Below are 67,976 nucleotides of genomic sequence, written 5' to 3' on the forward strand. Positions count from 1 at the left end.
GTCATTTCGTTGCAAGCGGGTTTTTAAGTGCTCTGGAGTCATATCGTTGCAAGCAGGTTTTTACGTGTTCTGGAGTCATTTCGTTGCAAGCGGTTTTTTACATACTTCTCAGACATTTCACTGAGAGCGGGTTTTTTAAGTGCTCTGGAGTCATTTCGTTGTAAGCGGGTTTTTAAGTGCTCTGGAGTCATTTCGTTGCAAGCGGGTTTTTAAGTGCTCTGGAGTCATTTCGTTGCAAGCGGGTTTTTACGTGCTCTGAAGGCATTTCGTTGTAAGCGGGTTTTTAAGTGCTCTGGAGTCATTTCGTTGCAAGCGGGTTTTTAAGTGCTCTGGAGTCATTTCGTTGCAAGCGGGTTTTTAAGTGCTCTGAAGGCATTTCGTTGTAAGCGGGTTTTTAAGTGCTCTGGAGTCATTTCGTTACAAGCAGGTTTTTAAGTACTCTGGAGTCATTTCGTTGCAAGCGGGTTTATAAGTGCTCTGGAGTCATTTCGTTGCAAGCTGGTGTTTAAGTGCTCTGGAGTCATTTCGTTGCAAGCGGGTTTTTAAGTGCTCTGGAGTCATTTCGTTGCAAGCGGGTTTTTAAGTGCTCTGAAGGCATTTCGTTGTAAGCGGGTTTTTAAGTGCTCTGGAGTCATATCGTTGCAAGCAGGTTTTTACGTGTTCTGGAGTCATTTCGTTGCAAGCGGTTTTTTACATACTTCTCAGACATTTCACTGAGAGCGGGTTTTTTAAGTGCTCTGGAGTCATTTCGTTGTAAGCGGGTTTTTAAGTGCTCTGGAGTCATTTCGTTGCAAGCGGGTTTTTAAGTGCTCTGGAGTCATTTCGTTGCAAGCGGGTTTTTACGTGCTCTGAAGGCATTTCGTTGTAAGCGGGTTTTTAAGTGCTCTGGAGTCATTTCGTTGCAAGCGGGTTTTTAAGTGCTCTGGAGTCATTTCGTTGCAAGCGGGTTTTTAAGTGCTCTGAAGGCATTTCGTTGTAAGCGGGTTTTTAAGTGCTCTGGAGTCATTTCGTTACAAGCAGGTTTTTAAGTACTCTGGAGTCATTTCGTTGCAAGCGGGTTTATAAGTGCTCTGGAGTCATTTCGTTGCAAGCTGGTGTTTAAGTGCTCTGGAGTCATTTCGTTGCAAGCGGGTTTTTAAGTGCTCTGGAGTCATTTCGTTGAAAGCGGGTTTTTAAATACTTCTCAGACATTTCACTGAGAGCAGGTTTTTTAAGTGCTCTGGAGTCATTTCGCTGCAAGCGCGTGTTTAAGTACTCTTGAGTCATTTCGTTGTAAGCGGGTTTTTAAGTGCTCTGGAGTCATTTCGTTGAAAGCGGGTTTTTAAGTGCTCTGGAGTCATTTCGTTGCAAGCGGGTTTTTAAGTGCTCTGGAGTCATTTCGTTGCAAGCGGGTTTTTACATACTTCTCAGACATTTCACTGAGAGCGGGTTTTTTAAGTGCTCTGGAGTCATTTCGTTGCAAGCGGGTGTTTAAGTGCTCTGGAGTCATTTCGTTGCAAGCGGGTTTTTAAGTGCTCTGGAGTCATTTCGTTGCAAGCGGGTTTTTACATACTTCTCAGACATTTCACTGAGAGCGGGTTTTTAAGTGCTCTGGAGTCATTTCGTTGCAAGCTGGTTTTTAAGTGCTCTGGAGTCATTTCGTTGCAAGCGGGTTTTTAAGTGCTCTGGAGTCATTTCGTTGCAAGCGGGTTTTTACATACTTCTCAGAAATTTCACTGAGAGCGGGTTTTTAAGTGCTCTGGAGTCATTTCGTTGCAAGCGGGTTTTTAAGTGCTCTGGAGTCATTTCGTTGTAAGCGGGTTTTTACATACTTCTCAGACATTTCACTGTAAGCGGGTTTTTAAGTGCTCTAAAGTCTTTTCGTTGCAAGCGGTTTTTTACGTGTTCTGGAGTCATTTCGTTGCAAGCGGGTTTTTACATACTTCTCAGACATTTCACTGGAAGCGGGTTTTTTAAGTGCTCTGTAGGCATTTCGTTGCAAGCGGGTTTTTAAGTACTCTGGAGTCATTTCGTTGCAAGCGTATTTTACATGCTCTTGGGTCATTTCGTTGCAAGCGGGTTTTTACATACTTCTCAGACATTTCACTGGAAGCGGGTTTTTTAAGTGCTCTGGAGTCATTTCGTTGCAAGCGGGTTTTTAAGTACTCTGGAGTCATTTCATTGCAAGCGGGTTTTTAAGTGCTCTGGAGTCATTTCGTTGCAAGCGGGTGTTTACGTGCTCTGGAGTCATTTCGTTGCAAGCGGGTTTTTAAGTGCTCTGGAGTCATTTCGTTGCAAGCGGGTTTTGAAGTGCTCTGAAGGCATTTCGTTGTAAGCGGGTTTTTAAGTGCTCTGGAGTCATATCGTTGCAAGCAGGTTTTTACGTGTTCTGGCGTCATTTCGTTGCAAGCGGTTTTTTACATACTTCTCAGACATTTCACTGAGAGCGGGTTTTTTAAGTGCTCTGGAGTCATTTCGTTGTAAGCGGGTTTTTAAGTGCTCTGGAGACATTTCGTTGCAAGCGGGTTTTTAAGTGCTCTGGAGTCATTTCGTTGCAAGCGGGTTTTTACGTGCTCTGAAGGAATTTCGTTGTAAGCGGGGTTTTAAGTGCTCTGGAGTCCTTTCGTTGCAAGCGGGTTTTTAAGTGCTCTGGAGTCATTTCGTTGCAAGCGGGTTTTTAAGTGCTCTGAAGGCATTTCGTTGTAAGCGGGTTTTTAAGTGCTCTGGAGTCATTTCGTTGCAAGCAGGTTTTTAAGTACTCTGGAGTAATTTCGTTGCAAGCGGGTTTTTAAGTGCTCTGGAGTCATTTCGTTGCAAGCGGGTTTAAAGTGCTCTGGAGTCATTTCGTTGCAAGCGGGTTTTTACATACTTCTCTGACATTTAACTGGAAACGAGTTTTTTAAGTGCTCTGGAGTCCTTTCGTTGCAAGCGGGTATTTACATACTTCTCAGACATTTCACTGTAAGCGGGTTTTTTAAGTGCTCTGGAGTCATTTCGTTGCAAGCGGGTTTTTAAGTACTCTGGAGTCATTTCGTTGCAAGCGGGTTTTTAAGTGCTCTGGAGTCATTTCGTTGCAAGCTGGTTTTTAAGTGCTCTGGAGTCATTTCGTTGCAAGCGGGTTTTTAAGTGCTCTGGAGTCATTCCGTTGCAAGCGGGTTTTTAAGTGCTCTGGAGTCATTTCGTTGCAAGCGGGTATTTAAGTACTCTGGAGTCATTTCGTTGCAAGCGGGTTTTTAAGTGCTCTGGAGTCATTTCGTTGCAAGCGGGTTTTTAAGTGCTCTGGAGTCATTTCATTGCAAGCGGGTGTTTAAGTGCTCTGGAGTCATTTCGTTGCAAGCGGGTTTTTAAGTGCTCTGGAGTCATTTCGTTGCAAGCGGGTTTTTAAGTGCTCTGAAGGCATTTCGTTGTAAGCGGGTTTTTAAGTGCTCTGGAGTCATTTCGTTGCAAGCAGGATTTTACGTGTTCTGGAGTCATTTCGTTGCAAGCGGGTTTTTACATACTTCTCAGATATTTCACTGAGAGCGGGTTTTTTAAGTGCTCTGGAGTCATTTCATTGCAAGCGGGTTTTTATATGTTCTGGAGTCATTTCGTTGCAAGCGGGTTTTTAAGTACTCTGGAGTCATTTCGTTGCAAGCGGATTTTTAAGTGCTCTGAAGGCATTTCGTTGTAAGCGGGTTTTTAAGTGCTCTGGAGTCATTTCGTTGCAAGCGGGTTTTTACGTGTTCTGGAGTCATTTCGTTGCAAGCGGGTTTTTACATACTTCTCAGACATTTCACTGGAAGCGGGTTTTTTAAGTGTTCTGTAGGCATTTCGTTGCAAGCGGGTTTTTAAGTATTCTGGAGTCATTTCGTTGCAAGCGGGTTTTACATGCTCTGGAGTCATTTCGTTGTAAGCGGGTTTTTACATACTTCTCAGACATTTCACTGGAAGCGGGTTTTTTAAGTGCTCTGGAGTCATTTCGTTGCAAGCGGTTTTTTAAGTACTCTGGAGTCATTTCGTTGCAAGCGGGTTTTTACATACTTCTCAGACATTTCACTGGAAGCGGGTTTTTTAAGTGCTCTGGAGTCATTTCGTTGCAAGCGGGTTTTTAAGTACTCTGGAGTCATTTCGTTGCAAGCGGGTTTTTAAGTGCTCTGGAGTCATTTCGTTGCAAGCGGGTTTTTACGTGCTCTGAAGGCATTTCGTTGTAAGCGGGTTCTTAAGTCCTCTGGTGTCATTTCGTTGCAAGCGGGTACTTAAGTGCTCTGGAGTCATTTCGTTGCAAGCGGGTTTTTAAGTGCTCTGGAGTCATTTCGTTGCAAGCGGTTTTTTACGTGCTCTGAAGGCATTTCGTTGCAAGCGGGTTTTTAAGTGTTCTGGAGTCATTTGGTTGCAAGCGGGTTTTTAAGGGCTCTGAAGGCATTTTGTTCTAAGCGGGTTTTTAAGTGCTCTGGAGTCATTTCATTGCAAGCGGGTTTTTAAGTGCTCTGGAGTCATTTCGTTGCAAGCGGGTTTTTAAGTACTCTGGAGTAATTTCGTTGCAAGCGGGTTTTTACGTGCTCTGAAGGCATTTCGTTGTAAGCGGGTTTTTAAGTGCTCTGGAGTCATTTCGTTGCGAGCGGGTTTTTAAGTGCTCTGGAGTCATTTCGTTGCAAGCGGGTTTTTAAGTGCTCTGAAGGCATTTCGTTGTAAGCGGGTTTTTAAGTGCTCTGGAGTCATTTCGTTGCAAGCGGGTTTTTAAGTACTCTGGAGTAATTTCGTTGCAAGCGGGTTTTTAAGTGCTCTGGAGTCATTTCGTTGCAAGCGGGTTTTTAAGTGCTCTGGAGTCATTTCGTTACAAGGAGGTTTTTAAGTACTCTGGAGTCATTTCGTTGCAAGCGGGTTTTTAAGTGCTCTGGAGTCATTTCGTTGCAAGCGGGTGTTTAAGTGCTCTGGAGTCATTTCGTTGCAAGCGGGTTTTTAAGTGCTCTGGAGTCATTTCGTTGAAAGCGGGTTTTTAAATACTTCTCAGACATTTCACTGAGAGCAGGTTTTTTAAGTGCTCTGGAGTCATTTCGCTGCAAGCGCGTTTTTAAGTACTCTGGAGTCATTTCGTTGTAAGCGGGTTTTTAAGTGCTCTGGAGTCATTTCATTGAAAGCGGGTTTTTAAGTGCTCTGGAGTCATTTCGTTGCAAGCGGATTTTTAAGTGCTCTGGAGTCATTTCGTTGCAAGCGGGTTTTTACATACTTCTCAGACATTTCACTGAGAGCGGGTTTTTTAAGTGCTCTGGAGTCATTTCGTTGCAAGCGGGTGTTTAAGTGCTCTGGAGTCATTTCGTTGCAAGCGGGTTTTTAAGTGCTCTGGAGTCATTTCGTTGCAAGCGGGTTTTTACATACTTCTCAGACATTTCACTGAGAGCGGGTTTTTAAGTGCTCTGGAGTCATTTCGTTGCAAGCTGGTTTTTAAGTGCTCTGGAGTCATTTCGTTGCAAGCGGGTTTTTAAGTGCTCTGGAGTCATTTCGTTGCAAGCGGGTTTTTACATACTTCTCAGAAATTTCACTGAGAGCGGGTTTTTTAAGTGCTCTGGAGTCATTTCGTTGCAAGCGGGTGTTTAAGTGCTCTGGAGTCATTTCGTTGCAAGCGGGTTTTTAAGTGCTCTGGAGTCATTTCGTTGTAAGCGGGTTTTTACATACTTCTCAGACATTTCACTGTAAGCGGGTTTTTTAAGTGCTCTGGAGTCATTTCGTTGCAAGCGGGTTTTTAAGTGCTCTGAAGGCATTTCGTTGTAAGCGGGTTTTTAAGTGCTCTGGAGTCATTTCGTTGCAAGCGGGTTTTTAAGTACTCTGGAGTAATTTCGTTGCAAGCGGGTTTTTAAGTGCTCTGGAGTCATTTCGTTGCAAGCGGGTTTTTAAGTGCTCTGGAGTCATTTCGTTGCAAGCGGGTTTTTACGTGCTCTGAAGGCATTTCGCTGTAAGCGGGTTTTTAAGTGCTCTAAAGTCTTTTCGTTGCAAGCGGGTTTTTACATGTTCTGGAGTCATTTCGTTGCAAGCGGGTTTTTACATACTTCTCAGACATTTCACTGGAAGCGGGTTTTTTAAGTGCTCTGTAGGCATTTCGTTGCAAGCGGGTTTTTAAGTACTCTGGAGTCATTTCGTTGCAAGCGTTTTTTACATGCTCTTGGGTCATTTCGTTGCAAGCGGGTTTTTACATACTTCTCAGACATTTCACTGGAAGCGGGTTTTTTAAGTGCTCTGGAGTCATTTCGTTGCAAGCGGGTTTTTAAGTACTCTGGAGTCATTTCGTTGCAAGCGGGTTTTTAAGTGCTCTGGAGTCATTTCGTTGCAAGCGGGTGTTTAAGTGCTCTGGAGTCATTTCGTTGCAAGCGGGTTTTTAAGTGCTCTGGAGTCATTTCGTTGCAAGCGGGTTTTTAAGTGCTCTGAAGGCATTTCGTTGTAAGCGGGTTTTTAAGTGCTCTGGAGTCATATCGTTGCAAGCAGGTTTTTACGTGTTCTGGCGTCATTTCGTTGCAAGCGGTTTTTTACATACTTCTCAGACATTTCACTGAGAGCGGGTTTTTTAAGTGCTCTGGAGTCATTTCGTTGTAAGCGGGTTTTTAAGTGCTCTGGAGACATTTCGTTGCAAGCGGGTTTTTAAGTGCTCTGGAGTCATTTCGTTGCAAGCGGGTTTTTACGTGCTCTGAAGGCATTTCGTTGAAAGTGGGGTTTTAAGTGCTCTGGAGTCCTTTCGTTGCAAGCGGGTTTTTAAGTGCTCTGGAGTCATTTCGTTGCAAGCGGGTTTTTAAGTGCTCTGAAGGCATTTCGTTGTAAGCGGGTTTTTAAGTGCTCTGGAGTGATTTCGTTGCAAGCAGGTTTTTAAGTACTCTGGAGTAATTTCGTTGCAAGCGGGTTTTTAAGTGCTCTGGAGTCATTTCGTTGCAAGCGGGTTTAAAGTGCTCTGGAGTCATTTCGTTGCAAGCGGGTTTTTACATACTTCTCTGACATTTAACTGGAAACGAGTTTTTTAAGTGCTCTGGAGTCCTTTCGTTGCAAGCGGGTATTTACATACTTCTCAGACATTTCACTGTAAGCGGGTTTTTTAAGTGCTCTGGAGTCATTTCGTTGCGAGCGGGTTTTTAAGTACTCTGGAGTCATTTCGTCGCAAGCGGGTTTTTAAGTGCTCTGGAGTCATTTCGTTGCAAGCGGGTTTTTAAGTGCTCTGGAGTCATTTCGTTGCAAGCGGGTTTTTAAGTGCTCTGGAGTCATTTCGTTGCAAGCGGGTTTTTAAGTGCTCTGGAGTCATTTCGTTGCAAGCGGGTTTTTAAGTGCTCTGGAGTCATTTCGTTGCAAGCGGGTTTTTAAGTGCTCTGGAGTCATTTCATTGCAAGCGGGTGTTTAAGTACTCTGGAGTCATTTCGTTGCAAGCGGGTTTTTAAGTGCTCTGGAGTCATTTCGTTGCAAGCGGGTTTTTAAGTGCTCTGAAGGCATTTCGTTGTAAGCGGGTTTTTAAGTGCTCTGGAGTCATTTCGTTGCAAGCAGGATTTTACGTGTTCTGGAGTCATTTCGTTGCAAGCGGGTTTTTACATACTTCTCAGATATTTCACTGAGAGCGGGTTTTTTAAGTGCTCTGGAGTCATTTCATTGCAAGCGGGTTTTTATATGTTCTGGAGTCATTTCGTTGCAAGCGGGTTTTTAAGTACTCTGGAGTCATTTCGTTGCAAGCGGGTTTTTAAGTGCTCTGAAGGCATTTCGTTGTAAGCGGGTTTTTAAGTGCTCTGGAGTCATTTCGTTGCAAGCGGGTTTTTACGTGTTCTGGAGTCATTTCGTTGCAAGCGGGTTTTTACATACTTCTCAGACATTTCACTGGAAGCGGGTTTTTTAAGTGTTCTGTAGGCATTTCGTTGCAAGCGGGTTTTTAAGTACTCTGGAGTCATTTCGTTGCAAGCGGGTTTTACATGCTCTGGAGTCATTTCGTTGTAAGCGGGTTTTTACATACTTCTCAGATATTTCACTGGAAGCGGGTTTTTTAAGTGCTCTGGAGTCATTTCGTTGCAAGCGGTTTTTTAAGTACTCTGGAGTCATTTCGTTGCAAGCGGGTTTTTACATACTTCTCAGACATTTCACTGGAAGCGGGTTTTTTAAGTGCTCTGGAGTCATTTCGTTGCAAGCGGGTTTTTAAGTACTCTGGAGTCATTTCGTTGCAAGCGGGTTTTTAAGTGCTCTGGAGTCATTTCGTTGCAAGCGGGTTTTTACGTGCTCTGAAGGCATTTCGTTGTAAGCGGGTTCTTAAGTCCTCTGGAGTCATTTCGTTGCAAGCGGGTTCTTAAGTGCTCTGGAGTCATTTCGTTGCAAGCGGGTTTTTAAGTGCTCTGGAGTCATTTCGTTGCAAGCGGTTTTTTACGTGCTCTGAAGGCATTTCGTTGCAAGCGGGTTTTTAAGTGTTCTGGAGTCATTTGGTTGCAAGCGGGTTTTTAAGGTCTCTGAAGGCATTTTGTTCTAAGCGGGTTTTTAAGTGCTCTGGAGTCATTTCATTGCAAGCGGGTTTTTAAGTGTTCTGGAGTCATTTCGTTGCAAGCGGGTTTTTAAGTACTCTGGAGTAATTTCGTTGCAAGCGGGTTTTTACGTGCTCTGAAGGCATTTTGTTGTAAGCGGGTATTTAAGTGCTCTGGAGTCATTTCGTTGCAAGCGGGTTTTTAAGTACTCAGGAGTCATTTCGTTGCAAGCGGGTTTTTAAGTGCTCTGGAGTCATTTCGTTGCAAGCGGGTTTTTAAGTGCTCTGGAGTCATTTCGTTGCAAGCGGGTTTTTACGTGCTCTGAAGGCATTTCGTTGTAAGCGAGTTTTTAAGTGCTCTAAAATCTTTTCGTTGCAAGCGGGTTTTTACGTGTTCTGGAGTCATTTCGTTGCAAGCGGGTTTTTACATACTTCTCAGACATTTCACTGGAAGCGGGTTTTTTAAGTGCTCTTTAGGCATTTCGTTGCAAGCGGGTTTTTAAGTACTCTGGAGTCATTTCGTTGCAAGCGTTTTTTACATGCTCTTGGGTCATTTCGTTGCAAGCGGGTTTTTACATACTTTCAGACATTTCACTGGAAGCGGGTTTTTTAAGTGCTCTGGAGTCATTTCGTTGCAAGCGGGTTTTTAAGTACTCTGGAGTCATTTCGTTGCAAGCGGGTTTTTAAGTGCTCTGGAGTCATTTCGTTGCAAGCGGGTGTTTAAGTGCTCTGGAGTCATTTCGTTGCAAGCGGGTTTTTAAGTGCTCTGGAGTCATTTCGTTGCAAGCGGGTTTTTAAGTGCTCTGAAGGTATTTCGTTGTAAGCGGGTTTTTAAGTGCTCTGGAGTCATATCGTTGCAAGCAGGTTTTTACGTGTTCTGGAGTCATTTCGTTGCAAGCGGTTTTTTACATCCTTCTCAGACATTTCACTGGAAGCGGGTTTTTTAAGTGCTCTGGAGTCATTTCGTTGTAAGCGGGTTTTTAAGTGCTCTGGAGACATTTCGTTGCAAGCGGGTTTTTAAGTGCTCTGGAGTCATTTCGTTGCAAGCGGGTTTTTACGTGCTCTGAAGGCATTTCTTTGTAAGCGGGTTTTTAAGTGCTCTGGAGTCATTTCGTTGCAAGCGGGTTTTTAAGTGCTCTGGAGTCATTTCGTTGCAAGCGGGTTTTTAAGTGCTCTGAAGGCATTTAGTTGTAAGCGGGTTTTTAAGTGCTCTGGAGTCATTTCGTTGCAAGCAGGTTTTTAAGTACTCTGGAGTAATTTAGTTGCAAGCGGGTTTTTAAGTGCTCTGGAGTCATTTCGTTGCAAGCGGGTTTAAAGTGCTCTGGAGTCATTTCGTTGCAAGCGGGTTTTTACATACTTCTCTGACATTTAACTGGAAACGAGTTTTTTAAGTGCTCTGGAGTCCTTTCGTTGCAAGCAGGTATTTACATACTTCTCAGACATTTCACTGGAAGCGGGTTTTTTAAGTGCTCTGGAGTCATTTCGTTGCAAGCGGGTTTTTAAGTACTCTGGAGTCATTTCGTTGCAAGCGGGTTTTTAAGTGCTCTGGAGTCATTTCGTTGCAAGCGGGTTTTTAATTGCTCTGGAGTCATTCCGTTGCAAGCGGGTTTTTAAGTGCTCTGGAGTCATTCCGTTGCAAGCGGGTTTTTAAGTGCTCTGGAGTCATTTCGTTGCAAGCGGGTATTTAAGTGCTCTGGAGTCATTTCGTTGCAAGCGGGTTTTTAAGTGCTCTGGAGTCAGTTCGTTGCAAGCGGGTTTTTAAGTGCTCTGGAGTCATTTCGTTGCAAGCGGGTTTTTAAGTGCTCTGGAGTCATTTCGTTGCAAGCGGGTTTTTAAGTGCTCTGGAGTCATTTCGTTGCAAGCGGGTTTTTAAGTGCTCTGGAGTCATTTCGTTGCAAGCGGGTTTTTAAGTGCTCTGGAGTCATTTCGTTGCAAGCGGGTTTTTAAGTGCTCTGGAGTCATTTCGTTGCAAGCGGGTATTTAAGTGCTCTGGAGTCATTTCGTTGCAAGCGGGTGTTTAAGTGCTCTGGAGTCATTTCGTTGCAAGCGGGTTTTTAAGTGCTCTGGAGTCATTTCGTTGCAAGCGGGTTTTTAAGTGCTCTGAAGGCATTTCGTTGTAAGCGGGTTTTTAAGTGCTCTGGAGTCATTTCGTTGCAAGCAGGATTTTACGTGTTCTGGAGTCATTTCGTTGCAAGCGGGTTTTTACATACTTCTCAGATATTTCACTGAGAGCGGATTTTTTAAGTGCTCTGGAGTCATTTCATTGCAAGCGGGTTTTTATATGTTCTGGAGTCATTTCGTTGCAAGCGGGTTTTTAAGTACTCTGGAGTCATTTCGTTGCAAGCGGGTTTTTAAGTGCTCTGAAGGCATTTCATTGTAAGCGGGTTTTTAAGTGCTCTGGAGTCATTTCGTTGCAAGCGGGTTTTTACGTGTTCTGGAGTCATTTCGTTGCAAGCGGGTTTTTACATACTTCTCAGACATTTCACTGGAAGCGGGTTTTTTAAGTGTTCTGTAGGCATTTCGTTGCAAGCTGGTTTTTAAGTACTCTGGAGTCATTTCGTTGCAAGCGGGTTTTACATGCTCTGGAGTCATTTCGTTGTAAGCGGGTTTTTACATACGTCTCAGACATTTCACTGGAAGCGGGTTTTTTAAGTGCTCTGGAGTCATTTCGTTGCAAGCGGGTTTTTAAGTACTCTGGAGTCATTTCGTTGCAAGCGGGTTTTTAAGTGCTCTGGAGTCATTTCGTTGCAAGCGGGTTTTTACGTGCTCTGAAGGCATTTCGTTGTAAGCGGGTTCTTAAGTGCTCTGGAGTCATTTTGTTGCAAGCGGGTTTTTAAGTGCTCTGGAGTCATTTCGTTGCAAGCGGGTTTTTACGTGCTCTGAAGGCATTTCGTTGTAAGCGGGTTCTTAAGTGCTCTGGAGTCATTTCGTTGCAAGCGGTTTTTTACGTGCTCTGAAGGCATTTCGTTGCAAGCGGGTTTTTAAGTGTTCTGGAGTCATTTGGTTGCAAGCGGGTTTTTAAGGTCTCTGAAGGCATTTTGTTCTAAGCGGGTTTTTAAGTGCTCTGGAGTCATTTCATTGCAAGCGGGTTTTTAAGTGTTCTGGAGTCATTTCGTTGCAAGCGGGTTTTTAAGTACTCTGGAGTAATTTCGTTGCAAGCGGGTTTTTACGTGCTCTGAAGGCATTTTGTTGTAAGCGGGTATTTAAGTGCTCTGGAGTCATTTCGTTGCAAGCGGGTTTTTAAGTACTCAGGAGTCATTTCGTTGCAAGCGGGTTTTTAAGTGCTCTGGAGTCATTTCGTTGCAAGCGGGTTTTTAAGTGCTCTGGAGTCATTTCGTTGCAAGCGGGTTTTTACGTGCTCTGAAGGCATTTCGTTGTAAGCGAGTTTTTAAGTGCTCTAAAATCTTTTCGTTGCAAGCGGGTTTTTACGTGTTCTGGAGTCATTTCGTTGCAAGCGGGTTTTTACATACTTCTCAGACATTTCACTGGAAGCGGGTTTTTTAAGTGCTCTTTAGGCATTTCGTTGCAAGCGGGTTTTTAAGTACTCTGGAGTCATTTCGTTGCAAGCGTTTTTTACATGCTCTTGGGTCATTTCGTTGCAAGCGGGTTTTTACATACTTTCAGACATTTCACTGGAAGCGGGTTTTTTAAGTGCTCTGGAGTCATTTCGTTGCAAGCGGGTTTTTAAGTACTCTGGAGTCATTTCGTTGCAAGCGGGTTTTTAAGTGCTCTGGAGTCATTTCGTTGCAAGCGGGTGTTTAAGTGCTCTGGAGTCATTTCGTTGCAAGCGGGTTTTTAAGTGCTCTGGAGTCATTTCGTTGCAAGCGGGTTTTTAAGTGCTCTGAAGGTATTTCGTTGTAAGCGGGTTTTTAAGTGCTCTGGAGTCATATCGTTGCAAGCAGGTTTTTACGTGTTCTGGAGTCATTTCGTTGCAAGCGGTTTTTTACATCCTTCTCAGACATTTCACTGGAAGCGGGTTTTTTAAGTGCTCTGGAGTCATTTCGTTGTAAGCGGGTTTTTAAGTGCTCTGGAGACATTTCGTTGCAAGCGGGTTTTTAAGTGCTCTGGAGTCATTTCGTTGCAAGCGGGTTTTTACGTGCTCTGAAGGCATTTCGTTGTAAGCGGGTTTTTAAGTGCTCTGGAGTCATTTCGTTGCAAGCGGGTTTTTAAGTGCTCTGGAGACATTTCGTTGCAAGCGGGTTTTTAAGTGCTCTGAAGGCATTTAGTTGTAAGCGGGTTTTTAAGTGCTCTGGAGTCATTTCGTTGCAAGCAGGTTTTTAAGTACTCTGGAGTAATTTAGTTGCAAGCGGGTTTTTAAGTGCTCTGGAGTCATTTCGTTGCAAGCGGGTTTAAAGTGCTCTGGAGTCATTTCGTTGCAAGCGGGTTTTTACATACTTCTCTGACATTTAACTGGAAACGAGTTTTTTAAGTGCTCTGGAGTCCTTTCGTTGCAAGCAGGTATTTACATACTTCTCAGACATTTCACTGGAAGCGGGTTTTTTAAGTGCTCTGGAGTCATTTCGTTGCAAGCGGGTTTTTAAGTACTCTGGAGTCATTTCGTTGCAAGCGGGTTTTTAAGTGCTCTGGAGTCATTTCGTTGCAAGCGGGTTTTTAATTGCTCTGGAGTCATTCCGTTGCAAGCGGGTTTTTAAGTGCTCTGGAGTCATTCCGTTGCAAGCGGGTTTTTAAGTGCTCTGGAGTCATTTCGTTGCAAGCGGGTATTTAAGTGCTCTGGAGTCATTTCGTTGCAAGCGGGTTTTTAAGTGCTCTGGAGTCATTTCGTTGCAAGCGGGTTTTTAAGTGCTCTGGAGTCATTTCGTTGCAAGCGGGTTTTTAAGTGCTCTGGAGTCATTTCGTTGCAAGCGGGTTTTTAAGTGCTCTGGAGTCATTTCGTTGCAAGCGGGTTTTTAAGTGCTCTGGAGTCATTTCGTTGCAAGCGGGTTTTTAAGTGCTCTGGAGTCATTTCGTTGCAAGCGGGTTTTTAAGTGCTCTGGAGTCATTTCGTTGCAAGCGGGTATTTAAGTGCTCTGGAGTCATTTCGTTGCAAGCGGGTGTTTAAGTGCTCTGGAGTCATTTCGTTGCAAGCGGGTTTTTAAGTGCTCTGGAGTCATTTCGTTGCAAGCGGGTTTTTAAGTGCTCTGAAGGCATTTCGTTGTAAGCGGGTTTTTAAGTGCTCTGGAGTCATTTCGTTGCAAGCAGGATTTTACGTGTTCTGGAGTCATTTCGTTGCAAGCGGGTTTTTACATACTTCTCAGATATTTCACTGAGAGCGGATTTTTTAAGTGCTCTGGAGTCATTTCATTGCAAGCGGGTTTTTATATGTTCTGGAGTCATTTCGTTGCAAGCGGGTTTTTAAGTACTCTGGAGTCATTTCGTTGCAAGCGGGTTTTTAAGTGCTCTGAAGGCATTTCATTGTAAGCGGGTTTTTAAGTGCTCTGGAGTCATTTCGTTGCAAGCGGGTTTTTACGTGTTCTGGAGTCATTTCGTTGCAAGCGGGTTTTTACATACTTCTCAGACATTTCACTGGAAGCGGGTTTTTTAAGTGTTCTGTAGGCATTTCGTTGCAAGCTGGTTTTTAAGTACTCTGGAGTCATTTCGTTGCAAGCGGGTTTTACATGCTCTGGAGTCATTTCGTTGTAAGCGGGTTTTTACATACGTCTCAGACATTTCACTGGAAGCGGGTTTTTTAAGTGCTCTGGAGTCATTTCGTTGCAAGCGGGTTTTTAAGTACTCTGGAGTCATTTCGTTGCAAGCGGGTTTTTAAGTGCTCTGGAGTCATTTCGTTGCAAGCGGGTTTTTACGTGCTCTGAAGGCATTTCGTTGTAAGCGGGTTCTTAAGTGCTCTGGAGTCATTTCGTTGCAAGCGGGTTTTTAAGTGCTCTGGAGTCATTTCGTTGCAAGCGGGTTTTTACGTGCTCTGAAGGCATTTCGTTGTAAGCGGGTTCTTAAGTGCTCTGGAGTCATTTCGTTGCAAGCGGTTTTTTACGTGCTCTGAAGGCATTTCGTTGCAAGCGGGTTTTTAAGTGTTCTGGAGTCATTTGGTTGCAAGCGGGTTTTTAAGGGCTCTGAAGGCATTTTGTTCTAAGCGGGTTTTTAAGTGCTCTGGAGTCATTTCATTGCAAGCGGGTTTTTAAGTGCTCTGGAGTCATTTCGTTGCAAGCGGGTTTTTAAGTACTCTGGAGTCATTTCGTTGCAAGCGGGTTTTTAAGTGCTCTGAAGGCATTTCGTTGTAAGCGGGTTTTTAAGTGCTCTGGAGTCATTTCGTTGCAAGCGGGTTTTTAAGTGCTCTGGAGTCATTTCGTTGCAAGCGGGTTTTTAAGTGCTCTGAAGGCATTTCGTTGTAAGCGGGTTTTTAAGTGCTCTGGAGTAATTTCGTTGCAAGCAGGTTTTTAAGTACTCTGGAGTAATTTCGTTGCAAGCGGGTTTTTAAGTGCTCTGGAGTCATTTCGTTGCAAGCGGGTTTTTAAGTGCTCTGGAGTCATTTCATTGCAAGCGGGTTTTTACTTGCTCTGAAGGCATTTCGTTGTAAGCGGGTTTTTAAGTGCTCTAAAGTCTTTTCGTTGCAAGCGGGTTTTTACGTGTTCTGGAGTCATTTCGTTGCAAGCGGGTTTTTACATACTTCTCAGACATTTCACTGGAAGCGGGTTTTTTAAGTGCTCTGTAGGCATTTCGTTGCAAGCGGGTTTTTAAGTACTCTGGAGTCATTTCGTTGCAAGCGTTTTTTACATGCTCTTGGGTCATTTCGTTGCAAGCGGGTTTTTACATACTTCTCAGACATTTCACTGGAAGCGGGTTTTTTAAGTGCTCTGGAGTCATTTCGTTGCAAGCGGATTTTTAAGTACTCTGGAGTCATTTCGTTGCAAGCGGGTTTTTAAGTGCTCTGGAGTCATTTCGTTGCAAGCGGGTGTTTAAGTGCTCTGGAGTCAATTCGTTGCAAGCGGGTTTTTAAGTGCTCTGGAGTCATTTCGTTGCAAGCGGGTTTTTATATGTTCTGGAGTCATTTCGTTGCAAGCGGGTTTTTAAGTACTCTGGAGTCATTTCGTTGCAAGCGGGTTTTTAAGTGCTCTGAAGGCATTTCGTTGTAAGCGGGTTTTTAAGTGCTCTGGAGTCATTTCGTTGCAAGCGGGTTTTTACGTGTTCTGGAGTCATTTCGTTGCAAGCGGGTTTTTACATACTTCTCAGACATTTCACTGGAAGCGGGTTTTTTAAGTGTTCTGTAGGCATTTCGTTGCAAGCGGGTTTTTAAGTACTCTGGAGTCATTTCGTTGCAAGCGGGTTTTACATGCTCTGGAGTCATTTCGTTGTAAGCGGGTTTTTACATACTTCTCAGACATTTCACTGGAAGCGGGTTTTTTAAGTGCTCTGGAGTCATTTCGTTGCAAGCGGTTTTTTAAGTACTCTGGAGTCATTTCGTTGCAAGCGGGTTTTTACATACTTCTCAGACATTTCACTGGAAGCGGGTTTTTTAAGTGCTCTGGAGTCATTTCGTTGCAAGCGGGTTTTTAAGTACTCTGGAGTCATTTCGTTGCAAGCGGGTTTTTAAGTGCTCTGGAGTCATTTCGTTGCAAGCGGGTTTTTACGTGCTCTGAAGGCATTTCGTTGTAAGCGGGTTCTTAAGTCCTCTGGAGTCATTTCGTTGCAAGCGGGTTCTTAAGTGCTCTGGAGTCATTTCGTTGCAAGCGGGTTTTTAAGTGCTCTGGAGTCATTTCGTTGCAAGCGGTTTTTTACGTGCTCTGAAGGCATTTCGTTGCAAGCGGGTTTTTAAGTGTTCTGGAGTCATTTGGTTGCAAGCGGGTTTTTAAGGTCTCTGAAGGCATTTTGTTCTAAGCGGGTTTTTAAGTGCTCTGGAGTCATTTCATTGCAAGCGGGTTTTTAAGTGTTCTGGAGTCATTTCGTTGCAAGCGGGTTTTTAAGTACTCTGGAGTAATTTCGTTGCAAGCGGGTTTTTACGTGCTCTGAAGGCATTTTGTTGTAAGCGGGTATATAAGTGCTCTGGAGTCATTTCGTTGCAAGCGGGTTTTTAAGTACTCAGGAGTAATTTCGTTGCAAGCGGGTTTTTAAGTGCTCTGGAGTCATTTCGTTGCAAGCGGGTTTTTAAGTGCTCTGGAGTCATTTCGTTGCAAGCGGGTTTTTACGTGCTCTGAAGGCATTTCGTTGTAAGCGAGTTTTTAAGTGCTCTAAAATCTTTTCGTTGCAAGCGGGTTTTTACGTGTTCTGGAGTCATTTCGTTGCAAGCGGGTTTTTACATACTTCTCAGACATTTCACTGGAAGCGGGTTTTTTAAGTGCTCTTTAGGCATTTCGTTGCAAGCGGGTTTTTAAGTACTCTGGAGTCATTTCGTTGCAAGCGTTTTTTACATGCTCTTGGGTCATTTCGTTGCAAGCGGGTTTTTACATACTTTCAGACATTTCACTGGAAGCGGGTTTTTTAAGTGCTCTGGAGTCATTTCGTTGCAAGCGGGTTTTTAAGTACTCTGGAGTCATTTCGTTGCAAGCGGGTTTTTAAGTGCTCTGGAGTCATTTCGTTGCAAGCGGGTGTTTAAGTGCTCTGGAGTCATTTCATTGCAAGCGGGTTTTTAAGTGCTCTGGAGTCATTTCGTTGCAAGCGGGTTTTTAAGTGCTCTGAAGGTATTTCGTTGTAAGCGGGTTTTTAAGTGCTCTGGAGTCATATCGTTGCAAGCAGGTTTTTACGTGTTCTGGAGTCATTTCGTTGCAAGCGGTTTTTTACATCCTTCTCAGACATTTCACTGGAAGCGGGTTTTTTAATTGCTCTGGAGTCATTTCGTTGTAAGCGGGTTTTTAAGTGCTCTGGAGACATTTCGTTGCAAGCGGGTTTTTAAGTGCTCTGGAGTCATTTCGTTGCAAGCGGGTTTTTACGTGCTCTGAAGGCATTTCGTTGTAAGCGGGTTTTTAAGTGCTCTGGAGTCATTTCGTTGCAAGCGGGTTTTTAAGTGCTCTGGAGTCATTTCGTTGCAAGCGGGTTTTTAAGTGCTCTGAAGGCATTTCGTTGTAAGCGGGTTTTTAAGTGCTCTGGAGTCATTTCGTTGCAAGCAGGTTTTTAAGTACTCTGGAGTAATTATGTTGCAAGCGGGTTTTTAAGTGCTCTGGAGTCATTTCGTTGCAAGCGGGTTTAAAGTGCTCTGGAGTCATTTCGTTGCAAGCGGGTTTTTACATACTTCTCTGACATTTAACTGGAAACGAGTTTTTTAAGTGCTCTGGAGTCCTTTCGTTGCAAGCGGGTATTTACATACTTCTCAGACATTTCACTGGAAGCGGGTTTTTTAAGTGCTCTGGAGTCATTTCGTTGCAAGCGGGTTTTTAAGTACTCTGGAGTCATTTCGTTGCAAGCGGGTTTTTAAGTGCTCTGGAGTCATTTCGTTGCAAGCGGGTTTTTAATTGCTCTGGAGTCATTCCGTTGCAAGCGGGTTTTTAAGTGCTCTGGAGTCATTCCGTTGCAAGCGGGTTTTTAAGTGCTCTGGAGTCATTTCGTTGCAAGCGGGTATTTAAGTGCTCTGGAGTCATTTCGTTGCAAGCGGGTTTTTAAGTGCTCTGGAGTCATATCGTTGCAAGCGGGTTTTTAAGTGCTCTGGAGCCATTTCGTTGCAAGCGGGTTTTTAAGTGCTCTGGAGTCATTTCGTTGCAAGCGGGTTTTTAAGTGCTCTGGAGTCATTTCGTTGCAAGCGGGTTTTTAAGTGCTCTGGAGTCATTTCGTTGCAAGCGGGTTTTTAAGTGCTCTGGAGTCATTTCGTTGCAAGCGGGTTTTTAAGTGCTCTGGAGTCATTTCGTTGCAAGCGGGTTTTTAAGTGCTCTGGAGTCATTTCGTTGCAAGCGGGTGTTTAAGTGCTCTGGAGTCATTTCGTTGCAAGCGGGTTTTTAAGTGCTCTGGAGTCATTTCGTTGCAAGCGGGTTTTTAAGTGCTCTGAAGGCATTTCGTTGTAAGCGGGTTTTTAAGTGCTCTGGAGTCATTTCGTTGCAAGCAGGATTTTACGTGTTCTGGAGTCATTTCGTTGCAAGCGGGTTTTTACATACTTCTCAGATATTTCACTGAGAGCGGATTTTTTAAGTGCTCTGGAGTCATTTCATTGCAAGCGGGTTTTTATATGTTCTGGAGTCATTTCGTTGCAAGCGGGTTTTTAAGTACTCTGGAGTCATTTCGTTGCAAGCGGGTTTTTAAGTGCTCTGAAGGCATTTCATTGTAAGCGGGTTTTTAAGTGCTCTGGAGTCATTTCGTTGCAAGCGGGTTTTTACGTGTTCTGGAGTCATTTCGTTGCAAGCGGGTTTTTACATACTTCTCAGACATTTCACTGGAAGCGGGTTTTTTAAGTGTTCTGTAGGCATTTCGTTGCAAGCTGGTTTTTAAGTACTCTGGAGTCATTTCGTTGCAAGCGGGTTTTACATGCTCTGGAGTCATTTCGTTGTAAGCGGGTTTTTACATACGTCTCAGACATTTCACTGGAAGCGGGTTTTTTAAGTGCTCTGGAGTCATTTCGTTGCAAGCGGGTTTTTAAGTACTCTGGAGTCATTTCATTGCAAGCGGGTTTTTACATACTTCTCAGACATTTCACTGGAAGCGGGTTTTTTAAGTGCTCTGGAGTCATTTCGTTGCAAGCGGGTTTTTAAGTACTCTGGAGTCATTTCGTTGCAAGCGGGTTTTTAAGTGCTCTGGAGTCATTTCGTTGCAAGCGGGTTTTTACGTGCTCTGAAGGCATTTCGTTGTAAGCGGGTTCTTAAGTGCTCTGGAGTCATTTCGTTGCAAGCGGGTTTTTAAGTGCTCTGGAGTCATTTCGTTGCAAGCGGTTTTTTACGTGCTCTGAAGGCATTTCGTTGCAAGCGGGTTTTTAAGTGTTCTGGAGTCATTTGGTTGCAAGCGGGTTTTTAAGGGCTCTGAAGGCATTTTGTTCTAAGCGGGTTTTTAAGTGCTCTGGAGTCATTTCATTGCAAGCGGGTTTTTAAGTGCTCTGGAGTCATTTCGTTGCAAGCGGGTTTTTAAGTACTCTGGAGTAATTTTGTTGCAAGCGGGTTTTTAAGTGCTCTGGAGTCATTTCGTTGCAAGCGGGTTTTTAAGTGCTCTGAAGGCATTTCGTTGTAAGCGGGTTTTTAAGTGCTCTGGAGTCATTTCGTTGCAAGCGGGTTTTTAAGTGCTCTGGAGTCATTTCGTTGCAAGCGGGTTTTTAAGTGCTCTGAAGGCATTTCGTTGTAAGCGGGTTTTTAAGTGCTCTGGAGTAATTTCGTTGCAAGCAGGTTTTTAAGTACTCTGGAGTAATTTCGTTGCAAGCGGGTTTTTAAGTGCTCTGGAGTCATTTCGTTGCAAGCGGGTTTTTAAGTGCTCTGGAGTCATTTCATTGCAAGCGGGTTTTTACTTGCTCTGAAGGCATTTCGTTGTAAGCGGGTTTTTAAGTGCTCTAAAGTCTTTTCGTTGCAAGCGGGTTTTTACGTGTTCTGGAGTCATTTCGTTGCAAGCGGGTTTTTACATACTTCTCAGACATTTCACTGGAAGCGGGTTTTTTAAGTGCTCTGTAGGCATTTCGTTGCAAGCGGGTTTTTAAGTACTCTGGAGTCATTTCGTTGCAAGCGTTTTTTACATGCTCTTGGGTCATTTCTTTGCAAGCGGGATTTTACATACTTCTCAGACATTTCACTGGAAGCGGGTTTTTTAAGTGCTCTGGAGTCATTTCGTTGCAAGCGGATTTTTAAGTACTCTGGAGTCATTTCGTTGCAAGCGGGTTTTTAAGTGCTCTGGAGTCATTTCGTTGCAAGCGGGTGTTTAAGTGCTCTGGAGTCAATTCGTTGCAAGCGGGTTTTTAAGTGCTCTGGAGTCATTTCGTTGCAAGCGGGTTTTTAAGTGCTCTGAAGGCATTTCGTTGTAAGCGGGTTTTTAAGTGCTCTGGAGTCATATCATTGCAAGCAGGTTTTTACGTGTTCTGGAGTCATTTCGTTGCAAGCGGTTTTTTACATACTTCTCAGACATTTCACTGAAAGCGGGTTTTTTAAGTGCTCTGGAGTCATTTCGTTGTAAGCGGGTTTTTAAGTGCTCTGGAGACATTTCGTTGCAAGCGGGTTTTTAAGTGATCTGTAGTCATTTCGTTGCAAGCGGGTTTTTACGTGCTCTGAAGGCATTTCGTTGTAAGCGGGTTTTTAAGTGCTCTGGAGTCATTTCGTTGCAAGCGGGTTTTTAAGTGCTCTGGAGTCATTTCGTTGCAAGCGGGTTTTTAAGTGCTCTGAAGGCATTTCGTTGTAAGCGGGTTTTTAAGTGCTCTGGAGTCATTTCGTTGCAAGCAGGTTTTTAAGTACTCTGGAGTAATTTCGTTGCAAGCGGGTTTTTAAGTGCTCAGGAGTCATTTCGTTGCAAGCGGGTTTAAAGTGCTCTGGAGTCATTTCGTTGCATGCGGGTTTTTATGTGTTCTGGAGTAATTTCGTTGCAAGCGGGTTTTTAAGTGCTCTGGAGTCATTTCTCTGCAAGCGCGTTTTTAAGTACTCTGGAGCCATTTCGTTGTAAGCGGGTTTTTAAGTTCTCTGGAGTCATTTCATTGCAAGCGGGTTTTTAAGTGCTCTGGAGTCATTTCGTTGCAAGCGGGTTTTTAAGTGCTCTGGAGTCATTTCGTTGCAAGCGGGTTTTTAAGTGCTCTGAAGGCATTTCGTTGTAAGCGGGTTTTTAAGTGCTCTGGAGTCATTTCGTTGCAAGCAGTATTTTACGTGTTCTGGAGTCATTTCGTTGCAAGCGGGTTTTTACATACTTCTCAGATATTTCACTGAGAGCGGGTTTTTTAAGTGCTCTGGAGTCATTTCATTGCAAGCGGGTTTTTATATGTTCTGGAGTCATTTCGTTGCAAGCAGGTTTTTAAGTACTCTGGAGTCATTTCGTTGCAAGCGGGTTTTTACGTGTTCTGGAGTCATTTCGTTGCAAGCGGGTTTTTACATACTTCTCAGACATTTCACTGGAAGCAGGTTTTTTAAGTGTTCTGTAGGCATTTCGTTGCAAGCTGGTTTTTAAGTACTCTGGAGTCATTTCGTTGCAAGCGGGTTTTACATGCTCTGGAGTCATTTCGTTGTAAGCGGGTTTTTACATACGTCTCAGACATTTCACTGGAAGCGGGTTTTTTAAGTGCTCTGGAGTCATTTCGTTGCAAGCGGGTTTTTAAGTACTCTGGAGTCATTTCATTGCAAGCGGGTTTTTACATACTTCTCAGACATTTCACTGGAAGCGGGTTTTTTAAGTGCTCTGGAGTCATTTCGTTGCAAGCGGGTTTTTAAGTACTCTGGAGTCATTTCGTTGCAAGCGGGTTTTTAAGTGCTCTGGAGTCATTTCGTTGCAAGCGGGTTTTTACGTGCTCTGAAGGGATTTCGTTGTAAGCGGGTTCTTAAGTGCTCTGGAGTCATTTCGTTGGAAGCGGGTTTTTAAGTGTTCTGGAGTCATTTCGTTGCAAGCGGGTTTTTAAGGGCTCTGAAGGCATTTTGTTCTAAGCGGGTTTTTAAGTGCTCTGGAGTCATTTCATTGCAAGCGGGTTTTTAAGTGCTCTGGAGTCATATCGTTGCAAGCGGGTTTTTAAGTACTCTGGAGTAATTTTGTTGCAAGCGGGTTTTTAAGTGCTCTGGAGTCATTTCGTTGCAAGCGGGTTTTTAAGTGCTCTGAAGGCATTTCGTTGTAAGCGGGTTTTTAAGTGCTCTGGAGTCATTTCGTTGCAAGCGGGTTTTTAAGTGCTCTGAAGGCATTTCGTTGTAAGCGGGTTTTTAAGTGCTCTGGAGTCATTTCGTTGCAAGCGGGTTTTTATATGTTCTGGAGTCATTTCGTTGCAAGCGGGTTTTTAAGTACTCTGGAGTCATTTCGTTGCAAGCGGGTTTTTAAGTGCTCTGAAGGCATTTCGTTGTAAGCGGGTTTTTAAGTGCTCTGGAGTCATTTCGTTGCAAGCGGGTTTTTACGTGTTCTGGAGTCATTTCGTTGCAAGCGGGTTTTTACATACTTCTCAGACATTTCACTGGAAGCGGGTTTTTTAAGTGTTCTGTAGGCATTTCGTTGCAAGCGGGTTTTTAAGTACTCTGGAGTCATTTCGTTGCAAGCGGGTTTTACATGCTCTGTAGTCATTTCGTTGTAAGCGGGTTTTTACATACTTCTCAGACATTTCACTGGAAGCGGGTTTTTTAAGTGCTCTGGAGTCATTTCGTTGCAAGCGGTTTTTTAAGTACTCTGGAGTCATTTCGTTGCAAGCGGGTTTTTACATACTTCTCAGACATTTCACTGGAAGCGGGTTTTTTAAGTGCTCTGGAGTCATTTCGTTGCAAGCGGGTTTTTAAGTACTCTGGAGTCATTTCGTTGCAAGAGGGTTTTTAAGTGCTCTGGAGTCATTTCGTTGCAAGCGGGTTTTTACGTGCTCTGAAGGCATTTCGTTGTAAGCGGGTTCTTAAGTCCTCTGGAGTCATTTCGTTGCAAGCGGGTTCTTAAGTGCTCTGGAGTCATTTCGTTGCAAGCGGGTTTTTAAGTGCTCTGGAGTCATTTCGTTGCAAGCGGTTTTTTACGTGCTCTGAAGGCATTTCGTTGCAAGCGGGTTTTTAAGTGTTCTGGAGTCATTTGGTTGCAAGCGGGTTTTTAAGGTCTCTGAAGGCATTTTGTTCTAAGCGGGTTTTTAAGTGCTCTGGAGTCATTTCATTGCAAGCGGGTTTTTAAGTGCTCTGGAGTCATTTCGTTGCAAGCGGGTTTTTAAGTACTCTGGAGTAATTTCGTTGCAAGCGGGTTTTTACGTGCTCTGAAGGCATTTTGTTGTAAGCGGGTATTTAAGTGCTCTGGAGTCATTTCGTTGCAAGCGGGTTTTTAAGTACTCAGGAGTAATTTCGTTGCAAGCGGGTTTTTAAGTGCTCTGGAGTCATTTCGTTGCAAGCGGGTTTTTAAGTGCTCTGGAGTCATTTCGTTGCAAGCGGGTTTTTACGTGCTCTGAAGGCATTTCGTTGTAAGCGAGTTTTTAAGTGCTCTAAAATCTTTTCGTTGCAAGCGGGTTTTTACGTGTTCTGGAGTCATTTCGTTGCAAGCGGGTTTTTACATACTTCTCAGACATTTCACTGGAAGCGGGTTTTTTAAGTGCTCTTTAGGCATTTCGTTGCAAGCGGGTTTTTAAGTACTCTGGAGTCATTTCGTTGCAAGCGTTTTTTACATGCTCTTGGGTCATTTCGTTGCAAGCGGGTTTTTACATACTTTCAGACATTTCACTGGAAGCGGGTTTTTTAAGTGCTCTGGAGTCATTTCGTTGCAAGCGGGTTTTTAAGTACTCTGGAGTCATTTCGTTGCAAGCGGGTTTTTAAGTGCTCTGGAGTCATTTCGTTGCAAGCGGGTTTTTAAGTGCTCTGAAGGTATTTCGTTGTAAGCGGGTTTTTAAGTGCTCTGGAGTCATATCGTTGCAAGCAGGTTTTTACGTGTTCTGGAGTCATTTCGTTGCAAGCGGTTTTTTACATCCTTCTCAGACATTTCACTGGAAGCGGGTTTTTTAAGTGCTCTGGAGTCATTTCGTTGTAAGCGGGTTTTTAAGTGCTCTGGAGACATTTCGTTGCAAGCGGGTTTTTAAGTGCTCTGGAGTCATTTCGTTGCAAGCGGGTTTTTACGTGCTCTGAAGGCATTTCGTTGTAAGCGGGTTTTTAAGTGCTCTGGAGTCATTTCGTTGCAAGCGGGTTTTTAAGTGCTCTGGAGTCATTTCGTTGCAAGCGGGTTTTTAAGTGCTCTGAAGGCATTTCGTTGTAAGCGGGTTTTTAAGTGCTCTGGAGTCATTTCGTTGCAAGCAGCTTTTTAAGTACTCTGGAGTAATTTAGTTGCAAGCGGGTTTTTAAGTGCTCTGGAGTCATTTCGTTGCAAGCGGGTTTAAAGTGCTCTGGAGTCATTTCGTTGCAAGCGGGTTTTTACATACTTCTCTGACATTTAACTGGAAACGAGTTTTTTAAGTGCTCTGGAGTCCTTTCGTTGCAAGCGGGTATTTACATACTTCTCAGACATTTCACTGGAAGCGGGTTTTTTAAGTGCTCTGGAGTCATTTCGTTGCAAGCGGGTTTTTAAGTACTCTGGAGTCATTTCGTTGCAAGCGGGTTTTTAAGTGCTCTGGAGTCATTTCGTTGCAAGCGGGTTTTTAATTGCTCTGGAGTCATTCCATTGCAAGCGGGTTTTTAAGTGCTCTGGAGTCATTCCGTTGCAAGCGGGTTTTTAAGTGCTCTGGAGTCATTTCGTTGCAAGCGGGTATTTAAGTGCTCTGGAGTCATTTCGTTGCAAGCGGGTTTTTAAGTGCTCTGGAGTCATATCGTTGCAAGCGGGTTTTTAAGTACTCTGGAGTCATTTCGTTGCAAGCGGGTTTTTAAGTGCTCTGGAGTCATTTCGTTGCAAGCGGGTTTTTAAGTGCTCTGGAGTCATTTCGTTGCAAGCGGGTTTTTAAGTGCTCTGGAGTCATTTCGTTGCAAGCGGGTTTTTAAGTGCTCTGGAGTCATTTCGTTGCAAGCGGGTTTTTAAGTGCTCTGGAGTCATTTCGTTGCAAGCGGGTTTTTAAGTGCTCTGGAGTCATTTCGTTGCAAGCGGGTGTTTAAGTGCTCTGGAGTCATTTCGTTGCAAGCGGGTTTTTAAGTGCTCTGGAGTCATTTCGTTGCAAGCGGGTTTTTAAGTGCTCTGAAGGCATTTCGTTGTAAGCGGGTTTTTAAGTGCTCTGGAGTCATTTCGTTGCAAGCAGGATTTTACGTGTTCTGGAGTCATTTCGTTGCAAGCGGGTTTTTACATACTTCTCAGATATTTCACTGAGAGCGGATTTTTTAAGTGCTCTGGAGTCATTTCATTGCAAGCGGGTTTTTATATGTTCTGGAGTCATTTCGTTGCAAGCGGGTTTTTAAGTACTCTGGAGTCATTTCGTTGCAAGCGGGTTTTTAAGTGCTCTGAAGGCATTTCGTTGTAAGCGGGTTTTTAAGTGCTCTGGAGTCATTTCGTTGCAAGCGGGTTTTTACGTGTTCTGGAGTCATTTCGTTGCAAGCGGGTTTTTACATACTTCTCAGACATTTCACTGGAAGCGGGTTTTTTAAGTGTTCTGTAGGCATTTCGTTGCAAGCTGGTTTTTAAGTACTCTGGAGTCATTTCGTTGCAAGCGGGTTTTACATGCTCTGGAGTCATTTCGTTGTAAGCGGGTTTTTACATACGTCTCAGACATTTCACTGGAAGCGGGTTTTTTAAGTGCTCTTGAGTCATTTCGTTGCAAGCGGGTTTTTAAGTACTCTGGAGTCATTTCATTGCAAGCGGGTTTTTACATACTTCTCAGACATTTCACTCGAAGCGGGTTTTTTAAGTGCTCTGGAGTCATTTCGTTGCAAGCGGGTTTTTAAGTACTCTGGAGTCATTTCGTTGCAAGCGGGTTTTTAAGTGCTCTGGAGTCATTTCGTTGCAAGCGGGTTTTTACGTGCTCTGAAGGCATTTCGTTGTAAGCGGGTTCTTAAGTGCTCTGGAGTCATTTCGTTGCAAGCGGTTTTTTACGTGCTCTGAAGGCATTTCGTTGCAAGCGGGTTTTTAAGTGTTCTGGAGTCATTTGGTTGCAAGCGGGTTTTTAAGGGCTCTGAAGGCATTTTGTTCTTAGCGGGTTTTTAAGTGCTCTGGAGTCATTTCATTGCAAGCGGGTTTTTAAGTGCTCTGGAGTCATTTCGTTGCAAGCGGGTTTTTAATTACTCTGGAGTAATTTTGTTGCAAGCGGGTTTTTAAGTGCTCTGGAGTCATTTCGTTGCAAGCGGGTTTTTAAGTGCTCTGAAGGCATTTCGTTGTAAGCGGGTTTTTAAGTGCTCTGGAGTCATTTCGTTGCAAGCGGGTTTTTAAGTGCTCTGGAGTCATTTCGTTGCAAGCGGGTTTTTAAGTGCTCTGAAGGCATTTCGTTGTAAGCGGGTTTTTAAGTGCTCTGGAGTAATTTCGTTGCAAGCAGGTTTTTAAGTACTCTGGAGTAATTTCGTTGCAAGCGGGTTTTTAAGTGCTCTGGAGTCATTTCGTTGCAAGCGGGTTTTTAAGTGCTCTGGAGTCATTTCATTGCAAGCGGGTTTTTACTTGCTCTGAAGGCATTTCGTTGTAAGCGGGTTTTTAAGTGCTCTAAAGTCTTTTCGTTGCAAGCGGGTTTTTACGTGTTCTGGAGTCATTTCGTTGCAAGCGGGTTTTTACATACTTCTCAGACATTTCACTGGAAGCGGGTTTTTTAAGTGCTCTGTAGGCATTTCGTTGCAAGCGGGTTTTTAAGTACTCTGAAGTCATTTCGTTGCAAGCGTTTTTTACATGCTCTTGGGTCATTTCGTTGCAAGCGGGTTTTTACATACTTCTCAGACATTTCACTGGAAGCGGGTTTTTTAAGTGCTCTGGAGTCATTTCGTTGCAAGCGGATTTTTAAGTACTCTGGAGTCATTTCGTTGTAAGCGGGTTTTTAAGTGCTCTGGAGTCATTTCGTTGCAAGCGGGTGTTTAAGTGCTCTGGAGTCAATTCGTTGCAAGCGGGTTTTTAAGTGCTCTGGAGTCATTTCGTTGCAAGCAGGTTTTTAAGTGCTCTGAAGGCATTTCGTTGTAAGCGGGTTTTTAAGTGCTCTGGAGTCATATCATTGCAAGCAGGTTTTTACGTGTTCTGGAGTCATTTCGTTGCAAGCGGTTTTTTACATACTTCTCAGACATTTCACTGAGAGCGGGTTTTTTAAGTGCTCTGGAGTCATTTCGTTGCAAGCGGGTTTTTAAGTACTCTGGAGTCATTTCGTTGCAAGCGGGTTTTTAAGTGCTCTGGAGTCATTTCGTTGCAAGCAGGTTTTTACGTGCTCTGAAGGCATTTCGTTGTAAGCGGGTTCTTAAGTCCTCTGGAGTCATTTCGTTGCAAGCGGGTTCTTAAGTGCTCTGGAGTCATTTCGTTGCAAGCGGGTTTTTAAGTGCTCTGGAGTCATTTCGTTGCAAGCGGTTTTTTACGTGCTCTGAAGGCATTTCGTTGCAAGCGGGTTTTTAAGTGTTCTGGAGTCATTTGGTTGCAAGCGGGTTTTTAAGGTCTCTGAAGGCATTTTGTTCTAAGCGGGTTTTTAAGTGCTCTGGAGTCATTTCATTGCAAGCGGGTTTTTAAGTGCTCTGGAGTCATTTCGTTGCAAGCGGGTTTTTAAGTCCTCTGGAGTAATTTCGTTGCAAGCGGGTTTTTACGTGCTCTGAAGGCATTTTGTTGTAAGCGGGTATTTAAGTGCTCTGGAGTCATTTCGTTGCAAGCGGGTTTTTAAGTACTCAGGAGTAATTTCGTTGCAAGCGGGTTTTTAAGTGCTCTGGAGTCATTTCGTTGCAAGCGGGTTTTTAAGTGCTCTGGAGTCATTTCGTTGCAAGCGGGTTTTTACGTGCTCTGAAGGCATTTCGTTGTAAGCGAGTTTTTAAGTGCTCTAAAATCTTTTCGTTGCAAGCGGGTTTTTACGTGTTCTGGAGTCATTTCGTTGCAAGCGGCTTTTTACATACTTCTCAGACATTTCACTGGAAGCGGGTTTTTTAAGTGCTCTTTAGGCATTTCGTTGCAAGCGGGTTTTTAAGTACTCTGGAGTCATTTCGTTGCAAGCGTTTTTTACATGCTCTTGGGTCATTTCGTTGCAAGCGGGTTTTTACATACTTTCAGACATTTCACTGGAAGCGGGTTTTTTAAGTGCTCTGGAGTCATTTCGTTGCAAGCGGGTTTTTAAGTACTCTGGAGTCATTTCGTTGCAAGCGGGTTTTTAAGTGCTCTGGAGTCATTTCGTTGCAAGCGGGTGTTTAAGTGCTCTGGAGTCATTTCGTTGCAAGCGGGTTTTTAAGTGCTCTGGAGTCATTTCGTTGCAAGCGGGTTTTTAAGTGCTCTGAAGGTATTTCGTTGTAAGCGGGTTTTTAAGTGCTCTGGAGTCATATCGTTGCAAGCAGGTTTTTACGTGTTCTGGAGTCATTTCGTTGCAAGCGGTTTTTTACATCCTTCTCAGACATTTCACTGGAAGCGGGTTTTTTAAGTGCTCTGGAGTCATTTCGTTGTAAGCGGGTTTTTAAGTGCTCTGGAGACATTTCGTTGCAAGCGGGTTTTTAAGTGCTCTGGAGTCATTTCGTTGCAAGCGGGTTTTTACGTGCTCTGAAGGCATTTCGTTGTAAGCGGGTTTTTAAGTGCTCTGGAGTCATTTCGTTGCAAGCGGGTTTTTAAGTGCTCTGGAGTCATTTCGTTGCAAGCGGGTTTTTAAGTGCTCTGAAGGCATTTCGTTGTAAGCGGGTTTTTAAGTGCTCTGGAGTCATTTCGTTGCAAGCAGGTTTTTAAGTACTCTGGAGTAATTTAGTTGCAAGCGGGTTTTTAAGTGCTCTGGAGTCATTTCGTTGCAAGCGGGTTTAAAGTGCTCTGGAGTCATTTCGTTGCAAGCGGGTTTTTACATACTTCTCTGACATTTAACTGGAAACGAGTTTTTTAAGTGCTCTGGAGTCCTTTCGTTGCAAGCGGGTATTTACATACTTCTCAGACATTTCACTGGAAGCGGGTTTTTTAAGTGCTCTGGAGTCATTTCGTTGCAAGCGGGTTTTTAAGTACTCTGGAGTCATTTCGTTGCAAGCGGGTTTTTAAGTGCTCTGGAGTCATTTCGTTGCAAGCGGGTTTTTAATTGCTCTGGAGTCATTCCATTGCAAGCGGGTTTTTAAGTGCTCTGGAGTCATTCCGTTGCAAGCGGGTTTTTAAGTGCTCTGGAGTCATTTCGTTGCAAGCGGGTATTTAAGTGCTCTGGAGTCATTTCGTTGCAAGCGGGTTTTTAAGTGCTCTGGAGTCATATCGTTGCAAGCGGGTTTTTAAGTACTCTGGAGTCATTTCGTTGCAAGCGGGTTTTTAAGTGCTCTGGAGTCATTTCGTTGCAAGCGGGTTTTTAAGTGCTCTGGAGTCATTTGGTTGCAAGCGGGTTTTTAAGTGCTCTGAAGGCATTTCGTTGTAAGCGGGTTTTTAAGTGCTCTGGAGTCATTTCGTTGCAAGCGGGCATTTAAGTGCTCTGGAGTCATTTCGTTGCAAGCGGGTTTTTAAGTGCTCTGGAGTCATATCGTTGCAAGCGGGTTTTTAAGTACTCTGGAGTCATTTCGTTGCAAGCGGGTTTTTAAGTGCTCTGGAGTCATTTCGTTGCAAGCGGGTTTTTAAGTGCTCTGGAGTCATTTCGTTGCAAGCGGGTATTTAAGTGCTCTGGAGTCATTTCGTTGCAAGCGGGTTTTTAAGTGCTCTGAAGGCATTTCGTTGTAAGCGGGTTTTTAAGTGCTCTGGAGTCATTTCGTTGCAAGCAGGATTTTACGTGTTCTGGAGTCATTTCGTTGCAAGCGGGTTTTTACATACTTCTCAGATATTTCACTGAGAGCGGATTTTTTAAGTGCTCTGGAGTCATTTCATTGCAAGCGGGTTTTTATATGTTCTGGAGTCATTTCGTTGCAAGCGGGTTTTTAAGTACTCTGGAGTCATTTCGTTGCAAGCGGGTTTTTAAGTGCTCTGAAGGCATTTCGTTGTAAGCGGGTTTTTAAGTGCTCTGGAGTCATTTCGTTGCAAGCGGGTTTTTACGTGTTCTGGAGTCATTTCGTTGCAAGCGGGTTTTTACATACTTCTCAGACATTTCACTGGAAGCGGGTTTTTTAAGTGTTCTGTAGGCATTTCGTTGCAAGCTGGTTTTTAAGTACTCTGGAGTCATTTCGTTGCAAGCGGGTTTTACATGCTCTGGAGTCATTTCGTTGTAAGCGGGTTTTTACATACGTCTCAGACATTTCACTGGAAGCGGGTTTTTTAAGTGCTCTGGAGTCATTTCGTTGCAAGCGGGTTTTTAAGTACTCTGGAGTCATTTCATTGCAAGCGGGTTTTTACATACTTCTCAGACATTTCACTGGAAGCGGGTTTTTTAAGTGCTCTGGAGTCATTTCGTTGCAAGCGGGTTTTTAAGTACTCTGGAGTCATTTCGTTGCAAGCGGGTTTTTAAGTGCTCTGGAGTCATTTCGTTGCAAGCGGGTTTTTACGTGCTCTGAAGGCATTTCGTTGTAAGCGGGTTCTTAAGTGCTCTGGAGTCATTTCGTTGCAAGCGGGTTTTTAAGTGCTCTGGAGTCATTTCGTTGCAAGCGGGTTTTTACGTGCTCTGAAGGCATTTCGTTGTAAGCGGGTTCTTAAGTGCTCTCGAGTCATTTCGTTGCAAGCGGGTTTTTAAGGGCTCTGAAGGCATTTTGTTCTAAGCGGGTTTTTAAGTGCTCTGGAGTCATTTCATTGCAAGCGGGTTTTTAAGTGCTCTGGAGTCATTTCGTTGCAAGCGGGTTTTTAAGTACTCTGGAGTAATTTCGTTGCAAGCAGGTTTTTAAGTACTCTGGAGTAATTTCGTTGCAAGCGGGTTTTTAAGTGCTCTGGAGTCATTTCGTTGCAAGCGGGTTTTTAAGTGCTCTGGAGTCATTTCATTGCAAGCGGGTTTTTACTTGCTCTGAAGGCATTTCGTTGTAAGCGGGTTTTTAAGTGCTCTAAAGTCTTTTCGTTGCAAGCGGGTTTTTACGTGTTCTGGAGTCATTTCGTTGCAAGCGGGTTTTTACATACTTCTCAGACATTTCACTGGAAGCGGGTTTTTTAAGTGCTCTGTAGGCATTTCGTTGCAAGCGGGTTTTTAAGTACTCTGGAGTCATTTCGTTGCAAGCGTTTTTTACATGCTCTTGGGTCATTTCGTTGCAAGCGGGTTTTTACATACTTCTCAGACATTTCACTGGAAGCGGGTTTTTTAAGTGCTCTGGAGTCATTTCGTTGCAAGCGGATTTTTAAGTACTCTGGAGTCATTTCGTTGCAAGCGGGTTTTTAAGTGCTCTGGAGTCATTTCGTTGCAAGCGGGTGTTTAAGTGCTCTGGAGTCAATTCGTTGCAAGCGGGTTTTTAAGTGCTCTGGAGTCATTTCGTTGCAAGCGGGTTTTTAAGTGCTCTGAAGGCATTTCGTTGTAAGCGGGTTTTTAAGTGCTCTGGAGTCATATCATTGCAAGCAGGTTTTTACGTGTTCTGGAGTCATTTCGTTGCAAGCGGTTTTTTACATACTTCTCAGACATTTCACTGAGAGCGGGTTTTTTAAGTGCTCTGGAGTCATTTCGTTGTAAGCGGGTTTTTAAGTGCTCTGGAGACATTTCGTTGCAAGCGGGTTTTTAAGTGATCTGGAGTCATTTCGTTGCAAGCGGGTTTTTACGTGCTCTGAAGGCATTTCGTTGTAAGCGGGTTTTTAAGTGCTCTGGAGTCATTTCGTTGCAAGCGGGTTTTTAACTGCTCTGGAGTCATTTCGTTGCAAGCGGGTTTTTAAGTGCTCTGAAGGCATTTCGTTGTAAGCGGGTTTTTAAGTGCTCTGGAGTCATTTCGTTGCAAGCAGGTTTTTAAGTACTCTGGAGTAATTTCGTTGCAAGCGGGTTTTTAAGTGCTCAGGAGTCATTTCGTTGCAAGCGGGTTTAAAGTGCTCTGGAGTCATTTCGTTGCATGCGGGTTTTTATGTGTTCTGGAGTAATTTCGTTGCAAGCGGGTTTTTAAGTGCTCTGGAGTCATTTCGCTGCAAGCGCGTTTTTAAGTACTCTGGAGTCATTTCGTTGTAAGCGGGTTTTTAAGTGCTCTGGAGTCATTTCGTTGCAAGCGGGTTTTTAAGTGCTCTGGAGTCATTTCGTTGCAAGCGGGTTTTTAAGTGCTCTGGAGTCATTTCGTTGCAAGCGGGTTTTTAAGTGCTCTGAAGGCATTTCGTTGTAAGCGGGTTTTTAAGTGCTCTGGAGTCATTTCGTTGCAAGCAGGATTTTACGTGTTCTGGAGTCATTTCGTTGCAAGCGGGTTTTTACATACTTCTCAGATATTTCACTGAGAGCGGGTTTTTTAAGTGCTCTGGAGTCATTTCATTGCAAGCGGGTTTTTATATGTTCTGGAGTCATTTCGTTGCAAGCAGGTTTTTAAGTACTCTGGAGTCATTTCGTTGCAAGCGGGTTTTTAAGTGCTCTGAAGGCATTTCGTTGTAAGCGGGTTTTTAAGTGCTCTGGAGTCATTTCGTTGCAAGCGGGTTTTTACGTGTTCTGGAGTCATTTCGTTGCAAGCGGGTTTTTACATACTTCTCAGACATTTCACTGGAAGCGGGTTTTTTAAGTGTTCTGTAGGCATTTCGTTGCAAGCTGGTTTTTAAGTACTCTGGAGTCATTTCGTTGCAAGCGGGTTTTACATGCTCTGGAGTCATTTCGTTGTAAGCGGGTTTTTAAGTACTCTGGAGTCATTTCATTGCAAGCGGGTTTTTACATACTTCTCAGACATTTCACTGGAAGCGGGTTTTTTAAGTGCTCTGGAGTCATTTTGTTGCAAGCGGGTTTTTAAGTACTCTGGAGTCATTTCGTTGCAAGCGGGTTTTTAAGTGCTCTGGAGTCATTTCGTTGCAAGCGGGTTTTTACGTGCTCTGAAGGGATTTCGTTGTAAGCGGGTTCTTAAGTGCTCTGGAGTCATTTCGTTGCAAGCGGGTTTTTAAGTGCTCTGGAGTCATTTCGTTGCAAGCGGGTTTTTACGTGCTCTGAAGGCATTTCGTTGTAAGCGGGTTCTTAAGTGCTCTGGAGTCACTTCGTTGCAAGCGGTTTTTTAGGTGCTCTGAAGGCATTTCGTTGGAAGCGGGTTTTTAAGTGTTCTGGAGTCATTTGGTTGCAAGCGGGTTTTTAAGGGCTCTGAAGGCATTTTGTTCTAAGCGGGTTTTTAAGTGCTCTGGAGTCATTTCATTGCAAGCGGGTTTTTAAGTGCTCTGGAGTCATATCGTTGCAAGCGGGTTTTTAAGTACTCTGGAGTAATTTTGTTGCAAGCGGGTTTTTAAGTGCTCTGGAGTCATTTCGTTGCAAGCGGGTTTTTAAGTGCTCTGGAGTCATTTCATTGCAAGCGGGTTTTTACTTGCTCTGAAGGCATTTCGTTGTAAGCGGGTTTTTAAGTGCTCTAAAGTCTTTTCGTTGCAAGCGGGTTTTTACGTGTTCTGGAGTCATTTCGTTGCAAGCGGGTTTTTACATACTTCTCAGACATTTCACTGGAAGCGGGTTTTTTAAGTGCTCTGTAGGCATTTCGTTGCAAGCGGGTTTTTAAGTACTCTGGAGTCATTTCGTTGCAAGCGTTTTTTACATGCTCTTGGGTCATTTCGTTGCAAGCGGGTTTTTACATACTTCTCAGACATTTCACTGGAAGCGGGTTTTTTAAGTGCTCTGGAGTCATTTCGTTGCAAGCGGATTTTTAAGTACTCTGGAGTCATTTCGTTGCAAGCGGGTTTTTAAGTGCTCTGGATTCATTTCGTTGCAAGCGGGTGTTTAAGTGCTCTGGAGTCAATTCGTTGCAAGCGGGTTTTTAAGTGCTCTGGAGTCATTTCGTTGCAAGCGGGTTTTTAAGTGCTCTGAAGGCATTTCGTTGTAAGCGGGTTTTTAAGTGCTCTGGAGTCATATCATTGCAAGCAGGTTTTTACGTGTTCTGGAGTCATTTCGTTGCAAGCGGTTTTTTACATACTTCTCAGACATTTCACTGAGAGCGGGTTTTTTAAGTGCTCTGGAGTCATTTCGTTGTAAGCGGGTTTTTAAGTGCTCTGGAGACATTTCGTTGCAAGCGGGTTTTTAAGTGCTCTGGAGTCATTTCGTTGCAAGCGGGTTTTTACGTGCGCTGAAGGCATTTCGTTGTAAGCGGGTTTTTAAGTGCTCTGGAGTCATTTCGTTGCAAGCGGGTTTTTAAGTGCTCTGGAGTCATTTCGTTGCAAGCGGGTTTTTAAGTGCTCTGAAGGCATTTCGTTGTAAGCGGGTTTTTAAGTGCTCTGGAGTCATTTCGTTGCAAGCAGGTTTTTAAGTACTCTGGAGTAATTTCGTTGCAAGCGGGTTTTTAAGTGCTCTGGAGTCATTTCGTTGCAAGCGGGTTTAAAGTGCTCTGGAGTCATTTCGTTGCATGCGGGTTTTTATGTGTTCTGGAGTAATTTCGTTGCAAGCGGGTTTTTAAGTGCTCTGGAGTCATTTCGCTGCAAGCGTGTTTTTAAGTACTCTGGAGTCATTTCGTTGTAAGCGGGTTTTTAAGTACTCTGGAGTCATTTCGTTGCAAGCGTTTTTTACATGCTCTGGAGTCATTTCGTTGCAAGCGGGTTTTTACATACTTCTCTGACATTTAACTAGAAATGAGTTTTTTAAGTGCTCTGGAGTCATTTCCTTGCAAGCGGGTATTTACATACTTCTCAGACATTTCACTGGAAGCTGGTTTTTTAAGTGCTCTGGAGTCATTTCGTTGCAAGCGGGTTTTTAAGTGCTCTGGAGTCATTTCGTTGCAAGCGGGTTTTTAAGTGCTCTGGAGTCATTTCGTTGCAAGCGGGTTTTTAAGTGCTCTGGAGTCATTTCGTTGCAAGCGGGTTTTTAAGTGCTCTGGAGTCATTTCGTTGCAAGAGGGTTTTTAAGTGCTCTGGAGTCATTTCGTTGCAAGCGGGTTTTTAAGTGCTCTGGAGTCATTTCGTTGCAAGCGGGTTTTTAAGTGCTCTGGAGTCATTTCGTTACAAGCGGGTGTTTAAGTGCTCTGGAGTCATTTCGTTGCAAGCGGGTTTTTAAGTGCTCTGGAGTCATTTCGTTGCAAGCGGGTTTTTAAGTGCTCTGAAGGCATTTCGTTGTAAGCGGGTTTTTAAGTGCTCTGGAGTCATTTCGTTGCAAGCAGGATTTTACGTGTTCTGGAGTCATTTCGTTGCAAGCGGGTTTTTACATACTTCTCAGATATTTCACTGAGAGCGGGTTTTTTAAGTGCTCTGGAGTCATTTCATTGCAAGCGGGTTTTTATATGTTCTGGAGTCATTTCGTTGCAAGCGGGTTTTTAAATACTCTGGAGTCATTTCGTTGCAAGCGGGTTTTTAAGTGCTCTGAAGGCATTTCGTTGTAAGCGGGTTTTTAAGTGCTCTGGAGTCATTTCTTTGCAAGCGGGTTTTTACGTGTCCTGGAGTCATTTCGTTGCAAGCGGGTTTTTAAGTGCTCTGAAGGCATTTCGTTGTAAGAGGGTTTTTAAGTGCTCTGGAGTCATTTCGTTGCAAGCGGGTTTTTATATGTTCTGGAGTCATTTCGTTGCAAGCGGGTTTTTAAGTGCTCTGAAGGCATTTCGTTGTAAGCAGGTTTTTAAGTGCTCTGGAGTCATTTCGTTGCAAGCGGGTTTTTAAGTGTTCTGTAGGCATTTCGTTGCAAGCGGGTTTTTAAGTACTCTGGAGTCATTTCGTTGCAAGCGGGTTTTACATGCTCTGGAGTCATTTCGTTGTAAGCGGGTTTTTACATACTTCTCAGACATTTCACTGGAAGCGGGTTTTTTAAGTGCTCTGGAGTCAATTCGTTGCAAGCGGGTTCTTAAGTGCTCTGGAGTCATTTCGTTGCAAGCGGTTTTTTACGTGCTCTGAAGGCATTTCGTTGCAAGCGGGTTTTTAAGTGTTCTGGAGTCATTTGGTTGCAAGCGGGTTTTTAAGGGCTCTGAAGGCATTTTGTTCTATGCGGGTTTTTAAGTGCTCTGGAGTCATTTCATTGCAAGCGGGTTTTTAAGTGCTCTGGAGTCATTTCGTTGCAAGCGGGTTTTTAAGTACTCTGGAGTAATTTTGTTGCAAGCGGGTTTTTAAGTGCTCTGGAGTCATTTCGTTGCAAGCGGGTTTTTAAGTGCTCTGAAGGCATTTCGTTGTAAGCGGGTTTTTAAGTGCTCTGGAGTCATTTCGTTGCAAGCGGGTTTTTAAGTGCTCTGGAGTCATTTCGTTGCAAGCGGGTTTTAAGTGCTCTGAAGGCATTTCGTTGTAAGCGGGTTTTTAAGTGCTCTGGAGTCATTTCGTTGCAAGCGGGTTTTTAAGTGCTCTGGAGTCATTTCGTTGCAAGCGGGTTTTTAAGTGCTCTGGAGTCATTTCGTTGCAAGCGGGTTTTTAAGTACTCTGGAGTAATTTCGTTGCAAGCGGGTTTTTAAGTGCTCTGGAGTCATTTCGTTGCAAGCGGGTTTTTAAGTGCTCTGGAGCCATTTCATTGCAAGCGGGTTTTTACTTGCTCTGAAGGCATTTCGTTGTAAGCGGGTTTTTAAGTGCTCTGGAGTCATTTCGTTGCAAGCGGGTTTTTAAGTGCTCTGGAGTCATTTCGTTGCAAGCGGGTTTTTAAGTGCTCTGAAGGCATTTCGTTGTAAGCGGGTTTTTAAGTGCTCTGGAGTCATTTCGTTGCAAGCAGGTTTTTAAGTACTCTGGAGTAATTTCGTTGCAAGCGGGTTTTTAAGTGCTTTGGAGTCATTTCGTTGCAAGCGGGTTTAAAGTGCTCTGGAGTCATTTCGTTGCATGCGGGTTTTTATGTGTTCTGGAGTAATTTCGTTGCAAGCGGGTTTTTAAGTGCTCTGGAGTCATTTCGCTGCAAGCGCGTTTTTAAGTACTCTGGAGTCATTTCGTTGTAAGCGGGTTTTTAAGTACTCTGGAGTCATTTCGTTGCAAGCGTTTTTTACATGCTCTGGAGTCATTTCGTTGCAAGCGGGTTTTTACATACTTCTCTGACATTTAACTAGAAATGAGTTTTTTAAGTGCTCTGGAGTCATTTCGTTGCAAGCGGGTATTTACATACTTCTCAGACATTTCACTGGAAGCTGGTTTTTTAAGTGCTCTGGAGTCATTTCGTTGCAAGCGGGTTTTTAAGTGCTCTGGAGTCATTTCGTTGCAAGCGGGTTTTTAAGTGCTCTGGAGTCATTTCGTTGCAAGCGGGTTTTTAAGTGCTCTGGAGTCATTTCGTTGCAAGCGGGTTTTTAAGTGCTCTGGAGTCATTTCGTTGCAAGCGGGTTTTTAAGTGCTCTGGAGTCATTTCGTTGCAAGCGGGTTTTTAAGTGTTCTGGAGTCATTTCGTTGCAAGCGGGTTTTTAAGTGCTCTGGAGTCATTTCGTTGCAAGCGGGTGTTTAAGTGCTCTGGAGTCATTTCGTTGCAAGCGGGTTTTTAAGTGCTCTGGAGTCATTTCGTTGCAAGCGGGTTTTTACATACTTCTCAGATATTTCACTGAGAGCGGGTTTTTTAAGTGCTCTGGAGTCATTTCATTGCAAGCGGGTTTTTATATGTTCTGGAGTCATTTCGTTGCAAGCGGGTTTTTACATACTTCTCAGATATTTCACTGAGAGCGGGTTTTTTAAGTGCTCTGGAGTCATTTCATTGCAAGCGGGTTTTTATATGTTCTGGAGTCATTTCGTTGCAAGCGGGTTTTTAAGTACTCTGGAGTCATTTCGTTGCAAGCGGGTTTTTAAGTGCTCTGAAGGCATTTCGTTGTAAGCGGGTTTTTAAGTGCTCTGGAGTCATTTCGTTGCAAGCGGGTTTTTACGTGTTCTGGAGTCATTTCGTTGCAAGCGGGTTTTTACATACTTCTCAGACATTTCACTGGAAGCGGGTTTTTTAAGTGTTCTGTAGGCATTTCGTTGCAAGCGGGTTTTTAAGTACTCTGGAGTCATTTCGTTGCAAGCGGGTTTTACATGCTCTGGAGTCATTTTGTTGTAAGCGGGTTTTTACATACTTCTCAGACATTTCACTGGAAGCGGGTTTTTTAAGTGCTCTGGAGTCAATTCGTTGCAAGCGGGTTCTTAAGTGCTCTGGAGTCATTTCGTTGCAAGCGGTTTTTTACGTGCTCTGAAGGCATTTCGTTGCAAGCGGGTTTTTAAGTGTTCTGGAGTCATTTGGTTGCAAGCGGGTTTTTAAGGGCTCTGAAGGCATTTTGTTCTATGCGGGTTTTTAAGTGCTCTGGAGTCATTTCATTGCAAGCGGGTTTTTAAGTGCTCTGGAGTCATTTCGTTGCAAGCGGGTTTTTACGTGCTCTGAAGGCATTTCGTTGTAAGCGGGTTCTTAAGTGCTCTGGAGTCATTTCGTTGCAAGCGGGTTTTTAAGTGCTCTGGAGTCATTCCGTTGCAAGCGGGTTTTTAAGTGCTCTGGAGTCATTTCGTTGCAAGCGGGTATTTAAGTACTCTGGAGTCATTTCGTTGCAAGCGGGTTTTTAAGTGCTCTGGAGTCATTTCGTTGCAAGCGGGTTTTTAAGTGCTCTGGAGTCATTTCATTGCAAGCGGGTGTTTAAGTGCTCTGGAGTCATTTCGTTGCAAGCGGGTTTTTAAGTGCTCTGGAGTCATTTCGTTGCAAGCGGGTTTTTAAGTGCTCTGAAGGCATTTCGTTGTAAGCGGGTTTTTAAGTGCTCTGGAGTCATTTCGTTGCAAGCAGGATTTTACGTGTTCTGGAGTCATTTCGTTGCAAGCGGGTTTTTACATACTTCTCAGATATTTCACTGAGAGCGGGTTTTTTAAGTGCTCTGGAGTCATTTCATTGCAAGCGGGTTTTTATATGTTCTGGAGTCATTTCGTTGCAAGCGGGTTTTTAAGTACTCTGGAGTCATTTCGTTGCAAGCGGATTTTTAAGTGCTCTGAAGGCATTTCGTTGTAAGCGGGTTTTTAAGTGCTCTGGAGTCATTTCGTTGCAAGCGGGTTTTTACGTGTTCTGGAGTCATTTCGTTGCAAGCGGGTTTTTACATACTTCTCAGACATTTCACTGGAAGCGGGTTTTTTAAGTGTTCTGTAGGCATTTCGTTGCAAGCGGGTTTTTAAGTATTCTGGAGTCATTTCGTTGCAAGCGGGTTTTACATGCTCTGGAGTCATTTCGTTGTAAGCGGGTTTTTACATACTTCTCAGACATTTCACTGGAAGCGGGTTTTTTAAGTGCTCTGGAGTCATTTCGTTGCAAGCGGTTTTTTAAGTACTCTGGAGTCATTTCGTTGCAAGCGGGTTTTTACATACTTCTCAGACATTTCACTGGAAGCGGGTTTTTTAAGTGCTCTGGAGTCATTTCGTTGCAAGCGGGTTTTTAAGTACTCTGGAGTCATTTCGTTGCAAGCGGGTTTTTAAGTGCTCTGGAGTCATTTCATTGCAAGCGGGTTTTTACTTGCTCTGAAGGCATTTCGTTGTAAGCGGGTTCTTAAGTGCTCTCGAGTCATTTCGTTGCAAGCGGGTTTTTAAGGGCTCTGAAGGCATTTTGTTCTAAGCGGGTTTTTAAGTGCTCTGGAGTCATTTCATTGCAAGCGGGTTTTTAAGTGCTCTGGAGTCATTTCGTTGCAAGCGGGTTTTTAAGTACTCTGGAGTAATTTCGTTGCAAGCAAGTTTTTAAGTACTCTGGAGTAATTTCGTTGCAAGCGGGTTTTTAAGTGCTCTGGAGTCATTTCGTTGCAAGCGGGTTTTTAAGTGCTCTGGAGTCATTTCATTGCAAGCGGGTTTTTACTTGCTCTGAAGGCATTTCGTTGTAAGCGGGTTTTTAAGTGCTCTAAAGTCTTTTCGTTGCAAGCGGGTTTTTACGTGTTCTGGAGTCATTTCGTTGCAAGCGGGTTTTTACATACTTCTCAGACATTTCACTGGAAGCGGGTTTTTTAAGTGCTCTGTAGGCATTTCGTTGCAAGCGGGTTTTTAAGTACTCTGGAGTCATTTCGTTGCAAGCGTTTTTTACATGCTCTTGGGTCATTTCGTTGCAAGCGGGTTTTTACATACTTCTCAGACATTTCACTGGAAGCGGGTTTTTTAAGTGCTCTGGAGTCATTTCGTTGCAAGCGGATTTTTAAGTACTCTGGAGTCATTTCGTTGCAAGCGGGTTTTTAAGTGCTCTGGAGTCATTTCGTTGCAAGCGGGTGTTTAAGTGCTCTGGAGTCAATTCGTTGCAAGCGGGTTTTTAAGTGCTCTGGAGTCATTTCGTTGCAAGCGGGTTTTTAAGTGCTCTGAAGGCATTTCGTTGTAAGCGGGTTTTTAAGTGCTCTGGAGTCATATCATTGCAAGCAGGTTTTTACGTGTTCTGGAGTCATTTCGTTGCAAGCGGTTTTTTACATACTTCTCAGACATTTCACTGAGAGCGGGTTTTTTAAGTGCTCTGGAGTCATTTCGTTGTAAGCGGGTTTTTAAGTGCTCTGGAGACATTTCGTTGCAAGCGGGTTTTTAAGTGATCTGGAGTCATTTCGTTGCAAGCGGGTTTTTACGTGCTCTGAAGGCATTTCGTTGTAAGCGGGTTTTTAAGTGCTCTGGAGTCATTTCGTTGCAAGCGGGTTTTTAACTGCTCTGGAGTCATTTCGTTGCAAGCGGGTTTTTAAGTGCTCTGAAGGCATTTCGTTGTAAGCGGGTTTTTAAGTGCTCTGGAGTCATTTCGTTGCAAGCAGGTTTTTAAGTACTCTGGAGTAATTTCGTTGCAAGCGGGTTTTTAAGTGCTCAGGAGTCATTTCGTTGCAAGCGGGTTTAAAGTGCTCTGGAGTCATTTCGTTGCATGCGGGTTTTTATGTGTTCTGGAGTAATTTCGTTGCAAGCGGGTTTTTAAGTGCTCTGGAGTCATTTCGCTGCAAGCGCGTTTTTAAGTACTCTGGAGTCATTTCGTTGTAAGCGGGTTTTTAAGTGCTCTGGAGTCATTTCGTTGCAAGCGGGTTTTTAAGTGCTCTGGAGTCATTTCGTTGCAAGCGGGTTTTTAAGTGCTCTGGAGTCATTTCGTTGCAAGCGGGTTTTTAAGTGCTCTGAAGGCATTTCGTTGTAAGCGGGTTTTTAAGTGCTCTGGAGTCATTTCGTTGCAAGCAGGATTTTACGTGTTCTGGAGTCATTTCGTTGCAAGCGGGTTTTTACATACTTCTCAGATATTTCACTGAGAGCGGGTTTTTTAAGTGCTCTGGAGTCATTTCATTGCAAGCGGGTTTTTATATGTTCTGGAGTCATTTCGTTGCAAGCAGGTTTTTAAGTACTCTGGAGTCATTTCGTTGCAAGCGGGTTTTTAAGTGCTCTGAAGGCATTTCGTTGTAAGCGGGTTTTTAAGTGCTCTGGAGTCATTTCGTTGCAAGCGGGTTTTTACGTGTTCTGGAGTCATTTCGTTGCAAGCGGGTTTTTACATACTTCTCAGACATTTCACTGGAAGCGGGTTTTTTAAGTGTTCTGTAGGCATTTCGTTGCAAGCTGGTTTTTAAGTACTCTGGAGTCATTTCGTTGCAAGCGGGTTTTACATGCTCTGGAGTCATTTCGTTGTAAGCGGGTTTTTAAGTACTCTGGAGTCATTTCATTGCAAGCGGGTTTTTACATACTTCTCAGACATTTCACTGGAAGCGGGTTTTTTAAGTGCTCTGGAGTCATTTTGTTGCAAGCGGGTTTTTAAGTACTCTGGAGTCATTTCGTTGCAAGCGGGTTTTTAAGTGCTCTGGAGTCATTTCGTTGCAAGCGGGTTTTTACGTGCTCTGAAGGGATTTCGTTGTAAGCGGGTTCTTAAGTGCTCTGGAGTCATTTCGTTGCAAGCGGGTTTTTAAGTGCTCTGGAGTCATTTCGTTGCAAGCGGGTTTTTACGTGCTCTGAAGGCATTTCGTTGTAAGCGGGTTCTTAAGTGCTCTGGAGTCACTTCGTTGCAAGCGGTTTTTTAGGTGCTCTGAAGGCATTTCGTTGGAAGCGGGTTTTTAAGTGTTCTGGAGTCATTTGGTTGCAAGCGGGTTTTTAAGGGCTCTGAAGGCATTTTGTTCTAAGCGGGTTTTTAAGTGCTCTGGAGTCATTTCATTGCAAGCGGGTTTTTAAGTGCTCTGGAGTCATATCGTTGCAAGCGGGTTTTTAAGTACTCTGGAGTAATTTTGTTGCAAGCGGGTTTTTAAGTGCTCTGGAGTCATTTCGTTGCAAGCGGGTTTTTAAGTGCTCTGAAGGCATTTCGTTGTAAGCGGGTTTTTAAGTGCTCTGGAGTCATTTCGTTGCAAGCGGGTTTTTAAGTGCTCTGAAGGCATTTCGTTGTAAGCGGGTTTTTAAGTGCTCTGGAGTCATTTCGTTGCAAGCGGGTTTTTAAGTACTCTGGAGTAATTTCGTTGCAAGCGGGTTTTTAAGTGCTCTGGAGTCATTTCGTTGCAAGCGGGTTTTTAAGTGCTCTGGAGTCATTTCATTGCAAGCGGGTTTTTACTTGCTCTGAAGGCATTTCGTTGTAAGCGGGTTTTTAAGTGCTCTAAAGTCTTTTCGTTGCAAGCGGGTTTTTACGTGTTCTGGAGTCATTTCGTTGCAAGCGGGTTTTTACATACTTCTCAGACATTTCACTGGAAGCGGGTTTTTTAAGTGCTCTGTAGGCATTTCGTTGCAAGCGGGTTTTTAAGTACTCTGGAGTCATTTCGTTGCAAGCGTTTTTTACATGCTCTTGGGTCATTTCGTTGCAAGCGGGTTTTTACATACTTCTCAGACATTTCACTGGAAGCGGGTTTTTTAAGTGCTCTGGAGTCATTTCGTTGCAAGCGGATTTTTAAGTACTCTGGAGTCATTTCGTTGCAAGCGGGTTTTTAAGTGCTCTGGAGTCATTTCGTTGCAAGCGGGTGTTTAAGTGCTCTGGAGTCAATTCGTTGCAAGCGGGTTTTTAAGTGCTCTGGAGTCATTTCGTTGCAAGCGGGTTTTTAAGTGCTCTGAAGGCATTTCGTTGTAAGCGGGTTTTTAAGTGCTCTGGAGTCATATCATTGCAAGCAGGTTTTTACGTGTTCTGGAGTCATTTCGTTGCAAGCGGTTTTTTACATACTTCTCAGACATTTCACTGAGAGCGGGTTTTTTAAGTGCTCTGGAGTCATTTCGTTGTAAGCGGGTTTTTAAGTGCTCTGGAGACATTTCGTTGCAAGCGGGTTTTTAAGTGATCTGGAGTCATTTCGTTGCAAGCGGGTTTTTACGTGCGCTGAAGGCATTTCGTTGTAAGCGGGTTTTTAAGTGCTCTGGAGTCATTTCGTTGCAAGCGGGTTTTTAACTGCTCTGGAGTCATTTCGTTGCAAGCGGGTTTTTAAGTGCTCTGAAGGCATTTCGTTGTAAGCGGGTTTTTAAGTGCTCTGGAGTCATTTCGTTGCAAGCAGGTTTTTAAGTACTCTGGAGTAATTTCGTTGCAAGCGGGTTTTTAAGTGCTCTGGAGTCATTTCGTTGCAAGCGGGTTTAAAGTGCTCTGGAGTCATTTCGTTGCATGCGGGTTTTTATGTGTTCTGGAGTAATTTCGTTGCAAGCGGGTTTTTAAGTGCTCTGGAGTCATTTCGCTGCAAGCGTGTTTTTAAGTACTCTGGAGTCATTTCGTTGTAAGCGGGTTTTTAAGTACTCTGGAGTCATTTCGTTGCAAGCGTTTTTTACATGCTCTGGAGTCATTTCGTTGCAAGCGGGTTTTTACATACTTCTCTGACATTTAACTAGAAATGAGTTTTTTAAGTGCTCTGGAGTCATTTCCTTGCAAGCGGGTATTTACATACTTCTCAGACATTTCACTGGAAGCTGGTTTTTTAAGTGCTCTGGAGTCATTTCGTTGCAAGCGGGTTTTTAAGTGCTCTGGAGTCATTTCGTTGCAAGCGGGTTTTTAAGTGCTCTGGAGTCATTTCGTTGCAAGCGGGTTTTTAAGTGCTCTGGAGTCATTTCGTTGCAAGCGGGTTTTTAAGTGCTCTGGAGTCATTTCGTTGCAAGAGGGTTTTTAAGTGCTCTGGAGTCATTTCGTTGCAAGCGGGTTTTTAAGTGCTCTGGAGTCATTTCGTTGCAAGCGGGTTTTTAAGTGCTCTGGAGTCATTTCGTTACAAGCGGGTGTTTAAGTGCTCTGGAGTCATTTCGTTGCAAGCGGGTTTTTAAGTGCTCTGGAGTCATTTCGTTGCAAGCGGGTTTTTAAGTGCTCTGAAGGCATTTCGTTGTAAGCGGGTTTTTAAGTGCTCTGGAGTCATTTCGTTGCAAGCAGGATTTTACGTGTTCTGGAGTCATTTCGTTGCAAGCGGGTTTTTACATACTTCTCAGATATTTCACTGAGAGCGGGTTTTTTAAGTGCTCTGGAGTCATTTCATTGCAAGCGGGTTTTTATATGTTCTGGAGTCATTTCGTTGCAAGCGGGTTTTTAAATACTCTGGAGTCATTTCGTTGCAAGCGGGTTTTTAAGTGCTCTGAAGGCATTTCGTTGTAAGCGGGTTTTTAAGTGCTCTGGAGTCATTTCTTTGCAAGCGGGTTTTTACGTGTTCTGGAGTCATTTCGTTGCAAGCGGGTTTTTAAGTGCTCTGAAGGCATTTCGTTGTAAGAGGGTTTTTAAGTGCTCTGGAGTCATTTCGTTGCAAGCGGGTTTTTATATGTTCTGGAGTCATTTCGTTGCAAGCGGGTTTTTAAGTGCTCTGAAGGCATTTCGTTGTAAGCAGGTTTTTAAGTGCTCTGGAGTCATTTCGTTGCAAGCGGGTTTTTAAGTGTTCTGTAGGCATTTCGTTGCAAGCGGGTTTTTAAGTACTCTGGAGTCATTTCGTTGCAAGCGGGTTTTACATGCTCTGGAGTCATTTCGTTGTAAGCGGGTTTTTACATACTTCTCAGACATTTCACTGGAAGCGGGTTTTTTAAGTGCTCTGGAGTCAATTCGTTGCAAGCGGGTTCTTAAGTGCTCTGGAGTCATTTCGTTGCAAGCGGTTTTTTACGTGCTCTGAAGGCATTTCGTTGCAAGCGGGTTTTTAAGTGTTCTGGAGTCATTTGGTTGCAAGCGGGTTTTTAAGGGCTCTGAAGGCATTTTGTTCTATGCGGGTTTTTAAGTGCTCTGGAGTCATTTCATTGCAAGCGGGTTTTTAAGTGCTCTGGAGTCATTTCGTTGCAAGCGGGTTTTTAAGTACTCTGGAGTAATTTTGTTGCAAGCGGGTTTTTAAGTGCTCTGGAGTCATTTCGTTGCAAGCGGGTTTTTAAGTGCTCTGAAGGCATTTCGTTGTAAGCGGGTTTTTAAGTGCTCTGGAGTCATTTCGTTGCAAGCGGGTTTTTAAGTGCTCTGGAGTCATTTCGTTGCAAGCGGGTTTTAAGTGCTCTGAAGGCATTTCGTTGTAAGCGGGTTTTTAAGTGCTCTGGAGTCATTTCGTTGCAAGCGGGTTTTTAAGTGCTCTGGAGTCATTTCGTTGCAAGCGGGTTTTTAAGTGCTCTGGAGTCATTTCGTTGCAAGCGGGTTTTTAAGTACTCTGGAGTAATTTCGTTGCAAGCGGGTTTTTAAGTGCTCTGGAGTCATTTCGTTGCAAGCGGGTTTTTAAGTGCTCTGGAGCCATTTCATTGCAAGCGGGTTTTTACTTGCTCTGAAGGCATTTCGTTGTAAGCGGGTTTTTAAGTGCTCTGGAGTCATTTCGTTGCAAGCGGGTTTTTAAGTGCTCTGGAGTCATTTCGTTGCAAGCGGGTTTTTAAGTGCTCTGAAGGCATTTCGTTGTAAGCGGGTTTTTAAGTGCTCTGGAGTCAGTTCGTTGCAAGCAGGTTTTTAAGTACTCTGGAGTAATTTCGTTGCAAGCGGGTTTTTAAGTGCTTTGGAGTCATTTCGTTGCAAGCGGGTTTAAAGTGCTCTGGAGTCATTTCGTTGCATGCGGGTTTTTATGTGTTCTGGAGTAATTTCGTTGCAAGCGGGTTTTTAAGTGCTCTGGAGTCATTTCGCTGCAAGCGCGTTTTTAAGTACTCTGGAGTCATTTCGTTGTAAGCGGGTTTTTAAGTACTCTGGAGTCATTTCGTTGCAAGCGTTTTTTACATGCTCTGGAGTCATTTCGTTGCAAGCGGGTTTTTACATACTTCTCTGACATTTAACTAGAAATGAGTTTTTTAAGTGCTCTGGAGTCATTTCGTTGCAAGCGGGTATTTACATACTTCTCAGACATTTCACTGGAAGCTGGTTTTTTAAGTGCTCTGGAGTCATTTCGTTGCAAGCGGGTTTTTAAGTGCTCTGGAGTCATTTCGTTGCAAGCGGGTTTTTAAGTGCTCTGGAGTCATTTCGTTGCAAGCGGGTTTTTAAGTGCTCTGGAGTCATTTCGTTGCAAGCGGGTTTTTAAGTGCTCTGGAGTCATTTCGTTGCAAGCGGGTTTTTAAGTGCTCTGGAGTCATTTCGTTGCAAGCGGGTTTTTAAGTGTTCTGGAGTCATTTCGTTGCAAGCGGGTTTTTAAGTGCTCTGGAGTCATTTCGTTGCAAGCGGGTGTTTAAGTGCTCTGGAGTCATTTCGTTGCAAGCGGGTTTTTAAGTGCTCTGGAGTCATTTCGTTGCAAGCGGGTTTTTAAGTGCTCTGAAGGCATTTCGTTGTAAGCGGGTTTTTAAGTGCTCTGGAGTCATTTCGTTGCAAGCAGGATTTTACGTGTTCTGGAGTCATTTCGTTGCAAGCGGGTTTTTACATACTTCTCAGATATTTCACTGAGAGCGGGTTTTTTAAGTCCTCTGGAGTCATTTCATTGCAAGCGGGTTTTTATATGTTCTGGAGTCATTTCGTTGCAAGCGGGTTTTTAAGTACTCTGGAGTCATTTCGTTGCAAGCGGGTTTTTAAGTGCTCTGAAGGCATTTCGTTGTAAGCGGGTTTTTAAGTGCTCTGGAGTCATTTCGTTGCAAGCGGGTTTTTAAGTGCTCTGGAGTCATTTCGTTGCAAGCGGGTTTTTAAGTGCTCTGGAGTCATTTCGTTGCAAGCGGGTTTTTAAGTGCTCTGGAGTCATTTCGTTGCAAGCGGGTTTTTAAGTGTTCTGGAGTCATTTCGTTGCAAGCGGGTTTTTAAGTGCTCTGGAGTCATTTCGTTGCAAGCGGGTGTTTAAGTGCTCTGGAGTCATTTCGTTGCAAGCGGGTTTTTAAGTGCTCTGGAGTCATTTCGTTGCAAGCGGGTTTTTAAGTGCTCTGAAGGCATTTCGTTGTAAGCGGGTTTTTAAGTGCTCTGGAGTCATTTCGTTGCAAGCAGGATTTTACGTGTTCTGGAGTCATTTCGTTGCAAGCGGGTTTTTACATACTTCTCAGATATTTCACTGAGAGCGGGTTTTTTAAGTGCTCTGGAGTCATTTCATTGCAAGCGGGTTTTTATATGTTCTGGAGTCATTTCGTTGCAAGCGGGTTTTTAAGTACTCTGGAGTCATTTCGTTGCAAGCGGGTTTTTAAGTGCTCTGAAGGCATTTCGTTGTAAGCGGGTTTTTAAGTGCTCTGGAGTCATTTCGTTGCAAGCGGGTTTTTACGTGTTCTGGAGTCATTTCGTTGCAAGCGGGTTTTTACATACTTCTCAGACATTTCACTGGAAGCGGGTTTTTTAAGTGTTCTGTAGGCATTTCGTTGCAAGCGGGTTTTTAAGTACTCTGGAGTCATTTCGTTGCAAGCGGGTTTTACATGCTCTGGAGTCATTTCGTTGTAAGCGGGTTTTTACATACTTCTCAGACATTTCACTGGAAGCGGGTTTTTTAAGTGCTCTGGAGTCAATTCGTTGCAAGCGGGTTCTTAAGTGCTCTGGAGTCATTTCGTTGCAAGCGGTTTTTTACGTGCTCTGAAGGCATTTCGTTGCAAGCGGGTTTTTAAGTGTTCTGGAGTCATTTGGTTGCAAGCGGGTTTTTAAGGGCTCTGAAGGCATTTTGTTCTATGCGGGTTTTTAAGTGCTCTGGAGTCATTTCATTGCAAGCGGGTTTTTAAGTGCTCTGGAGTCATTTCGTTGCAAGCGGGTTTTTAAGTACTCTGGAGTAATTTTGTTGCAAGCGGGTTTTTAAGTGCTCTGGAGTCATTTCGTTGCAAGCGGGTTTTTAAGTGCTCTGAAGGCATTTCGTTGTAAGCGGGTTTTTAAGTGCTCTGGAGTCATTTCGTTGCAAGCGGGTTTTTAAGTGCTCTGGAGTCATTTCGTTGCAAGCGGGTTTTTAAGTGCTCTGAAGGCATTTCGTTGAAGGCGGGTTTTTAAGTGCTCTGGAGTCATTTCGTTGCAAGCGGGTTTTTAAGTACTCTGGAGTAATTTCGTTGCAAGCGGGTTTTTAAGTGCTCTGGAGTCATTTCGTTGCAAGCGGTTTTTTACATACTTCTCTGACATTTCACTGAGAGCGGGTTTTTAAGTGCTCTGGAGTCATTTCGTTGCAAGCGGGTTTTTAAGTACTCTGGAGTCATATCATTGCAAGCAGGTTTTTACGTGTTCTGGAGTCATTTCGTTGCAAGCGGTTTTTTACATACTTCTCAGACATTTCACTGAGAGCGGGTTTTTTAAGTGCTCTGGAGTCATTTCGTTGTAAGCGGGTTTTTAAGTGCTCTGGAGACATTTCGTTGCAAGCGGGTTTTTAAGTGCTCTGGAGTCATTTCGTTGCAAGCGGGTTTTTAAGTGCTCTGGAGCCATTTCATTGCAAGCGGGTTTTTACTTGCTCTGAAGGCATTTCGTTGTAAGCGGGTTTTTAAGTGCTCTGGAGTCATTTCGTTGCAAGCGGGTTTTTAAGTGCTCTGGAGTCATTTCGTTGCAAGCGGGTTTTTAAGTGCTCTGAAGGCATTTCGTTGTAAGCGGGTTTTTAAGTGCTCTGGAGTCATTTCGTTGCAAGCAGGTTTTTAAGTACTCTGGAGTAATTTCGTTGCAAGCGGGTTTTTAAGTGCTCTGGAGTCATTTCGTTGCAAGCGGGTTTAAAGTGCTCTGGAGTCATTTCGTTGCATGCGGGTTTTTATGTGTTCTGGAGTAATTTCGTTGCAAGCGGGTTTTTAAGTGCTCTGGAGTCATTTCTCTGCAAGCGCGTTTTTAAGTACTCTGGAGTCATTTCGTTGTAAGCGGGTTTTTAAGTACTCTGGAGTCATTTCGTTGCAAGCGTTTTTTACATGCTCTGGAGTCATTTCGTTGCAAGCGGGTTTTTACATACTTCTCTGACATTTAACTAGAAATGAGTTTTTTAAGTGCTCTGGAGTCATTTCGTTGCAAGCGGGTATTTACATACTTCTCAGACATTTCACTGGAAGCTGGTTTTTTAAGTGCTCTGGAGTCATTTCGTTGCAAGCGGGTTTTTAAGTGCTCTGGAGTCATTTCGTTGCAAGCGGGTTTTTAAGTGCTCTGGAGTCATTTCGTTGCAAGCGGGTTTTTAAGTGCTCTGGAGTCATTTCGTTGCAAGCGGGTTTTTAAGTGCTCTGGAGTCATTTCGTTGCAAGCGGGTTTTTAAGTGCTCTGGAGTCATTTCGTTGCAAGCGGGTTTTTAAGTGTTCTGGAGTCATTTCGTTGCAAGCGGGTTTTTAAGTGCTCTGGAGTCATTTCGTTGCAAGCGGGTGTTTAAGTGCTCTGGAGTCATTTCGTTGCAAGCGGGTTTTTAAGTGCTCTGGAGTCATTTCGTTGCAAGCGGGTTTTTAAGTGCTCTGAAGGCATTTCGTTGTAAGCGGGTTTTTAAGTGCTCTGGAGTCATTTCGTTGCAAGCAGGATTTTACGTGTTCTGGAGTCATTTCGTTGCAAGCGGGTTTTTACATACTTCTCAGATATTTCACTGAGAGCGGGTTTTTTAAGTGCTCTGGAGTCATTTCATTGCAAGCGGGTTTTTATATGTTCTGGAGTCATTTCGTTGCAAGCGGGTTTTTAAGTACTCTGGAGTCATTTCGTTGCAAGCAGGTTTTTAAGTGCTCTGAAGGCATTTCGTTGTAAGCGGGTTTTTAAGTGCTCTGGAGTCATTTCGTTGCAAGCGGGTTTTTACGTGTTCTGGAGTCATTTCGTTGCAAGCGGGTTTTTACATACTTCTCAGACATTTCACTGGAAGCGGGTTTTTTAAGTGTTCTGTAGGCATTTCGTTGCAAGCGGGTTTTTAAGTACTCTGGAGTCATTTCGTTGCAAGCGGGTTTTACATGCTCTGGAGTCATTTCGTTGTAAGCGGGTTTTTACATACTTCTCAGACATTTCACTGGAAGCGGGTTTTTTAAGTGCTCTGGAGTCAATTCGTTGCAAGCGGGTTCTTAAGTGCTCTGGAGTCATTTCGTTGCAAGCGGTTTTTTACGTGCTCTGAAGGCATTTCGTTGCAAGCGGGTTTTTAAGTGTTCTGGAGTCATTTGGTTGCAAGCGGGTTTTTAAGGGCTCTGAAGGCATTTTGTTCTATGCGGGTTTTTAAGTGCTCTGGAGTCATTTCATTGCAAGCGGGTTTTTAAGTGCTCTGGAGTCATTTCGTTGCAAGCGGGTTTTTAAGTACTCTGGAGTAATTTTGTTGCAAGCGGGTTTTTAAGTGCTCTGGAGTCATTTCGTTGCAAGCGGGTTTTTAAGTGCTCTGAAGGCATTTCGTTGTAAGCGGGTTTTTAAGTGCTCTGGAGTCATTTCGTTGCAAGCGGGTTTTTAAGTGCTCTGGAGTCATTTCGTTGCAAGCGGGTTTTTAAGTGCTCTGGAGTCATTTCGTTGCAAGCGGGTTTTTAAGTGCTCTGGAGCCATTTCATTGCAAGCGGGTTTTTACTTGCTCTGAAGGCATTTCGTTGTAAGCGGGTTTTTAAGTGCTCTAAAGTCTTTTCGTTGCAAGCGGGTTTTTACGTGTTCTGGAGTCATTTCGTTGCAAGCGGGTTTTTACATACTTCTCAGACATTTCACTGGAAGCGGGTTTTTTAAGTGCTCTGTAGGCATTTCGTTGCAAGCGGGTTTTTAAGTACTCTGGAGTCATTTCGTTGCAAGCGTTTTTTACATGCTCTTGGGTCATTTCGTTGCAAGCGGGTTTTTACATACTTCTCAGACATTTCACTGGAAGCGGGTTTTTTAAGTGCTCTGGAGTCATTTCGTTGCAAGCGGATTTTTAAGTACTCTGGAGTCATTTCGTTGCAAGCAGGTTTTTAAGTGCTCTGGAGTCATTTCGTTGCAAGCGGGTGTTTAAGTGCTCTGGAGTCAATTCGTTGCAAGCGGGTTTTTAAGTGCTCTGGAGTCATTTCGTTGCAAGCGGGTTTTTAAGTGCTCTGAAGGCATTTCGTTGTAAGCGGGTTTTTAAGTGCTCTGGAGTCATATCATTGCAAGCAGGTTTTTACGTGTTCTGGAGTCATTTCGTTGCAAGCGGTTTTTTACATACTTCTCAGACATTTCACTGAGAGCGGGTTTTTTAAGTGCTCTGGAGTCATTTCGTTGTAAGCGGGTTTTTAAGTGCTCTGGAGACATTTCGTTGCAAGCGGGTTTTTAAGTGCTCTGGAGTCATTTCGTTGCAAGCGGGTTTTTACGTGCTCTGAAGGCATTTCGTTGCAAGCGGGTTTTTAAGTGCTCTGGAGTCATTTCGTTGCAAGCGGGTTTTTAAGTGCTCTGGAGTCATTTCGTTGCAAGCGGGTTTTTAAGTGCTCTGAAGGCATTTCGTTGTAAGCGGGTTTTTAAGTGCTCTGGAGTCATTTCGTTGCAAGCAGGTTTTTAAGTACTCTGGAGTAATTTCGTTGCAAGCGGGTTTTTAAGTGCTCTGGAGTCATTTCGTTGCAAGCGGGTTTAAAGTGCTCTGGAGTCATTTCGTTGCATGCGGGTTTTTATGTGTTCTGGAGTAATTTCGTTGCAAGCGGGTTTTTAAGTGCTCTGGAGTCATTTCGCTGCAAGCGCGTTTTTAAGTACTCTGGAGTCATTTCGTTGTAAGCGGGTTTTTAAGTGCTCTGGAGTCATTTCGTTGCAAACGGGTTTTTAAGTGCTCTGGAGTCATTTCGTTGCAAGCGGGTTTTTAAGTGCTCTGGAGTCATTTCGTTGCAAGCGGGTTTTTAAATGCTCTGAAGGCATTTCGTTGTAAGCGGGTTTTTAAGTGCTCTGGAGTCATTTCGTTGCAAGCAGGATTTTACGTGTTCTGGAGTCATTTCGTTGCAAGCGGGTTTTTACATACTTTTCAGATATTTCACTGAGAGCGGGTTTTTTAAGTGCTCTGGAGTCATTTCATTGCAAGCGGGTTTTTATATGTTCTGGAGTCATTTCGTTGCAAGCGGGTTTTTAAGTACTCTGGAGTCATTTCGTTGCAAGCGGGTTTTTAAGTGCTCTGAAGGCATTTCGTTGTAAGCGGGTTTTTAAGTGCTCTGGAGTCATTTCGTTGCAAGCGGGTTTTTACGTGTTCTGGATTCATTTCGTTGCAAGCGGGTTTTTACATACTTCTCAGACATTTCACTGGAAGCGGGTTTTTTAAGTGTTCTGTAGGCATTTCGTTGCAAGCTGGTTTTTAAGTACTCTGGAGTCATTTCGTTGCAAGCGGGTTTTACATGCTCTGGAGTCATTTCGTTGTAAGCGGGTTTTTACATACGTCTCAGACATTTCACTGGAAGCGGGTTTTTTAAGTGCTCTGGAGTCATTTCGTTGCAAGCGGGTTTTTAAGTACTCTGGAGTCATTTCATTGCAAGCGGGTTTTTACATACTTCTCAGACATTTCACTGGAAGCGGGTTTTTTAAGTGCTCTGGAGTCATTTCGTTGCAAGCGGGTTTTTAAGTACTCTGGAGTCATTTCGTTGCAAGCGGGTTTTTAAGTGCTCTGGAGTCATTTCGTTGCAAGCGGGTTTTTACGTGCTCTGAAGGCATTTCGTTGTAAGCGGGTTCTTAAGTGCTCTGGAGTCATTTCGTTGCAAGCGGGTTTTTAAGTGCTCTGGAGTCATTTCGTTGCAAGCGGGTTTTTACGTGCTCTGAAGGCATTTCGTTGTAAGCGGGTTCTTAAGTGCTCTGGAGTCATTTCGTTGCAAGCGGTTTTTTACGTGCTCTGAAGGCATTTCGTTGCAAGCGGGTTTTTAAGTGTTCTGGAGTCATTTGGTTGCAAGCGGGTTTTTAAGGGCTCTGAAGGCATTTTGTTCTAAGCGGGTTTTTAAGTGCTCTGGAGTCATTTCATTGCAAGCGGGTTTTTAAGTGCTCTGGAGTCATTTCGTTGCAAGCGGGTTTTTAAGTACTCTGGAGTAATTTTGTTGCAAGCGGGTTTTTAAGTGCTCTGGAGTCAATTCGTTGCAAGCGGGTTTTTAAGTGCTCTGAAGGCATTTCGTTGTAAGCGGGTTTTTAAGTGCTCTGGAGTCATTTCGTTGCAAGCGGGTTTTTAAGTGCTCTGGAGTCATTTCGTTGCAAGCGGGTTTTTAAGTGCTCTGAAGGCATTTCGTTGTAAGCGGGTTTTTAAGTGCTCTGGAGTCATTTCGTTGCAAGCGGGTTTTTAAGTACTCTGGAGTAATTTCGTTGCAAGCGGGTTTTTAAGTGCTCTGGAGTCATTTCTTTGCAAGCGGGTTTTTAAGTGCTCTGGAGTCATTTCATTGCAAGCGGGTTTTTACTTGCTCTGAAGGCATTTCGTTGTAAGCGGGTTTTTAAGTGCTCTAAAGTCTTTTCGTTGCAAGCGGGTTTTTACGTGTTCTGGAGTCATTTCGTTGCAAGCGGGTTTTTACATACTTCTCAGACATTTCACTGGAAGCGGGTTTTTTAAGTGCTCTGTAGGCATTTCGTTGCAAGCGGGTTTTTAAGTACTCTGGAGTCATTTCGTTGCAAGCGTTTTTTACATGCTCTTGGGTCATTTCGTTGCAAGCGGGTTTTTACATACTTCTCAGACATTTCACTGGAAGCGGGTTTTTTAAGTGCTCTGGAGTCATTTCGTTGCAAGCGGATTTTTAAGTACTCTGGAGTCATTTCGTTGCAAGCGGGTTTTTAAGTGCTCTGGAGTCATTTCGTTGCAAGCGGGTGTTTAAGTGCTCTGGAGTCAATTCGTTGCAAGCGGGTTTTTAAGTGCTCTGGAGTCATTTCGTTGCAAGCGGGTTTTTAAGTGCTCTGGAGCCATTTCATTGCAAGCGGGTTTTTACTTGCTCTGAAGGCATTTCGTTGTAAGCGGGTTTTTAAGTGCTCTAAAGTCTTTTCGTTGCAAGCGGGTTTTTACGTGTTCTGGAGTCATTTCGTTGCAAGCGGGTTTTTACATACTTCTCAGACATTTCACTGGAAGCGGGTTTTTTAAGTGCTCTGTAGGCATTTCGTTGCAAGCGGGTTTTTAAGTACTCTGGAGTCATTTCGTTGCAAGCGTTTTTTACATGCTCTTGGGTCATTTCGTTGCAAGCGGGTTTTTACATACTTCTCAGACATTTCACTGGAAGCGGGTTTTTTAAGTGCTCTGGAGTCATTTCGTTGCAAGCGGATTTTTAAGTACTCTGGAGTCATTTCGTTGCAAGCAGGTTTTTAAGTGCTCTGGAGTCATTTCGTTGCAAGCGGGTGTTTAAGTGCTCTGGAGTCAATTCGTTGCAAGCGGGTTTTTAAGTGCTCTGGAGTCATTTCGTTGCAAGCGGGTTTTTAAGTGCTCTGAAGGCATTTCGTTGTAAGCGGGTTTTTAAGTGCTCTGGAGTCATATCATTGCAAGCAGGTTTTTACGTGTTCTGGAGTCATTTCGTTGCAAGCGGTTTTTTACATACTTCTCAGACATTTCACTGAGAGCGGGTTTTTTAAGTGCTCTGGAGTCATTTCGTTGTAAGCGGGTTTTTAAGTGCTCTGGAGACATTTCGTTGCAAGCGGGTTTTTAAGTGCTCTGGAGTCATTTCGTTGCAAGCGGGTTTTTACGTGCTCTGAAGGCATTTCGTTGCAAGCGGGTTTTTAAGTGCTCTGGAGTCATTTCGTTGCAAGCGGGTTTTTAAGTGCTCTGGAGTCATTTCGTTGCAAGCGGGTTTTTAAGTGCTCTGAAGGCATTTCGTTGTAAGCGGGTTTTTAAGTGCTCTGGAGTCATTTCGTTGCAAGCAGGTTTTTAAGTACTCTGGAGTAATTTCGTTGCAAGCGGGTTTTTAAGTGCTCTGGAGTCATTTCGTTGCAAGCGGGTTTAAAGTGCTCTGGAGTCATTTCGTTGCATGCGGGTTTTTATGTGTTCTGGAGTAATTTCGTTGCAAGCGGGTTTTTAAGTGCTCTGGAGTCATTTCGCTGCAAGCGCGTTTTTAAGTACTCTGGAGTCATTTCGTTGTAAGCGGGTTTTTAAGTGCTCTGGAGTCATTTCGTTGCAAACGGGTTTTTAAGTGCTCTGGAGTCATTTCGTTGCAAGCGGGTTTTTAAGTGCTCTGGAGTCATTTCGTTGCAAGCGGGTTTTTAAATGCTCTGAAGGCATTTCGTTGTAAGCGGGTTTTTAAGTGCTCTGGAGTCATTTCGTTGCAAGCAGGATTTTACGTGTTCTGGAGTCATTTCGTTGCAAGCGGGTTTTTACATACTTTTCAGATATTTCACTGAGAGCGGGTTTTTTAAGTGCTCTGGAGTCATTTCATTGCAAGCGGGTTTTTATATGTTCTGGAGTCATTTCGTTGCAAGCGGGTTTTTAAGTACTCTGGAGTCATTTCGTTGCAAGCGGGTTTTTAAGTGCTCTGAAGGCATTTCGTTGCAAGCGGGTTTTACATGCTCTGGAGTCATTTCGTTGTAAGCGGGTTTTTACATACGTCTCAGACATTTCACTGGAAGCGGGTTTTTTAAGTGCTCTGGAGTCATTTCGTTGCAAGCGGGTTTTTAAGTACTCTGGAGTCATTTCATTGCAAGCGGGTTTTTACATACTTCTCAGACATTTCACTGGAAGCGGGTTTTTTAAGTGCTCTGGAGTCATTTCGTTGCAAGCGGGTTTTTAAGTACTCTGGAGTCATTTCGTTGCAAGCGGGTTTTTAAGTGCTCTGGAGTCATTTCGTTGCAAGCGGGTTTTTACGTGCTCTGAAGGCATTTCGTTGTAAGCGGGTTCTTAAGTGCTCTGGAGTCATTTCGTTGCAAGCGGGTTTTTAAGTGCTCTGGAGTCATTTCGTTGCAAGCGGGTTTTTACGTGCTCTGAAGGCATTTCGTTGTAAGCGGGTTCTTAAGTGCTCTGGAGTCATTTCGTTGCAAGCGGTTTTTTACGTGCTCTGAAGGCATTTCGTTGCAAGCGGGTTTTTAAGTGTTCTGGAGTCATTTGGTTGCAAGCGGGTTTTTAAGGGCTCTGAAGGCATTTTGTTCTAAGCGGGTTTTTAAGTGCTCTGGAGTCATTTCATTGCAAGCGGGTTTTTAAGTGCTCTGGAGTCATTTCGTTGCAAGCGGGTTTTTAAGTACTCTGGAGTAATTTTGTTGCAAGCGGGTTTTTAAGTGCTCTGGAGTCAATTCGTTGCAAGCGGGTTTTTAAGTGCTCTGAAGGCATTTCGTTGTAAGCGGGTTTTTAAGTGCTCTGGAGTCATTTCGTTGCAAGCGGGTTTTTAAGTGCTCTGGAGTCATTTCGTTGCAAGCGGGTTTTTAAGTGCTCTGAAGGCATTTCGTTGTAAGCAGGTTTTTAAGTGCTCTGGAGTCATTTCGTTGCAAGCGGGTTTTTAAGTACTCTGGAGTAATTTCGTTGCAAGCGGGTTTTTAAGTGCTCTGGAGTCATTTCTTTGCAAGCGGGTTTTTAAGTGCTCTGGAGTCATTTCATTGCAAGCGGGTTTTTACTTGCTCTGAAGGCATTTCGTTGTAAGCGGGTTTTTAAGTGCTCTAAAGTCTTTTCGTTGCAAGCGGGTTTTTACGTGTTCTGGAGTCATTTCGTTGCAAGCGGGTTTTTACATACTTCTCAGACATTTCACTGGAAGCGGGTTTTTTAAGTGCTCTGTAGGCATTTCGTTGCAAGCGGGTTTTTAAGTACTCTGGAGTCATTTCGTTGCAAGCGTTTTTTACATGCTCTTGGGTCATTTCGTTGCAAGCGGGTTTTTACATACTTCTCAGACATTTCACTGGAAGCGGGTTTTTTAAGTGCTCTGGAGTCATTTCGTTGCAAGCGGATTTTTAAGTACTCTGGAGTCATTTCGTTGCAAGCGGGTTTTTAAGTGCTCTGGAGTCATTTCGTTGCAAGCGGGTGTTTAAGTGCTCTGGAGTCAATTCGTTGCAAGCGGGTTTTTAAGTGCTCTGGAGTCATTTCGTTGCAAGCGGTTTTTTAAGTGCTCTGAAGGCATTTTGTTGTAAGCGGGTTTTTAAGTGCTCTGGAGTCATATCATTGCAAGCAGGTTTTTACGTGTTCTGGAGTCATTTCTTTGCAAGCGGTTTTTTACATACTTCTCAGACATTTCACTGAGAGCGGGTTTTTTAAGTGCTCTGGAGTCATTTCGTTGTAAGCGGGTTTTTAAGTGCTCTGGAGACATTTCGTTGCAAGCGGGTTTTTAAGTGCTCTGGAGTCATTTCGTTGCAAGCGGGTTTTTACGTGCTCTGAAGGAATTTCGTTGTAAGCGGGTTTTTAAGTGCTCTGGAGTCATTTCGTTGCAAGCGGGTTTTTAAGTGCTCTGGAGTCATTTCGTTGCAAGCGGGTTTTTAAGTGCTCTGGAGTCATTTCGTTGCAAGCAGGTTTTTAAGTACTCTGGAGTAATTTCGTTGCAAGCGGGTTTTTAAGTGCTCTGGAGTCATTTCGTTGCAAGCGGGTTTAAAGTGCTCTGGAGTCATTTCGTTGCATGCGGGTTTTTATGTGTTCTGGAGTAATTTCGTTGCAAGCGGGTTTTTAAGTGCTCTGGAGTCATTTCGCTGCAAGCGCGTTTTTAAGTACTCTGGAGTCATTTCGTTGTAAGCGGGTTTTTAAGTGCTCTGGAGTCATTTCGTTGCAAGCGGGTTTTTAAGTGCTCTGGAGTCATTTTGTTGCAAGCGGATTTTTACGTGTTCTGGAGTCATTTCGTTGCAAGCGGGTTTTTACATACTTCTCAGACATTTCACTGGAAGCGGGTTTTTTAAGTGCTCTGTAGGCATTTCGTTGCAAGCGGGTTTTTAAGTACTCTGGAGTCATTTCGTTCCAAGCGTTTTTTACATGCTCTGGAGTCATTTCGTTGCAAGCGGGTTTTTACATACTTCTCTGACATTTAACTAGAAATGAGTTTTTTAAGTGCTCTGGAGTCATTTCGTTGCAAGCGGGTATTTACATACTTCTCAGACATTTCACTGGAAGCTGGTTTTTTAAGTGCTCTGGAGTCATTTCGTTGCAAGCGGGTTTTTAAGTGCTCTGGAGTCATTTCGTTGCAAGCGGGTTTTTAAGTGCTCTGGAGTCATTTCGTTGCAAGCGGGTTTTTAAGTGCTCTGGAGTCATTTCGTTGCAAGCGGGTTTTTAAGTGCTCTGGAGTCATTTCGTTGCAAGCGGGTTTTTAAGTGCTCTGGAGTCATTTCGTTGCAAGCGGGTTTTTAAGTGCTCTGGAGTCATTTCGTTGCAAGCGGGTGTTTAAGTGCTCTGGAGTCATTTCGTTGCAAGCGGGTTTTTAAGTGCTCTGGAGTCATTTCGTTGCAAGCGGGTTTTTAAGTGCTCTGAAGGCATTTCGTTGTAAGCGGGTTTTTAAGTGCTCTGGAGTCATTTCGTTGCAAGCAGTATTTTACTTGTTCTGGAGTCATTTCGTTGCAAGCGGGTTTTTACATACTTCTCAGATATTTCACTGAGAGCGGGTTTTTTAAGTGCTCTGGAGTCATTTCATTGCAAGCGGGTTTTTAAGTACTCTGGAGTCATTTCGTTGCAAGCGGGTTTTTAAGTGCTCTGAAGGCATTTCGTTGTAAGCGGGTTTTTAAGTGCTCCGGAGTCATTTCGTTGCAAGCGGGTTTTTACGTGTTCTGGAGTCATTTCGTTGCAAGCGGGTTTTTACATACTTCTCAGACATTTCACTGGAAGCGGGTTTTTTAAGTGTTCTGTAGGCATTTCGTTGCAAGCGGGTTTTTAAGTACTCTGGAGTCATTTCGTTGCAAGCGGGTTTTACATGCTCTGGAGTCATTTCGTTGTAAGCGGGTTTTTACATACTTCTCAGACATTTCACTGGAAGCGGGTTTTTTAAGTGCTCTGGAGTCAATTCGTTGCAAGCGGGTTTTTAAGTACTCTGGAGTCATTTCGTTGCAAGCGGGTTTTTACATACTTCTCAGACATTTCACTGGAAGCGGGTTTTTTAAGTGCTCTGGAGTCATTTCGTTGCAAGCGGGTTTTTAAGTACTCTGGAGTCATATCGTTGCAAGCGGGTTTTTAAGTGCTCTGGAGTCATTTAGTTGCAAGCGGGTTTTTACGTGCTCTGAAGGCATTTCGTTGTAAGCGGGTTCTTAAGTGCTCTGGAGTCATTTCGTTGCAAGCGGGTTTTTAAGTGCTCTGGAGTCATTTCGTTGCAAGCGGGTTTTTACGTGCTCTGAAGGCATTTCGTTGTAAGCGGGTTCTTAAGTGCTCTGGAGTCATTTCGTTGCAAGCGGGTTCTTAAGTGCTCTGGAGTCATTTCGTTGCAAGCGGGTTTTTAAGTGCTCTGGAGTCATTTCGTTGCAAGCGGGTTTTTACGTGCTCTGAAGGCATTTCGTTGTAAGCGGGTTCTTAAGTGCTCTGGAGTCATTTCGTTGCAAGCGGTTTTTTACGTGCTCTGAAGGCATTTCGTTGCAAGCGGGTTTTTAAGTGTTCTGGAGTCATTTGGTTGCAAGCGGGTTTTTAAGGGCTCTGAAGGCATTTTGTTCTAAGCGGGTTTTTTAAGTGCTCTGGAGTCATTTCATTGCAAGCGGGTTTTTAAGTGCTCTGGAGTCATTTCGTTGCAAGCGGGTTTTTAAGTACTCTGGAGTAATTTTGTTTTAAGCGGGTTTTTAAGTGCTCTGGAGTCATTTCGTTGCAAGCGGGTTTTTAAGTGCTCTGAAGGCATTTCGTTGTAAGCGGGTTTTTAAGTGCTCTGGAGTCATTTCGTTGCAAGCGGGTTTTTAAGTGCTCTGGAGTCATTTCGTTGCAAGCGGGTTTTTAAGTGCTCTGAAGGCATTTCGTTGTAAGCGGGTTTTTAAGTGCTCTGGAGTCATTTCGTTGCAAGCGGGTTTTTAAGTACTCTGGAGTAATTTCGTTGCAAGCGGGTTTTTAAGTGCTCTGGAGTCGTTTCGTTGCAAGCGGGTTTTTAAGTGCTCTGGAGTCATTTCATTGCAAGCGGGTTTTTACGTGCTCTGAAGGCATTTCGTTGTAAGCGGGTTTTTAAGTGCTCTAAAGTCTTTTCGTTGCAAGCGGGTTTTTACGTGTTCTGGAGTCATTTCGTTGCAAGCGGGTTTTTACATACTTCTCAGACATTTCACTGGAAGCGGGTTTTTTAAGTGCTCTGTAGGCATTTCGTTGCAAGCGGGTTTTTAAGTACTCTGGAGTCATTTCGTTGCAAGCGTTTTTTACATGCTTTTGGGTCATTTCGTTGCATGCGGGTTTTTACATACTTCTCAGACATTTCACTGGAAGCGGGTTTTTTAAGTGCTCTGGAGTCATTTCGTTGCAAGCGGGTTTTTAAGTACTCTGGAGTCATTTCGTTGCAAGCGGGTTTTTAAGTGCTCTGGAGTCATTTCGTTGCAAGCGGGTGTTTAAGTGCTCTGGAGTCAATTCGTTGCAAGCGGGTTTTTAAGTGCTCTGGAGTCATTTCGTTGCAAGCAGGTTTTTAAGTGCTCTGAAGGCATTTCGTTGTAAGCGGGTTTTTAAGTGCTCTGGGGTCATATCGTTGCAAGCAGGTTTTTACGTGTTCTGGAGTCATTTCGTTGCAAGCGGTTTTTTACATACTTCTCAGACATTTCACTGAGAGCGGGTTTTTTAAGTGCTCTGGAGTCATTTCGTTGTAAGCGGGTTTTTAAGTGCTCTGGAGACATTTCGTTGCAAGCGGGTTTTTAAGTGCTCTGGACTCATTTCGTTGCAAGCGGGTTTTTAAGTGCTCTGGAGTCATTTCGTTGCAAGCGGGTTTTTAAGTGCTCTGAAGGCATTTCGTTGTAAGCGGGTTTTTAAGTGCTCTGGAGTCATTTCGTTGCAAGCAGGTTTTTAAGTACTCTGGAGTAATTTCGTTGCAAGCGGGTTTTTAAGTGCTCTGGAGTCATTTCGTTGCAAGCGGGTTTAAAGTGCTCTGGAGTCATTTCGTTGCATGCGGGTTTTTATGTGTTCTGGAGTAATTTCGTTGCAAGCGGGTTTTTAAGTGCTCTGGAGTCATTTCGCTGCAAGCTCGTTTTTAAGTACTCTGGAGTCATTTCGTTGTAAGCCGGTTTTTAAGTGCTCTGGAGTCATTTCGTTGCAAGCGGGTTTTTAAGTGCTCTGGAGTCATTTTGTTGCAAGCGGATTTTTACGTGTTCTGGAGTCATTTCGTTGCAAGCGGGTTTTTACATACTTCTCAGACATTTCACTGGAAGCGGGTTTTTTAAGTGCTCTGTAGGCATTTCGTTGCAAGCGGGTTTTTAAGTACTCTGGAGTCATTTCGTTGCAAGCGTTTTTTACATGCTCTGGAGTCATTTCTTTGCATCGGGTTTTTACATACTTCTCTGACATTTAACTAGAAATGAGTTTTTTAAGTGCTCTGGAGTCATTTCGTTGCAAGCGGGTATTTACATACTTCTCAGACATTTCACTGGAAGCTGGTTTTTTAAGTGCTCTGGAGTCATTTCGTTGCAAGCGGGTTTTTAAGTACTCTGGAGTCATTTCGTTGCAAGCGGGTTTTTACATACTTCTCAGACATTTCACTGGAAGCGGGTTTTTTAAGTGCTCTGTAGGCATTTCGTTGCAAGCGGGTTTTTAAGTACTCTGGAGTCATTTCGTTGCAAGCGTTTTTTACATGCTTTTGGGTCATTTCGTTGCAAGCGGGTTTTTACATACTTCTCAGACATTTCACTGGAAGCGGGTTTTTTAAGTGCTCTGGAGTCATTTCGTTGCAAGCGGGTTTTTAAGTACTCTGGAGTCATTTCGTTGCAAGCGGGTTTTTAAGTGCTCTGGAGTCATTTCGTTGCAAGCGGGTGTTTAAGTGCTCTGGAGTCAATTCGTTGCAAGCGGGTTTTTAAGTGCTCTGGAGTCATTTCGTTGCAAGCGGGTTTTTAAGTGCTCTGAAGGCATTTCGTTGTAAGCGGGTTTTTAAGTGCTCTGGGGTCATATCGTTGCAAGCAGGTTTTTACGTGTTCTGGAGTCATTTCGTTGCAAGCGGTTTTTTACATACTTCTCAGACATTTCACTGAGAGCGGGTTTTTTAAGTGCTCTGGAGTCATTTCGTTGTAAGCGGGTTTTTAAGTGCTCTGGAGACATTTCGTTGCAAGCGGGTTTTTAAGTGCTCTGGACTCATTTCGTTGCAAGCGGGTTTTTAAGTGCTCTGGAGTCATTTCGTTGCAAGCGGGTTTTTAAGTGCTCTGAAGGCATTTCGTTGTAAGCGGGTTTTTAAGTGCTCTGGAGTCATTTCGTTGCAAGCAGGTTTTTAAGTACTCTGGAGTAATTTCGTTGCAAGCGGCTTTTTAAGTGCTCTGGAGTCATTTCGTTGCAAGCGGGTTTAAAGTGCTCTGGAGTCATTTCGTTGCATGCGGGTTTTTATGTGTTCTGGAGTAATTTCGTTGCAAGCGGGTTTTTAAGTGCTCTGGAGTCATTTCGCTGCAAGCTCGTTTTTAAGTACTCTGGAGTCATTTCGTTGTAAGCGGGTTTTTAAGTGCTCTGGAGTCATTTCGTTGCAAGCGGGTTTTTAAGTGCTCTGGAGTCATTTTGTTGCAAGCGGATTTTTACGTGTTCTGGAGTCATTTCGTTGCAAGCGGGTTTTTACATACTTCTCAGACATTTCACTGGAAGCGGGTTTTTTAAGTGCTCTGTAGGCATTTCGTTGCAAGCGGGTTTTTAAGTACTCTGGAGTCATTTCGTTGCAAGCGTTTTTTACATGCTCTGGAGTCATTTCGTTGCAAGCGGGTTTTTACATACTTCTCTGACATTTAACTAGAAATGAGTTTTTTAAGTGCTCTGGAGTCATTTGGTTGCAAGCGGGTATTTACATACTTCTCAGACATTTCACTGGAAGCTGGTTTTTTAAGTGCTCTGGAGTCATTTCGCTGCAAGCGGGTTTTTAAGTGCTCTGGAGTCATTTCGTTGCAAGCGGGTTTTTAAGTGCTCTGGAGTCATTTCGTTGCAAGCGGGTTTTTAAGTGCTCTGGAGTCATTTCATTGCAAGCGGGTATTTAAGTGTTCTGGAGTCATTTCGTTGCAAGCGGGTTTTTAAGTGCTCTGGAGTCATTTCGTTGCAAGCGGGTTTTTAAGTACTCTGGAGTCAATTCGTTGCAAGCGGGTTTTTAAGTGCTCTGGAGTCATTTCGTTGCAAGCGGGTGTTTAAGTGCTCTGGAGTCAATTCGTTGCAAGCGGGTTTTTAAGTGCTCTGGAGTCATTTCGTTGCAAGCGGGTTTTTAAGTGCTCTGAAGGCATTTCGTTGTAAGCGGGTTTTTAAGTGCTCTGGAGTCATTTCTTTGCAAGCGGTTTTTTACATACTTCTCAGACATTTCACTGGAAGCGGGTTTTTTAAGTGTTCTGTAGGCATTTCGTTGCAAGCGGGTTTTTAAGTACTCTGGAGTCATTTCGTTGCAAGCGGGTTTTACATGCTCTGGAGTCATTTCGTTGTAAGCGGGTTTTTACATACTTCTCAGACATTTCACTGGAAGCGGGTTTTTTAAGTGCTCTGGAGTCAATTCGTTGCAAGCGGGTTTTTAAGTACTCTGGAGTCATTTCGTTGCAAGCGGGTTTTTACATACTTCTCAGACATTTCACTGGAAGCGGGTTTTTTAAGTGCTCTGGAGTCATTTCGTTGCAAGCGGGTTTTTAAGTACTCTGGAGTCATTTCGTTGCAAGCGGGTTTTTAAGTGCTCTGGAGTCATTTAGTTGCAAGCGGGTTTTTACGTGCTCTGAAGGCATTTCGTTGTAAGCGGGTTCTTAAGTGCTCTGGAGTCATTTCGTTGCAAGCGGGTTTTTAAGTGCTCTGGAGTCATTTCGTTGCAAGCGGGTTTTTACGTGCTCTGAAGGCATTTCGTTGTAAGCGGGTTCTTAAGTGCTCTGGAGTCATTTCGTTGCAAGCGGGTTTTTAAGTGCTCTGGAGTCATTTCGTTGCAAGCGGGTTTTTAAGTGCTCTGGAGTCATTTCGTTGCAAGCGGGTTTAAAGTGCTCTGGAGTCATTTCGTTGCATGCGGGTTTTTATGTGTTCTGGAGTAATTTCGTTGCAAGCGGGTTTTTAAGTGCTCTGGAGTCATTTCGCTGCAAGCTCGTTTTTAAGTACTCTGGAGTCATTTCGTTGTAAGCGGGTTTTTAAGTGCTCTGGAGTCATTTCGTTGCAAGCGGGTTTTTAAGTGCTCTGGAGTCATTTTGTTGCAAGCGGATTTTTACGTGTTCTGGAGTCATTTCGTTGCAAGCGGGTTTTTACATACTTCTCAGACATTTCACTGGAAGCGGGTTTTTTAAGTGCTCTGTAGGCATTTCGTTGCAAGCGGGTTTTTAAGTACTCTGGAGTCATTTCGTTGCAAGCGTTTTTTACATGCTCTGGAGTCATTTCGTTGCAAGCGGGTTTTTACATACTTCTCTGACATTTAACTAGAAATGAGTTTTTTAAGTGCTCTGGAGTCATTTGGTTGCAAGCGGGTATTTACATACTTCTCAGACATTTCACTGGAAGCTGGTTTTTTAAGTGCTCTGGAGTCATTTCGTTGCAAGCGGGTTTTTAAGTACTCTGGAGTCATTTCGTTGCAAGCGGGTTTTTAAGTGCTCTGGAGTCATTTCGTTGCAAGCGGGTTTTTAAGTGCTCTGGAGTCATTTCGTTGCAAGCGGGTTTTTAAGTGCTCTGGAGTCATTTCGTTGCAAGCGGGTTTTTAAGTGCTCTGGAGTCATTTCATTGCAAGCGGGTATTTAAGTGTTCTGGAGTCATTTCGTTGCAAGCGGGTTTTTAAGTGCTCTGGAGTCATTTCGTTGCAAGCGGGTTTTTAAGTACTCTGGAGTCAATTCGTTGCAAGCGGGTTTTTAAGTGCTCTGGAGTCATTTCGTTGCAAGCGGGTGTTTAAGTGCTCTGGAGTCAATTCGTTGCAAGCGGGTTTTTAAGTGCTCTGGAGTCATTTCGTTGCAAGCGGGTTTTTAAGTGCTCTGAAGGCATTTCGTTGTAAGCGGGTTTTTAAGTGCTCTGGAGTCCTATCATTGCAAGCAGGTTTTTACGTGTTCTGGAGTCATTTCTTTGCAAGCGGTTTTTTACATACTTCTCAGACATTTCACTGAGAGCGGGTTTTTTAAGTGCTCTGGAGTCATTTCGTTGTAAGCGGGTTTTTAAGTGCTCTGGAGACATTTCGTTGCAAGCGGGTTTTTAAGTGCTCTGGAGTCATTTCGTTGCAAGCGGGTTTTTACGTGCTCTGAAGGCATTTCGTTGTAAGCGGGTTTTTAAGTGCTCTGGAGTCATTTCGTTGCAAGCGGGTTTTTAAGTGCTCTGGAGTCATTTCGTTGCAAGCGGGTTTTTAAGTGCTCTGAAGGCATTTCGTTGTAAGCGGGTTTTTAAGTGCTCTGGAGTCATTTCGTTGCAAGCAGGTTTTTAAGTACTCTGGAGTAATTTCGTTGCAAGCGGGTTTTTAAGTGCTCTGGAGTCATTTCGTTGCAAGCGGGTTTAAAGTGCTCTGGAGTCATTTCGTTGCATGCGGGTTTTTATGTGTTCTGGAGTAATTTCGTTGCAAGCGGGTTTTTAAGTGCTCTGGAGTCATTTCGCTGCAAGCGCGTTTTTAAGTACTCTGGAGTCATTTCGTTGTAAGCGGGTTTTTAAGTGCTCTGGAGTCATTTCGTTGCAAGCGGGTTTTTAAGTGCTCTGGAGTCATTTTGTTGCAAGCGGATTTTTACGTGTTCTGGAGTCATTTCGTTGCAAGCGGGTTTTTACATACTTCTCAGACATTTCACTGGAAGCGGGTTTTTTAAGTGCTCTGTAGGCATTTCGTTGCAAGCGGGTTTTTAAGTACTCTGGAGTCATTTCGTTCCAAGCGTTTTTTACATGCTCTGAAGTCATTTCGTTGCAAGCGGGTTTTTACATACTTCTCTGACATTTAACTAGAAATGAGTTTTTTAAGTGCTCTGGAGTCATTTCGTTGCAAGCGGGTATTTACATACTTCTCAGACATTTCACTGGAAGCTGGTTTTTTAAGTGCTCTGGAGTCATTTCGTTGCAAGCGGGTTTTTAAGTGCTCTGGAGTCATTTCGTTGCAAGCGGGTTTTTAAGTGCTCTGGAGTCATTTCGTTGCAAGCGGGTTTTTAAGTGCTCTGGAGTCATTTCGTTGCAAGCGGGTTTTTAAGTGCTCTGGAGTCATTTCGTTGCAAGCGGGTTTTTAAGTGCTCTGGAGTCATTTCGTTGCAAGCGGGTTTTTAAGTGCTCTGGAGTCATTTTGTTGCAAGCGGGTTTTTAAGTGCTCTGGAGTCATTTCGTTGCAAGCGGGTGTTTAAGTGCTCTGGAGTCATTTCGTTGCAAGCGGGTTTTTAAGTGCTCTGGAGTCATTTCGTTGCAAGCGGGTTTTTAAGTGCTCTGAAGGCATTTCGTTGTAAGCGGGTTTTTAAGTGCTCTGGAGTCATTTCGTTGCAAGCAGTATTTTACTTGTTCTGGAGTCATTTCGTTGCAAGCGGGTTTTTACATACTTCTCAGACATTTCACTGGAAGCGGGTTTTTTAAGTGTTCTGTAGGCATTTCGTTGCAAGCGGGTTTTTAAGTACTCTGGAGTCATTTCGTTGCAAGCGGGTTTTACATGCTCTGGAGTCATTTCGTTGTAAGCGGGTTTTTACATACTTCTCAGACATTTCACTGGAAGCGGGTTTTTTAAGTGCTCTGGAGTCAATTCGTTGCAAGCGGGTTTTTAAGTACTCTGGAGTCATTTCGTTGCAAGCGGGTTTTTACATACTTCTCAGACATTTCACTGGAAGCGGGTTTTTTAAGTGCTCTGGAGTCATTTCGTTGCAAGCGGGTTTTTAAGTACTCTGGAGTCATTTCGTTGCAAGCGGGTTTTTAAGTGCTCTGGAGTCATTTAGTTGCAAGCGGGTTTTTACGTGCTCTGAAGGCATTTCGTTGTAAGCGGGTTCTTAAGTGCTCTGGAGTCATTTCGTTGCAAGCGGGTTTTTAAGTGCTCTGGAGTCATTTCGTTGCAAGCGGGTTTTTACGTGCTCTGAATGCATTTCGTTGTAAGCGGGTTCTTAAGTGCTCTGGAGTCATTTCGTTGCAAGCGGGTTCTTAAGTGCTCTGGAGTCATTTCGTTGCAAGCGGGTTTTTAAGTGCTCTGGAGTCATTTCGTTGCAAGCGGGTTTTTACGTGCTCTGAAGGCATTTCGTTGTAAGCGGGTTCTTAAGTGCTCTGGAGTCATTTCGTTGCAAGCGGTTTTTTACGTGCTCTGAAGGCATTTCGTTGCAAGCGGGTTTTTAAGTGTTCTGGAGTCATTTGGTTGCAAGCGGGTTTTTAAGGGCTCTGAAGGCATTTTGTTCTAAGCGGGTTTTTAAGTGCTCTGGAGTCATTTCATTGCAAGCGGGTTTTTAAGTGCTCTGGTGTCATTTCGTTGCAAACGGGTTTTTAAGTACTCTGGAGTAATTTTGTTGCAAGCGGGTTTTTAAGTGCTCTGGAGTCATTTCGTTGCAAGCGGGTTTTTAAGTGCTCTGAAGGCATTTCGTTGTAAGCGGGTTTTTAAGTGCTCTGGAGTCATTTCGTTGCAAGCGGGTTTTTAAGTGCTCTGGAGTCATTTCGTTGCAAGCGGGTTTTTACATACTTCTCAGACATTTCACTGGAAGCGGGTTTTTTAAGTGCTCTGTAGGCATTTCGTTGCAAGCGGGTTTTTAAGTACTCTGGAGTCATTTCGTTGCAAGCGTTTTTTACATGCTTTTGGGTCATTTCGTTGCAAGCGGGTTTTTACATACTTCTCAGACATTTCACTGGAAGCGGGTTTTTTAAGTGCTCTGGAGTCATTTCGTTGCAAGCGGGTTTTTAAGTACTCTGGAGTCATTTCGTTGCAAGCGGGTTTTTAAGTGCTCTGGAGTCATTTCGTTGCAAGCGGGTGTTTAAGTGCTCTGGAGTCAATTCGTTGCAAGCGGGTTTTTAAGTGCTCTGGAGTCATTTCGTTGCAAGCAGGTTTTTAAGTGCTCTGAAGGCATTTCGTTGTAAGCGGGTTTTTAAGTGCTCTGGGGTCATATCGTTGCAAGCAGGTTTTTACGTGTTCTGGAGTCATTTCGTTGCAAGCGGTTTTTTACATACTTCTCAGACATTTCACTGAGAGCGGGTTTTTTAAGTGCTCTGGAGTCATTTCGTTGTAAGCGGGTTTTTAAGTGCTCTGGAGACATTTCGTTGCAAGCGGGTTTTTAAGTGCTCTGGACTCATTTCGTTGC

The sequence above is a fragment of the Meriones unguiculatus genome (assembly GCF_030254825.1).
Source record: "Meriones unguiculatus strain TT.TT164.6M chromosome 13 unlocalized genomic scaffold, Bangor_MerUng_6.1 Chr13_unordered_Scaffold_34, whole genome shotgun sequence".
Classification (NCBI taxonomy): Eukaryota; Metazoa; Chordata; class Mammalia; order Rodentia; family Muridae; genus Meriones; species Meriones unguiculatus.